This window comes from Ornithorhynchus anatinus, chromosome 5 (genome assembly GCF_004115215.2).
Source record: "Ornithorhynchus anatinus isolate Pmale09 chromosome 5, mOrnAna1.pri.v4, whole genome shotgun sequence".
Classification (NCBI taxonomy): Eukaryota; Metazoa; Chordata; class Mammalia; order Monotremata; family Ornithorhynchidae; genus Ornithorhynchus; species Ornithorhynchus anatinus.
This window is the reverse complement of record NC_041732.1, coordinates 17326830-17398672: the sequence shown is the minus strand read 5'-3', so window position 1 is coordinate 17398672 and position 71843 is coordinate 17326830. Positions and strand designations below refer to the sequence as shown.

General features: G+C 49.5%; 1 protein-coding gene across 1 annotated transcript; it reads right to left on the bottom strand.

The window, feature by feature from the left end:
- Positions 1 to 16787: 16787 nt before the first annotated feature.
- BNC1 (basonuclin 1) lies at positions 16788 to 55904 on the bottom strand. The gene is made up of 6 exons (XM_039912193.1): positions 55840 to 55904; positions 36381 to 36491; positions 34001 to 34100; positions 32939 to 33174; positions 28165 to 29837; positions 16788 to 19172 (listed from the first exon to the last, which is right to left on the bottom strand). The coding sequence occupies exons 2-6, from the start codon at positions 36414 to 36416 to the stop codon at positions 18512 to 18514; spliced, it is 2706 nt and encodes a 901-aa protein (XP_039768127.1). The 5' UTR covers positions 36417 to 36491; positions 55840 to 55904; the 3' UTR covers positions 16788 to 18511.
- Positions 55905 to 71843: the final 15939 nt, after the last annotated feature.

The following is a 71843-nucleotide window of genomic DNA, read 5'->3' as shown; positions in this document are numbered from 1 at the left end:
GAATGAACTCCCTGCTCAAATCCGAAAGATAATTATTGTCCCCCAGTTCAAAGTCTTACTGAAGGCCCATCTCCTCCAAGAGACCTTCCCAGACTAAGCTCCACTTTTCCTCCTCTCCCATTCCCGTCTGCATCACCCTGACTTGCTTCCTCTGCTCTTCCTCCCTCCCAGCCCCACAGCACTTATGTATATATCTGTCATTTTATTTATTTGTATTGATGTCTGTTTCCCCTCCTCTAGACTCATTGTGGCCAGGGAATGTGACTGTTTATTGTTGTATTGTACTCTCTCAAGTGATTAGTACAGTGCTGTGCACACAGTAAGCGCTCAGTAGCTCTTAGTACAGTGCCTGACACATAGTAACCACTTAATACCATAATTATTAAATATGATTGAATGAATGAATTAAAATGCTGTCGATATCCTTGGCCTTTTGCAAGTAGAAATACTAATGTGAGGAGATATAGATATTTCAGTAGGACTTTTCATCACAGTATTACAACTCTAGACTGTAAGCTCTTTGTGGGCAGGGAATGTGTCTGTTTCTTGTTGTATTGTACTCTCCCGAGAGCTTATTATGGTGTTCTACACACAGTAAGCACTCAGTAAATATGATTGAATGGATGAATGAATGAACAACATCACAACTGAGAAGCAGCTTGGCCTAGTGGGTAGAGCCTGGGCCTGGAAGTCAGAAGAACCTGGGTTTTTATCCCAGCTCCACCACTTGACTGCTGTGTGACCTTGGGTAAGTCACTTCACTTTGCTGGAAATGGGGATAAAATCTGTGAGCCCCATGTGGAACAGGGACTGTGTCCAATCTGATTATCACTTATCTACCCCAGCATTTAGAACAGTGCCTGGTACCTAGTAAGCACTTAACGAATGCCATAAAAAGAACAATACAATAAAACAAAACAAAGAACCCCAAAAGACAACAAAAAAAGGAAATTGGGGTGCCTGCAGCCCTTCCTAACTGCCAGGGGAGGGTACCCTGTCCTAAGAGTTAAAGGCTAGTGCTGGGGCTTGGACCAGCTGCTCAACCTTCTACAGGATGGAATCAATCAATAGTATTCACTGAGCACTTACGATGTGCAAAACACTGTTCTAAGAGTTTAGGAGCATACAACATAATTAGCAGTCATGTCCCCTGCCCATAATGTGTTTACAGACCAGAGGAACATGGACTGTGACCAACCTAGCCCAGAGCTTAGTACATTGCCTGGTACATACTAAGCTCTTAAAAAATGCCATAAAAAGCAAGAAAACAAAACAGAGACCCCCCCCCCCCCGCCCCCAAAAAGGGAATTTCAGGGGCGGTAGTCCCTCCTAACTGCTAGCAGAGGGTGTTCTGTCTTAAGGGTTAAAGGCTACAGCTGGGGCTTGGATCCATTCATTCAATCGAATATATTGAGTGCTTATTGTGTGCAGAACACTGTACTAAGCACTTGGAATGTACAGGTTCGGATCCACTGCTCAAACTTCTACAAGATACAATCAGTCAATCCATCAGTAGCATTTATTGAGCACTTAATCTGTGTAAGAGCATTATAATAATTATAATAATTATGGTATTTGTTAAGTGCTTACGATGTGCCAAGCCCTGTTCTAAGCAGTGGGGTAGATACAAGGTAATCAGGTTGGATACAGTCCCTGTTCCACATGGGGCTAACAAGCTTAATCCCCATTTTATAGAGAATGAAACTGAGGCACAGAGAAGCTAAGTGATTGTTCCAAGTGCTTGGAAGAATACAATAGAAGAGTAATATTCATTCATTCATTTCATTCAATGATATTTATTGAGCGCTTACTATGTGCAGAGCACTGTACTAAGCGCTTAGAATGTACAATTCAGCAACAGATAGAGACAATCCCTGCCCATTGATGGGCTTACAGTCTAATCGGGGGAGACAGACAAAAACAATAGCAATAATATAACAGCATCACAGGTCTTAGGCCTAGCTTCCAGCCCCATTCTGGCAGTGGGGTTGTTTCAGGGAAGTGGAGACACAATGTAAGCTTCCTGAGGGCTGAGATTGTGTCTATTGTTACCCTGTGATAAGCGCTTAGCACATACTATTGGTTGATTCACTAATGGACAAGAAACCGTGGCCTGCCAGAGCTTCTAAGAGTAGCCCCAGCTTGAGCAAAGGAAAAGAAGGAGCACCTGCTTTGCAAAGCAGCATGTTAATGTAGAAGGAGCACAGGACTGGAAGTCAGGAGACCTTCGTTCTATACGTGGCTCTGCCGCCTTATTATGGTATTTGTTAGACATTTTCTATGTACTAGACACCATTCTAAGCACTGGGTAGATACAAGTTAATCAAGTTGGACACAGTCCCGGCCCCATAGAGCCCTATAGAACAGAGTTTCAGCTCTGAATCTATTGCTTTCCTACAGTCAGCAGCACCCTGATGTCCCGAGTCTTTAAATCCAGCAGACAGGACAGTGCTTGGCACATAGTAAGCACTTAACAAATCCCACAACTATTAGTACGATTATTGTCCATAATAATGGTGTTGTTAAGCCCTCACTCTGTGGCAGGCACTGCATAGATGATGATAATTGTAGTGCTTAAGTGCTTACTATGTACCAAGCACTGTTCTAAGCGCTGCGGTAGATACAAGTTAATCAAGTTGGACACAGTCGCTGTCCCATATGGGGCGCACACTCTTAATCCCCATTTTACAGATGAGGGAATAGAGGCCCAGAGAAGGTAAATGGCTTGCCCAAGGTCACACAGTGAACATGTACTGTACTTAGAGTTGGGGTGGATACCAGCAAATTGAGTCGGACATGGTCCCTCTCCCATGTGGGGCTCACAGTCTTAATCCCCATTTTCCAGATGAGGTAACTGAGGCCCAGAGAAGTCAAGTGACTTGGACACAGTCACATAGCAGACAAAGGGCGGAACAGGGATTAGAACCCAAGACCTTCTGACTCCCAGGCCTGGGCTCTCCCCACTACTCTAAGCTGCTTCTCACATCCATATCCATCTCACATTAGAGAAGCAGAGAGGCTCAGTGGCAAGAGCCCGGGCTTGGGAGTCACAGGTCTGGGTTCTAATCCCAACTCCGCCACTTATCAGCAGCGTGACTTTGGGCAAGTCACTTGACTTTCATTCAATAGTATTTATTGAGCACTTACTATGTGCAGAACACTGTACTAAGCGCTTGGAATGTACAAATCGGCAACAGAGACAGTCCCTGCCCATTGACGGGTTTACAGTCTAATCAGGGAAAAATGAGCTCTTTCAACGAGGAAGGAATTCGAACCCACGCGGGCAGAGCACAGTGGATTAGCGGTCCATCACCTTAACCACTCGGCCACCTCGTCCTCCCTTAAGAAGTAAATCAGGTCGGATGCAGTCCCTGTCCCACATGGGGCTCACAGTCTTAATCCCCATTTTACAGATGAGGGAACTGAGGCCCAAAGGAGTGAAGTGATTTTGCCCAAGGTCACACAACAGACATGTGGCAGAGCTGGGATTAGAACCCAGGTCCCTCAGACACCCAGGCCCGGCCTCTATCCACTGAACCACGTTGCTTTCTGCCTCAGTTATCTCATCTGGAAAATGGGGATTAAAACTGTGAGCCCCACATGGGACAACCTGATTACCTTTTATCTACCCCAGCGCTTAGAACAGTGCTTGGCACATAGTAAGCGCTCAACAAATACCATAGTTATTATACTTATTATCCATAAAGACTTAAGACGGTGAACCGCATGTGGGACAGGAACTGGGTCCAATCTGATTACCTTGTATCTACCCCAGCGCCTAGTAGAGTGTCTGGAACATAGCGCTTAACAACTACCATGAAAAGCAATGAAACAATACAAAGAACCCCAAAAGAACCGAAAGAACAGAGCTTAGCACATAGTAAGTGCTTAACAGAGAAGCAGCATGGCTCAGTGGAAAGAGACCGGGCTTGGGAGTCAGAGGTCATGGGTTCGAATCCCTGCTCTGTCACTTGTCAGCTGTGACTGTGGGCAAGTCACTTAACTTCTCTGTGCCTCAGTTACCTCATCTGTAAAATGGGGATTAAAACTGTGAGCCCATGTGGGACAACCTGATCACCCTGTATCTATCCCAGCGCTTAGAACAGTGCTCTGCACATAGTAAGCGCTTAACAAATACCAACATTATTATTAACAAATGCCATCATTATTAAAAGAACAACAACAAAAAAAAGAAATGGGGCCTGCGGTCCCTCCGAAATGCCAGCAGAGGGCGCGCTGTCCTAAGAGTTAAAGGCTCGAGCGGGGGCTCAATTCATTCAATCGTATTTATTGAGCGCTTACTATGTGCAGAGCACTGTACTAAGCGCTTGGAACGGACAAATCGGCAACAGATAGAGACCATCCCTGCCCAATGAAGGGCTCACAGTCTAAGCGGGGGGGACAGACAGCAAAGCAACACAGAACAAAAGAAAAACAAGATAACATTATCACGATAAATAGAATCAAGGGGATGTACACCTCATTAACAGAATCAATGGGGTAATAAATAATATATACAAATGAGGACAGTGCTGAGGGGAGGGGAAGGTGGGAGGGGGAGGAACAGAGGGTGGGGGAGCAGAGGGGAAGGGGGCTCAGCTGAGGGGACGTGAAGGGGAAAGGGGGAGGAGCAGAGGGTGTCAGTCAATCAATCAATCAGTGGTATTTACTGAGTGCTTACTATATGTAACTCAAGCAGAGAAGCAGCATGACATAGTGGATAAGACACGGGCATGGGAGTCAAAAGATCAGGGCTTCTGATCCCCGATCCACTACTTTTCTGCTGGGCCTCCCTCTCGCCTGTCCTGCCGCCAGCCCCCGGCCCAAATCCTACCTCTGGCCTGGAACGCCCTCTCTCCTCACATCCGCCAAACAGTCACTCTTCCCCTCTTCAGAGGCCTTCTGAAGGCTCACCTCCTCCAAGAGGCCTTCCCAGACTAAGCCCCCCTTTTCCTCAGATCCTTCTTCCCTCCGCATCACCCAGACTCGCTCTCTTTGCTCTTGATGCCCCTCCGCGCCCCACAGCAGTTGTGTATATATCTATATAGCTATATTTCTATTTATTTATATTGATGCCTGTTTACTTGGTTTGATGTGTATCTATCTATAATTCTATTTATTTATATCGATGCCTGTTTACCATTTTGATGTCTGTCTTCCCCATTCTAGACTGTAAGCCCAGTGTGGACAGGGATTGTCTCTCTTTATTGCTGAACTGTACTTTCCAAGTGATTAGTACGGTGCTCTGCAGACAGTAAGCACTCGATAAATACGAGTGAATGAATGAATCAATGCTGGGTGACCTTGGGCAAATCATTTCACTTCTCTGGGCCTCAGTTGCCTCATCTGTAAAATGGGGATTAAGACGGTAAGTCCCATATGGGATGGGGACAGTGTCCAACCTGATTACCTTGTATCTACCCCAGTGCTTAGAACAGTGCTTGGCACATAGTAAGCATTTAACAAACACTACCTTTATTATTATTATTATATGCAGAGCACTGTGCTCAGCACTTGGATTTATTTGTATTGATGTCTCCCTCCCCCCCGCTCAGACTGTAATCTTATTATATGCAGGGAATATGTCTATTTTTTGTTGTAGTGCAGTCTCCCAAGCGCTTAGTACAGTGTTCTGCACCTAGTAAGCGCTCAATAAATTGGATTGAATGAATGAATGAATTAGCAGGACAAGTTCCCCTCCCATAACGAGCTGACAGCCTAGAGGACCATGGACTGTGTCCTACCTGATTACCTTGTATCTACTCCGGCGTTTAGCACAGTGCCCGGCACATAGTAAGCGCTAAACAAATACTATAAAAAAACCAATAAAACAAAAGAAAACACAACAAAAACCCGCAACAAAAAAGGAATTTAGGTATATGCAGTCCCTCTTAATTGCCAGGAGAGGGCGCGCTATCCTAAGAGTTAAAGCCTAGAATTGGGTCTCCGATCCCCTGCTCAAACTTCAAGGCCGTCAGTCACTCAGTGGTATTTATTGAGCATTTATTGTGTACAGAGCACTGTACTAAGCGCTTGGGTGAGTATAACAGGACAGTAAACTGACACATTCCCTGCCCACAACAAGCTCAGTCTAGAGGCCTGGCGTTTGCAGCCTAGAGTCTCTACAAGATGGAACAAGTCTCTACAAGATGGTCCAGCTCTGCATCTAAAAATTGATTACAGTGAAAAGCTCCCCGATGTCCCGAATCATTAAATCCACTGGACACCAAGGAGCAGGGTGCCTCGGTCCGTCTGAGGCTGGAACTGAAGCAGCTAACTGCCTCTAAAGCAGCCATCTGTAAAATAATGACGGTATTCTTTAAGTGCTTACTAGGTACACAGTAAACATACACACTCCCTGCCCACAGTGAGTTTACCGTCTAGAGGGGGAGGTAGACATTAATGGACATAAATAAATTACAGATATGTACTGTGCTGCGGGACTCGGAGTGGGGATGAATAAAGGGAGCAAGTCAGGGTGACACAGAAGAGAGTGGGTGAAGAGCAAAGGAGGGCTTAATCAGGGAAGGCCTCCTGGAGGAGACGTGCCTTCAATATGGCCTTGAATGGGGGGAGAGTCATTTTCCCCATTCATTTGTACCCTTCTTGGCAAGGCTGAACTAATAATAATAATGATGATGATGTTGGTATCTGTTAAGCGCTTAACTATGTATTAAGCACTGGTCTAAGCACTGGTGAATCTAGAAGCTAATCAGGTGGGATCCAGATCCTGTCCCGCATGGGAGTCACAGTCTAAATCCCCATTTTACAGATGAGTTAACTGAGGCACAGAGAAGTGAAGTGACTTGCCCGAGGTCCCACAGCAGACAAGTGGCCGAGCCGGGATTAAAACCCAGGTCCTTCTGACCGCCAGGCCCGGGCTCTATCCTAACTGCTTGGAACATTTAGTCCGGTTTCTAGAACAATTCCTCCCTGTCTAGTTCATCGATATAATATAGAACATGAGTTTTCAATACAGACAAAACGTAATTATATGCAGCAATGCGCTCCTTTTCAGTGTTGTCTTAATACTTGTAAGCAAGTAATCTCCATCTGTATTCCACCTGTCAGGGATTTTGTGTAATCCTTCCGTTGCTCAGCTGAGTTACAAACCTGAAACTATGATTAATTTAGTTACTTGCAGGTGCTCAATGTTGGTTTGTGATAGATTCCGGGGGTGACCGGCCACCCCTGACAATTTCGTGCACGGCTAATGTTGTGCAGACAGTATTAATTTTCTCTCTATCTGCTTCAAACTCCAAGCCGGCGGGAACATCTTTAAATGCAGAAGCATGCTTTTCAAGTTCAATGGGAGGCAGGTCCATTCCAATTTGGGGATCAAATGGTGATTCTATGAATAATAATAATTTGGTATTTGTTAAGTGCTTACTATGTGCCAAGCACTGTTCTAAGCGCTGGGGTAGATACAGCGTAATCAGGTTGTCCCACATGAGGCTCACAGTCTTAATTCCCATTTTACAGATGAGGTAACTGAGGCACAGAGAAGTTAAGTGACTTGACCAAAGTCATACAGTTGATAAGTGGCAGAGCCAGGATTAGAACCCACGACCTCTGGCTCCCAAGCCCGTGCTCTTTCCACTGAGCCACGCTGTTGCAGCCTGCTCTGGAAGTCGGTCCATCAATCATATTTATTGAGCATTTACTGTGTGTGGAGCACTGTAGTAAGTGCTTATGAGAGTACAATATAAGATGCACAGTCCCTGCCCACAACGAACTTCCAGTCTAGAGGGGGAGGCAGACATTACTATCAGTAAATGAATTACAATTAAGATAGGGAAGCTCACAAGAGAACTGGAGTAGGGTGGAGAAGCAGCACTATTTTGAAAAAAACCTGGATTACAGTTGAGCGCTTACTATCTGCCACGCACCGAACTAAATGCTGGGATAGGTATAAGCTCCCTCCTACCATTCCTCTCCAAACTCCTTCAGCGATTGTCTACAGCTGCTGCCTCAAATTCCTCTCCTCTAATTCTCTCCGTGACCCCCTCCAATCCGGCTTCCATCCCCTTTGCTCCACAGAAATCACCCTCTCAAAAGTCACCAATGAGCTCCTTCTTACCAAATAATAATAATAACGTTGGTATTTGTTAAGCGCTTATTATGTGCAGATCACTGTTCTAAGCACTGGGGAAGTTACAGGGTAATCAGGTGGTCCCACGTGAGGCTCACAGTTAATCCCCATTTTTACAGATGAGGTAAGTGAGGCACAGAGAAGTTTAAGTGACTTGCCCACATTCACACAGTTGCCAAGTGGCAGAGCCAGGATTCGAACCCATGACCTCCGACTCGCAAGCCTGGGCTCTTTCCACTGAGCCACGCTGCTTCTCTCCACTGGCTTCTCCTCCATCCTAATCCTCCTCGACCTCTCAGCTGCCTTTGACACTGTAGAGCACCCCCTTCTCCTGGAAATGTTATCCAATCTTGGTTGCACCGTTGCTGTCCTCTTCTGGTTCTTTTCATCTTTCCGGATGTTCAGTCTCAGTCTCCTTTGCGAGTTTCTCCTCTGCCTCCCACCCCCTAACTGTGGGGGTCCCTCAAGGTTCAGTTCGGGTCCCCTTTCTATTCTCCATCTACACCCGCTCCTTTGGGGAACTCATTGGCTCCCATGACTTCAACTACCACCTCTATGTGGAAGATACCCAAATCTCCACCTCCTGATCTCTCTCCCTTTCTGCAGATTCGCATTTCCTCCTGCCTACAAGACCTGGCTATCCTCCCGTCACCTCAAGCTTAATATGTTGAAAACAGAACTCCTTACCTTCCCACCCAAACCATGTACTCCCCTTGACTTTCCCATCACTGTAGACGGCACCACCATCCCCCCTCCTACCTGAGCGTTATCCTTGACCACTCTCATTCAACCCACATATTCGATCCATCACTAAATGCTGTTGATCCCACCTTAAAATTCACCCTCACCTTGCCATCCAACCTGCTACCACATTAATTCAATCACTCACCCTATCCCGCCTGGATGACTGCATCAGCCTCCTCGCTGTCCTCCCAGCCTCCTGCTTCTCCCCTCTCCAGGCCATACTTCACTCTGCTGCCCGGATCGTTTTTCTACAACAGTGTTTGGGACACGTCACCCCGCTCCTCAGAAAACTCCAGTGGTTGCCCATATGCCTCTGTATCAACCCAAAACTCCTCATCTTTGGCTTCAAAGCAGTCCACCACCTTGCCCCCGCCTTCCTCACCTCACTACTCTCCTTCAACAACCCGGCCCACTCACTTTGCTCCTCTATTGCCAACCTTCTCACTGTACCTGGATCTTGCTTATCTTGCCGCCGACCCCTAGCCCACATCTGCCTCTGGCCTGGAAAGTCCTCCCTCTCCAAATCTGACAATTACTTCTCCATCCAGGGGCCTTCAAAGCCTTACTGAGAGTGCATCCTTTCCTCTTCTCCCACTCCCTTCTGCATCACCCTGACTTGCTCCCTTTGTTCTTCCATCAGCACTTATGTCCATATCTGTAATTTATTGATTTCACAGACTGTAAGCTCCTGGTGGACAGGGAATGTGTGTCTCTTTATTGTATTGTCCTCTCCCAAGCACTTAGTACAGTGTTTTGCACACAATAAGTGCTCAGAAAATTTGAAGGAATGAATACGCTATGGGCGAGTGAAAGGCAAAGTATTCCTTTGCCGGGTTTGTGGTATGTTGAGGACTGAGATCCTGGGTCTCAAGGGCTTCTGGGAAATGTAGTCCAAAAGAGCTCTATGGGGAAAGAAGACCTCCATCTTGGGTCTCAATGGCTTTTGGGAAATGTAGTCCATAAAGAGGGCTAACAGGGTGACTGAAGGCCTCCATCTTGGGTCTCAAGAGTGTCAGAAAATGTAGCCCAAAATGAGGACTCCGAAGTGGAGACCACAACCGTACCAAGGCCACCTCCTGAATAGTGCTCCCAAATCAATCAATCACTGGTACTTATAAAATAAATTGTGGTATTTGTTAAGCGCTTACTAGGTGCAAAGCACTGTTCTAAGCGCTGGGGGGGGGGTACAAGGTGATCAGGTTGTCCCACGTGGGGCTCACAGTTTTAATCCCCGTTTGACAGATCAGGTAACTGAGGCCCAGAGAAGTTAAGCGACTTGCCCAAGGTCACACAGCCGACTAACGGCGGAGCCGGGATTAGAACCCGTGACCTCTGACTCCCAAGCCCACGCTCTTTCCACCGAGCCATGCTGCTTCTCTTCTTTATTGAAGCTTTACTGTGTGCAGAGCACTGAATTAGGGTCAACTGATTGTTTCACAGCTTGAACTGGCCAGCAGCAAAATCAGGACCTGGATGGACTGCGTGGAACATCCAAAAACCATTCCTCCCTGGGGCGGCCTCAGCCAAATCAGTAAGGGAGTCAGAAGGACCTGGGTTCTCAACCTGCCTCTGCCACTGCCTTCTGCGTGACCTGGGGCCAGCCATGTAACTTCTCTAGGCCTCAGTTACCTCATCTATGAAATGGGGAGTAAGCCCTCTGAGGGCCAGGGACTGTGTCCAAACTGACAAACTTTTATCTACCCCAGTGCTAAGTACAGCATGTGGCTCCTACAAAAAAGAAAAAAGAGCTGTCCTCAATGTGGACTAGGGGAAAATACTCAAGCCTGGGAGTCAGACCTAGGCTTTTAACTCTGACTCCACCACTCACCTGACCTTGGGCAGGTCACTTAAGTTCTCTGTGCCTCTGTTTCCTCATCTGAAAAAATGGGGAAAAGATACCTGTCCTCCCTGCTCCTTGGACTCTGAGCCCCTTATGGTATCATGTCCCATTTGCTTATATCAAATCTACCCTAATGTTTAGTACAGTGCTTGGCACACAGTAAGGCATTGTATTGAGAAGCAACATGGGCTAAAACTTTAGAAAAAATGGTACTTGTTAAGCACTTACTATGGGCTAAGCATTGTTCTAAGCTCTGGGGAAGGTACAGACTAATCAGATTGGACACAATCCCTATCCTACATGGGGCTCACAGTCTTCATCCCCATTTTATAGATGAGGGAACTGAGGCCCAGAGAAGTGAAGTAATTTGCCCAGGGTCACTTACCAGACAAGTGGCAGAGGCAAAAATAGAACCCAGGTCCTTCTGACTCCCAGGCCTGCACTCTATCCACTAAGCCACACTTGCTTCTCATTGGAGAAGCAGCGTGGCTCAGTGGAAAGAGCACGGGCTTTGGAGTCAGAGGTCATGGGTTTGAATCCCGGCTCTGCCACTTATCAGCTGTGTGACTGTGGGCAAGTCACTTAACTTCTCTGTGCCTCAGTTATCTCGTCTGTAAAATGGGGATTAAGACTGTGAGCCTCATGTGGGACAACCTGATTCCCGTGTCTACCCCAGCTCTTAGAACAGTGCTCTGCACATAGTAAGCGCTTAACAAATACCAACATTATTATTCTCCCCCAATTAGACAGTAAGCCCGTCAAACGGCAGGGACTGTCTCTATCTGTTGCTGACTTGTTCATTTCAAGTGCTTAGTACAGTGCTCTGCACATAGTAAGCGCTCAATAAATACTAATGAATGAATGAATCTGTGGAGACCACGGCCCTGGGAGCCAGATGACCTGAATTCTAATCCTGACTCTGCTACTTGCTTGCTTTTCTGTGCCTTTTTCTCAACTGACAAATAAGGATTCAGTACCTATTCTTCCTCCTACTTGACCGAGCCCCATTTGGACAGAGACAGTAACCAGCCTGATCAACTTGTTCATTCCATCGTATTTATCGAGCGCTTACTGTGTCCAAAGCACTGTACTAAGCCCTTGGGAGAGTACAACAGCACTCAGAACAGTGCTTGAGACTTATTAATGGCTGCCCTTTGGAGAACTGGGTGTGCCCATGATGATATCCTCCTTCCCCGACCTAGGGAAGCCTGTGGATTTTTCATGCTTGCTGGAAAGGAGCTGTTGTTTTTGGTTACTAGGTGATTCAGCAAAGACAGCAGGTGGGGCGGGGTTACATGTCTACTACCTCAGCTAAACCGTTCTCTCCCAAGCGCTCAGTACACTGCTCTGCACACAGTAAGTGCTCAATAAATACCATTAATTTGATTTGAAGGAAGCCATCAGCCACAACCCCCTGACCTGGAAATGGAATCAATCAATCGTACTTATTGTGCACTATGTGCAAAGCACTGCACTAAGTGCTTGGGAGAGCACGGTACAACAGAATTAGCCCATGACAAGCTTACAAGTTGCTCAAGGAAACGTTTCTCCTCCTCCGTGGCAGAAGGGAGACAGGGACTGTGTCCAACCTAACTTGAACGTATCTGCCCCAGCATCTAGAACAGTGACACATCATAAGCAACATTAAAAAAAAGGTGGGCATTGCCTAAGTTTGAAAGGCACTCCCACTAAGCCGGGGTCTTTCTAAGAGAGCTTCATGCTTGAGTCCCCACATTTGAACCTCTACTGTACTTTTTAAATTTTCTTTCTAAAATGGTATTTGTTAACGGTATATGGTCTATGTCCCAGGCACTGTACTAAGCGCTGGGGTAGATACAAGCTAATCAAGTTGGGCATGGTCCATGTACCACGTGGGGCTCACAGTCTTAATCCCATTTTACAGATGAGGGATCTGAGGCCCAGAGAAGTGACTTGCCCAAAGTCACACAGCAGACAAGTGGCAGAGCCAGTTACTTGTATTTATGGAGTACTTACTGTGGGCAGAGCACTGTACTAAGTGCTTGGTAGAGTCCAAGAGATCAGTAGGACAGATACATTCCCTGCCCACAATGAGCTTAGAGTCTAATAATAATAATTACGGTATTTGTTAAGCGCTTACCACGTGCCAAGCACAGTTCTAAGATCTGGGGTGGATACAAGTTGATCAGGTTGGAAACGGTCCCTGTCCCACATGGGGCTCATGCTCTTTATCCCCATTTTACAGATGAGGTCACTGAGGTAAAGAGAAGCTAAGTGACTTGCCCAAGGTCACACAGCAGACAAGTGGCAGAGCTGGAATTAGAACTCTTGACCTTTGGACTCTCAGGCCTGGATTCTTTCCCCTAATAATAATGATAATTGTGGTATTTGTTAAGCGCTTACTATGTGCCAGGCACTGTACTAAGTGCTGGGGTGGATACAAGCAAAGCGGGTTGAACACAGTCCCTGTCCCACCTGGGGCTTACAGTCTCAACCCCCATTTTACAGCTGAGGGAATCGAGGCCCAGAGAAGTGAAGTGACTTGCACTAGGCCACGGTTCTTCTCCAAGCACCGGGAGGAGTGAGGTCAGGAAGACGTGGGTTTACCCGAGAGGAAGAGCTGCCAGGATGAGTCAGACATCCTACCCTGGCGTGAAATGTCTCGTCTTCAGGACTCCATTAGCGCCTCAGGCCCGAGCCAGAGAAGCCTACGACTTGTTTGGGCAGGGTTTGATGCTGGCCAAGGAGCCCCCTCGGAAACCGTGGCCTAGTGGACCGAGCCCGGACCTGGGAGGCAGGACCCAGGTTCTAATCCCGGCTCGGCCACTTGTCCGCTGTGAGACCTTGGGCAAGCCACTTCCCTTCTCTGGGCCTCAGTTCCCTCATCTGTACAATGGGGGTTAAGACTTTGAGCCCCATGTGGGACATGGTTACCTGATTAGCATGTATCTACCTCAGTGCTTAGTTACACTGCCTGGCACATAGTAAGTGCTTAACAAATACCATTTTTTTTTTATAAAGGGACCTGGCTACTAATCCCAGCTCTGCCACTTGTCTGCCGTGCAACTCACTTCACTGGGCCTCAGTTATCTCATCCCTAAAATGGGGATTGGGAGTCATTCATTCAATTCATTCATTCATATTTACTGAGTGCTTACTGTGTGCAGGACACTGTACTGAGCACCTGCGAGAGTACAATGCGACAATAAACAGACATATCCTCTGCCCTTAGGGGCTGTGTCTATTTTGATTAGCTTGTATCTACTCCAGGGCTTGGAACAGAGCCTGGTGCCTAGTAAGCGCTTAACAACTACCATAAAAAAAAAAAAGACAAAAAAATGAGAAATAGCCAAGTGAACAGGGAGCAGATAGAGCTGACTGGATTGGCTTCTGGAGGGTGGGGGTATTCTGGGCCTACCACAGTCAACGTGTGACCTTGGGCAAGTCACTTCCCTGTGCCTCCGTTACCTCATCTGTCAAATGGGAATGAGACTGTGGGCCTCATGTGGGAGAGGGACTGTGTCCAACCTACCTTAGATTTACCCCAGCGCATAGAACAGTGTTTGGTACACAGTAAGAATTTAACAAACACCATTTAACTTCTCTATGCCTCAGTTAGCCTAGCTGTAAAAAGGAGATTCGATCATACGAACAGTGCTTGGCACCTAGTAAGGGCTTCACACCATCCTTAATATTATTACCGCTGCCCTGGGCCCATGAGACACCTGATCTGGCCTCGATTAACAGACCAAGAAATCTTTCTGGGGTGAGTCAATCTCACTCACGGTTGTGCTCCGGTCACCTACTCTGTGCAGAGCACCGGACTGAGTACTCGCAGAACGTAGAGAAGAGCAAGTTTCCATTTCTGGCCTTGAAACGCTTACAGGCTAAAACAGCAGGTCTCTGATGATCCTGATTCCATCATATCTGTTGATACGAGAGATTTGGTAGACCCGTTCCCTGCCTGCAACACGCGTGAATCGATGTCCCTCCACCTGACTGTTCACACACCTTTTCGAAGTTCACACGTCGGGCCTATTTTTTCTCAGAGTCAGTTAGGACTCCTCTTGCTGCATTTCCTCGCCTTCCTCCCCTCATTTAGTTCTTCCAAACCGGGCTTCCGCTTTCTTCCCTTGGCTTAGAACTCCCTCCCTCCTCACGACACAGATGTTAGCTCTTCCCCAATTCAAAGCCCTCCTAAAATGCCACCTCTGCCGACAAACCACCCTTGCATCCTGAGACAGATAATAATTGTGGAATTAAGTACTTACTGTGTGCCACGCACTGTAGCAAGCGCTGAGGTAGATATCCAAGATGACAAGTCCCACGTGGGGGCTCACAGTCTAAGTAGGAGGGAGAACAGATATTGAATCCCTGTTTTGCAGATGAGGCCCAGAGAAGTGAAGGGACTTGCCCAAGGTCATGCAGCAGGTATGTGGGAGGCAGAATTAGAACCCAGGTCCTCTGACTCCCAGTCCTATGCTCTTTCCGCTTGGCCAAGCTGTGTCCCTATCATCCCTGTAGCCTCTACCTATCCTCAGCACTCAGTGCGTCAGTGGTATTTATACTGTCCTCTGTCAAGCGCTTAGTACAGTGCTTCGCACACATTAAGCACTCAATAAATATGACTGGTATTTGTTGAGCACTTACTATGTGCAGAGAACATAGTCCAAAGCACATATCACTCATGTTTGTTTGCTTATGGTATTTAAGCACTTACTGTGTGCCAGGAACTGTACTAAGCACTGAGGTACACACACGCTAATCAGGTTGGAAATGGTCCCTGTCCGGCATAGGACTCACAGCCTTCACCCCCATTTACAGATGAGATAACTGAGGTCCACAGAAGTGAAGTGACTTGCCCAAGGTCTCACAACAAAGTGGCAGATCCAGGATTAGAACCCAGGTCCTTCTGACTCCAAATCCCGTGCTTTATAGTAATTGTAGTATTTGATAAGCGCTTACTATGTGCCAGGCACCATACTAAGGGCTGGGGTAAAAGCAAGCAAATTGGGTTGGACACAGTCCCAGTCCCCGCTGGGGCTTACAGTCTTAATCTTTATCCACTAGGCCATGCTACTTCACGTATGCACAGGTACCCATTACTTCTCTTGCCCACTAGTTTTCTATATCTTTATATCTGCTATTAAAAAGTAAAAGTCATCTGTATTACACAGGGACATAGTTCAGGGCCCTGCCCCAATAAATACTGCTCTTCTACCGCTTCTCTAGACCACAAGCTCGCTCTAGGCAAGGAATGTGTCTGCGAATTCCGTTGTACTGGACACTCCCATGCGCTCAGTGCAGTGCTCTGCATGTAATAAGTGCTTAATTAACACCGACAATTGATTCACAGTCCTTTAGTGGATTAGAAATTCACAATGCTGCAGAGGGGTGATATATGCTCACAGCAGACAAGCTTAGCAGGGCAGATTTGTAGTTTTATCCACAAAGCTTAGCCGAGTGGGCTGGTGTGACGGTACTTGAAGCTGCAGGGGGGTTGGGGAATCCAAGCATGAATCGCCCACCATTCTAACATGGACTCCACCATGTCTGACTCCTATTTAGGGCATTAATTTCCCTCAGTAGGGTGGCATTTGTTTTTGGCTCTCTGGTCTCTCTCTCCCCATTTCTCTCTCCCTCCTCCCTCTCCACCCCTTAAGACGGTGCTCGGCCCAGAGCAGGTGCTCACTAAATACGACTCACTGATCCAAGCTAGCGTTTCGAAGACTTTACAGTCCTAGAAAATCTTGTTGGATACGTCTCTCCCTCTCCCCCCTTCCCCTCCCCGTCTCTCAGAAAAGGGGTGCCCGGTATTCTCAAAACCCGTCAGAGCCCCCCGGCCCCCAAACAGTCCTGATTTACCTTGAAGCTAAGGACAACGGTTAGAGACTCCTCCTGCTTCTTCCCAAGGAAGAATCAATACACCATTTGAGAAAGTGATTACATTATTTATATTAGAGCTCATTAACTGCAATCACTGCTTTCTCGGAAGGATGGCTGTTCTGGTGATTCTCAACCTCCCTGCAAACCCACACGGTAGTTGACCTGGTAAGTTTCCACAACACCCCACCCCCCCAAAACACCCAAACTAAGACCCAGTTGCAAATGCTGAGAAGGAAGTCGTCTTAATGCATTGGGCAGGGGATATGTGGTATATTTTTATTAACGCATACAAAACAAACTCAGAGGGTATACAAATTAGCTACTTTTTTTTTTTTTTGGAAACTGAAAAAACACGAGGCCTGGGAAGTACAATATTTGAGAGATGCAACATACCGTCGCAGACCGAGCCCAAAAGGTTAGACAATCACGCTTCTACAAACGGGTAGAAAATCGGCAACAGAATATCGGCGGGTTTCACCAGAAGGCTAGAGTAATAACATGTTTCTTTATAAAGCACTGACCGTCGTTACGGACCTCTCGTCGTTTCTCAACGCTACTGAAAAAATATAAAAGGTGGGTTGAGTTCCACTTGGGGTACAAAACCCATTTCCGGTTGGCACGGATCTGAACGATCCTAACGGCCTCGGGTTTGCAAAATGCACAATCAGATCTCCTACACTGTGAACTCTTTTCATTTGGTTTAGCTTTGTTTGTACAATATGAAGTGGTTCCATACGTATTTGGAGCATCCTACAATAAGTTAAACAGGAAGACAAACTATGGCTGTCACTTTGCCCTTTTCTTCCTACCAACTAAACCCTGAGGTTCAGTTTATAATCTTAACATGTCCAAAAATGCCTGAAAAAGAAGAGCTCCAGTTATCCTGGAAAACCCACCCCGACCCTAGAAAAAACCACAAATACTCGCAGCACTTTGGGATAATATATACAAATTGTGCTGTCGGAGAAGCATGCTTGGGTACCACAACTGGTCAAAACCAGAATAGAAATTCGAGAGTTTACAAAATGAAAAAATAAAATAAAATAAAAATGAAAACCGTCAAACTAAGCAGTGGTTTGGCCAAACCCGGTTTAGCGTTTCTTCTGCTCTTTAGAAAAGACTCAGTCGAGCATACCGTTGCCCGCCACAGACACATACAAGACTTGTATGACATGACCACAAATTAAATATTATCAAAACGTTTTTAAATAAAATGCAAACCCAGTATGAAGTGCAGAATACCATCAGTCACGATGCCCCTGGTCTCAAGGATAGCTTTTAAGTTTCCCCGTGCTGGGGTGTCACGGCAGAAGACCGATCCCTCGGGACCGACCGGAGTTTTGCCTTCCTGGAGAGATGGGCGCTTCCGGGCCTCTGAGGTAACGTTTGGGCCCGTGTCCGTTCTTTTCTGCCGACGGAGGGAAATCGTTCCGGGCGGTTCTCTGAGCCGCAGCGGGGACAGGGAAGCGAGTGTGGGGTGACAGAGAGGAGGATCTCCCCCCCCCAACCCCCGGCCCCTGAAAGGTGGGCTCTAAAAGCGTCTCTGGACAGACCTCGGCAAGGAAGGCCTGTCATGCATGCGTCACGAGCCTTGACAGGCTTCCTGGGGCGGGAGACACCTTACGTGAGGAAATCGCCAACCCCACGGCCTCCAACCTGACGCCCCCGCCCTCGGCCCTCGATGTCATGGAAGGGCTCGTTGATGGGGCCGGTGACGGGCCGCCTCCGGCGGGGGAAATCGGCCGGGCGCTTCGGTCCCCCCCGGGGAACCGGCCCTCGGAGCGGTGGCCGGGCGGGGGGATCGACGCTTCAGACGAAGGACGCTCACCGGCGGCTGCCTCCCACCTCCTCCCCAAATCCGCTCCTCCGCGCGGGCAGAATCACCTCAGACGGCCCGGCGTCTCCATCGTCCGAGCCAACGGAGACTTGGGGGCAGGTAGGGGGAGGGCCGGACCGGGTCGCCGCGCCTCTTAAGGGAGGCTGTGGGTCGGTGAAGCCAAGCTCCGGTGCAAGTTGGGGTTCTGGCTGTGGCGGTTTCGGCTGCGGACCGAGGAGAACATGGTGTCGCACCCCGGCACTTTGCACTTGTGCAGCTGGCGGAGGTGCACCGTCTTGTAGTGGGCCCGGAAGGTGCCCTTGTTGCTGTAGATCTTCTGGCACAGGTGGCAGGTGATGGGCAGGCCAGGGGGTGGGTGGGCCGGGCGGGGCCCGGCCCGGCGGTCGGAGTCCCCCGCGCAGCTCTCGTCGCTGTCGTCCAGGGCCGCGAGCCCCTCGTCGCTCCCTCCGTCCGAGTCCCAGGACGAGGGGGCGCTGCCCTCCGACGGGGCGCTGGAGGTGGTGCTCAGGTCCAGGACCGTGCCCTCGGGCGTCGGGGGATAGCCGGCGCCCTCGGGCGCTGGGGGGTAGCCGTAGACCTCCGGGCGGGGGTCCCGGAGCTTGCTCATGGGGTAGACCAGGCTGCCGGTCCGGTTCATGCCCTTGAAGAGAACGGACGTCTGGGCGGAGGGCGGTCGGAGGTCCCGGTAGGCCTCGCCGGGCACGTCCGGAGTCAGGTAGGACGGGGGGATCGGGGGCATCTCCGGGGCCTCTTTGGTCAGGAGCTTGTGGTGTAGGTTGAGGTTGGAGCTGTGTCTGCAACGGGGAATGCGGGGTTAAAATCCACGATGTTGATGATACCCGTTAAGCACTATGTGCCAAGCGCTGTTCTAAGTGCTGAGTAATAACCGTGGTGTTAAGTACTTACTATGTGCCGGGAACTGTACTAAGCGCTGGGGCGGATACAAGCAAATCGAGTTGAACACGGTTCCTGTCCCCTATGGGGCTCAGTCTCAATCTCCATTTTCCAGATGAGGGAACTCAGGTCCAGAGAAGTGAAGTGACTTGCCCCAAGTCACACAGCAGACAGATGGAGGAACCGGATTAGAACCCATGACCTTCTGACGCCCAGGCCCGGGCTCTAGGTGAGCCCCGTGTGGAACAGGGATTATGTCCAATCCAATGTGGGAAGCAGCGTGGCTCAGTGGAAAGAGTACGGGCTTGGGAGTCAGAGGTCATGGGTTCTAATCCCGATTCAACCGCTTGTCAGCTGTGTGACTTTGGGCAAGTCACTTATCTTCTCTGTGCCTCAGTTCCCTCATCTGTAAAATGGGGATTAAGACCGTGAGCCCCACGTGGGACAACCTTGTATCCCCCCAGTGCTTAGAAAAGTACTTTACACATAGTAAGCGCTTAATAAATGCCCTCGTTATTATTATTAATTTACTTGGATCCACCCCAGCGCTTAGTACAGTGCACATAGTAAGCGCTTTAAAAATACCACAATTATTAGTTATTAAAACCCAGGGAGAAGCAAGAAGCAGCTCGGCCTAGCGGCTAGAGCCCAGGCCTCAAGTCATTCACTCATTCATTCGGTCGCATTTATTGACCGTGCTGTATGCAGGGCACTATACTAAGCGCTCTGGAGAGGACGATACTATGCTAAATAGACTCAATCCCTGCCTACAATGAGCTCACAATCTAGAGAGAGGTGTGAAAAGTGGGATTCACACCCAGGCCTCCATTCGGAGAACAGACACCCCCACTAGAAGTGACAATTTGAATCTGGTGCCTTAGGCCGGAAGGTCATGGGTTTTAATCCTGACTTTTGCCCCCTGTTGGCTGCCGGGTGACCTGGGGCAAGTCACCTCACTTCTTGAGGGTGACCTCATCTGGAAAATGGGGATCAAGACAGTGAGCCCCACGTGGGACGGGGACTGTGTCCGACCTGGTTTGCTCGTATCCACCCCAGCACTTAGTAGGGTACCTGGCACAGCGCTTAACAAATACCACAATTATTATTATTACTGTCATTTTCGAGGCCGGGGAGAAGATGGGGGATGGAGGGGACTGGGTGTCCGAGCCCAGTTTGGGAGATATTCTCCGTCAATGGACCGATTGGTCATATTTACTGAGCAGTCGCTGGGGGCAGAGCACTGTACTAAGCGCTCGGGAGAGAACGATTAGACATGATGAGAGATATGTTTCGTGCCCACAACGAGCTTATGGTCTTGAGAGTCAACAGTCTGAAGACGCGGAAGGGAAACCCCTCTTGCCATCCCAGGGGATAAGACAAGGGGCTGGGGGCTGCAATGTGGAAGCTCAACTCCCTCACTAGTAATAATAATAATAATATCTGTTAAACGCTTACTATATGTCAAGCACTGTACTAAAGCACTGGAGTAGGTACAAGATCATCAGGGCCCTCGAGGGACTAACGGTCCAAGTCGGAAGGAGAACAGAAGCAGTGTGGTCAAATGGATATAGCCCATGCCTGGGTGTCAGAAGGTCCCGGCTCTGCCACTTTTGGCTTGTGACCTTGGGCAAGTCATTTCAATTCTCTGGGCCTCAGTTCCTTCATCTGTAAAATGGGAATTACAACTGTGAGCCCCATGTAGCCAAGATCCGCCCTTTCCTCTCCACCAAACGGCTACCTTACTGCTACGGGCTCTCGTTATATATATATATACGAGAAGCAGCGTGGCTCGGTGGAAAGAGCATGGGCTTTGGAGTCAGGGCTCATGAGTTCGAATCCCAGCTCTGCCACTTGTCGGCTGTGTGACTGTGGGCAAGTCACTTAACTTCTCTGTGCCTCAGTTCCCTCATCTGTAAAATGGGGATTAAGACTGTGAGCCCCACGTGGGACAACCTGATTCCCCTATGTCTACCCCAGCGCTTAGAACAGTGCTTGGCACACAGTAAGCGCTTAACAAATACCAACATTATTATTATTATTATTATTATTATTATTATTATTATATCCCGGCTAGACTACTGTGTCAGCCTTCTCTCTGATCTCCCTTCCTCCTCTCTCGCCCCGCTCCGGTCTATTCTTCACTCCGCCGCCCGGCTCATCTTCCCGCAGAAACGATCTGGGCCTGTCACTCCCCTTCTTAAACACCTCCAGTGGTTGCCTATCGACCTCCGCTCCAAACAAAAACTCCTCACTCTAGGCTTCGAGGCTCTACATCACCTCGCCCCGTCCTACCTCTCCTCCCTTCTCTCTTTCCACCGCCCACCCCGTACGCTCCGCTCCTCCGCCGCCCACCTCCTCGCCGTCCCTCGGTCTCGCCCGTCCCGCCGTCGACCCCCCGGGCCACGTCCTCCCGCGGTCCCGGAACGCCCTCCCTCCTCACCTCCGCCAAACTGATTCTCTTCCCCTCTTCAAAACCCTACTTAAAACTCACCTCCTCCGAGAGGCCTTCCCAGACTGAGCTCCCCTTCTCCCTCTACTCCCTCTACCGCCCCCCTCCCCTCTCCGCAGCTTAACCCTCTTTTCCCCCCATTTCCCTCTGCTCCTCCCCCTCCCCCCTCCCTTGCCATCCCCTCAGCACTGTACTCGTCTGCTCAACTGTATATATTTTCATTACCCTATTTATTTTGTTAATTTTGTTAATGAAACATACATCGCCTTGATTCTATTTAGTTGCCATTGTTTTTACGAGATATTCTTCCCCTCGACTCTATTTATTGCCATTGTTCTCGTCTGTCCGTCTCCCCCGATCAGACTGTAAGCCCGTCAAACGGCAGGGACTGTCTCTATCTGTTGCCGACTTGTTCATTCCAAGCGCTTAGTACAGTGCTCTGCACATAGTAAGCGCTCAATAAATACTATTGAATGAATGTAGGACAGGGACTGTGCCCAACCTGATTATCTTGTATCTACCCCAGCGCTTAGTAGAGTGCTTGGCACAGAGTAAGTGCTTAAACACCATGAAAAACAATTTCCCAGCCTGCTCAAGGGGGAATGGAGGCCCAGAGGAGTGAAGCGACTTGTCCAAGATCACACAGCTGGTACACGGAGGAGCCGGGATTAGAACTCAGGTCTTCTGACTTCCAGACTTGTGCTCTAGCCACTGGATTGCGCCGATTCATTTGCTGTGTGTCCCTGAGCAACTCATTTCCCCTTCCCCAGACTTCATCGAGGCAGCGAGGCCAAGACCTGGGTGAGCTTGACAAGGTTTCTGCATCAAACAATGGTATTTAGGGGTGTTTACTGTGGGCAGAGCACTGTACTAAGCGCTTGGGAGAGTACAACAGAGTTGATGGACATGTTCCCTGCCCACAAAGAGCTTTCTGAGCCCCCATCAATAAGGCTTGATGGTTTGCTTTATCATTATTAATAACAATAACAATAATAATAGACAATAATAATTATGGTACTTCTTAAGTGCTTACTATGTGCCAAACACTGCTCTAAGCACGGGAGTAGATACAAGCTAATTAGGTTGGACACAGTCCCTGTTCTATACGGGGCTCACACTCCCCATTCCCATTTTATGGATGAGGTAACTGAGGCCCTGAGAAGGGAAGTGACTTGCCCAAGGTCACACAGCAGACCTGTGGCAGAGCCAGGATTAGAACCCAGGTCCTTCTGACTCCCAGGCCTGTGCTCTATCCATTAAGCTACACTGCCAGGGTGGTGACACACGCTGAAGGAAATGATCGCCATCAGCTCCTCATTCTGTCATCCTGGATTCTCCCAGGTGCTTAGTACAGTGCTCTGCACATAGTAAGCGCTCAATAAATACCACTAACTGATCAGAGGGCTTCCAAAGAGACTGTAAATGCCCTGTGGGGCACAGGATTATATTTTCCCCAGCCTTAGGACTTGCTCAATAAACACCACTGATCAGTTGACTCTGGCTCTGCCGCTGGTCTCCTGTGGGGCCTTGGGCAAGTCACTTTCCTGGGCCTCAGTTTCTTCATCTGTCAAATGGGGATTGAGACTGTGAGCCTCACGTGGGATGGGGACTGCGTCCAACCCACTTTGCTTGTAACCACCTCGACACCGGTGCCGGGCCCAGAGTAAGCGCTTCACAAATACCACGAATGATGATTGACTGATAGGGCTGTCACTGTTTGGAAAGAGCCGAGGACAGACCGAGACGGGACTGAAACAAATAGCTGACACCAATTGCAAATTGATTAGGGGTCTCCTCCTCCTCGCCCTCCCCTCCCTCTACCCACTCCCCCACAATGGCGTCTGTCTGTAGAGAGAAACCCGGTCTGGAGTCAGAAGGTCATGGGTTCTAATCCAGGCTCCGCCACTTCTCTGCTGTGTGACTGAACAAGTCACTTCTCGGTGCCTCAGTGACCTAATCTGTAAAATGGGGATTGAGACTGTGAGCTTCACGTGGGGCAGGGACTGTGTCCAACGCGATTGGCCGTATCCGCCCCATCACTCTGCACGGTGCCTGCCATAGTAAGCGCTTAATAAGATACTATTATTACGATTATTCCAGGGAGCAGAAGGAGGGTCTGTTTTGGCTAACAAGTAGTAGGAGTGCTAACTAACTGCATTTATTGAGTGCTTACTGTGTGCAGAGCACTGTACTAAGCGCTGGGAGGGAATCAGACATGGTCCCTGTCCTTTGGGGGGTTGACAATCTAAGGAGGAAGGTGCCTCCTTTGACACGCTGGCCGCTGTCTGCTTGGGTGGCATCTGCCAAGCGGTGTGGCCTAAAGGATAGAGCACACAGGGACCCGGGAGTCAAAAGGACCTGGGTTCTAATCCCCCTCTGCCCCTTCTCCGCTGCATGTGATCTTGAGCAAGTCACTTCACGTCTCTGGGTCTAAGTTCCATGACCTGTAAAATGTGGGACAGGGACTGTGTCCAACCTGATTATCTTGTAACTACTCCAGCACTTAGTACAGTGCCTGGCACATAATAAGTGCTTAACACATACCATATTCAACAAAAAAAAAGTAAAAAACGCCACGACAGCTCAAAATACCACCCCTGGAACCTGGATCTAACGGAGCAAAGAAGCCAATTTCCTCATCCTGGGAAAGAGCCATATCGCCTCACTGTGTGCAAAGAATATGTGTTACACTGTTGTGTAGTACTGGCCTAAGAGTTTAGTACAGTACTCTGCACACAGTAAGCGTTCAATAAATACAACTGTGACTGAAGTCTCTGGGCCTCAGTTTCCTTATCTGTAAAATGGGGATTAGGACTGAGCCCCCAACATGGGACAGGGACTATGTCCAACTTGATCAGCTAGTATCTACCCCAGCGCTTAGTCCAATAGCTGGCACATAGAAAGTGCTTAATACCACAAAAAAAAAAAAAAATCCTTTGACAGCTCAAAATAGCACTACTGGAACGCGGATCTAATGGAGCAAAAAGTCAGTTTTCCCATCCCGGGAAAGAGTCATAATGCATTGTTGTAGGCAGGGAATATCTTTATGCTGTGTGTGGTACTCTCCCAAGTGCTTAGTACAGTGTTCTGCACACAGTAAGCATTCAACAAATATAACTGACTGCTCAGTCCACTGTTCTGCACACAGTAAGCGCTCAATAAATATGACTGGCTGACTGCTTAGTCCAGTGCTCTGCACACGGTAAGCGCTCAAATATGATTGACTGTTTAGTAGTGTTTGCATACGGTAAGCGCTCAATAAGTACGATTGAGTGACTGCTTAGTCCAGTGCTCTGCACACGGAAAGCGCTCAACACAACTGACTGCTTAGTCCAATGTTCGGCATGCAGTAGCGTTCAGTAAATACGACCGACTGTGACCACAGTCCACTCCCGGGACCTCTTCTCCTCTCATCAGGAGCGGAGGTCCTGGGGGTTTGGAATGAGGGCCGGACGGGAATCGCATCGCTCCGACATTCTTCGGCAAGGAATTCCCACTCCCAGCTTGAGTCCGCGTGTGGTGGCCCAGGCCTATCTCTCCGCCAGCGACATTGAACTGTCCATTCCAAGCGCTTAGTACAGTGCTCTGCAGATAGTAAGCGCTCAATAAATACTACTGAATGACACCGGGACCCCGGAGGGAGAAGGCACTGCCCATCAATGGCTCCGAGTGGACCGTTCCACATTCCTCCCTGTCCGATTAACCAGTCAAATTTACTGAGTGCTTATAGCGTACATAGCACTGTGCTAAGCACTTGGGAGAGGACCCTACAACAGAGTTGATGGGAAAAGTTCCCGGCCCCAAAATGGAGTTTAATCAGTGATATTTATTGAGTGCTTACTGTGAGCAGAGTGCTGTACTAAGTGCTTGGGAGAGGTCAATACAGCAGAGTCGGTAGAGATTCCCTGCCCAGAACAAGCTTGATCAAAGATATTTATTGAGCGCTTACTGTGTGCACAGCACTGTGCAAAGCGCTTGGGAGAGGACGATACGCCAGAGGTGGAGGACACGTTCCCAGCCCAAAAAAGAGCTTAATCAATATCTATTGAGCGCTCACTGTGTGCGGAGCCCTGTACTGAGCGCTTGGGAGAGTACAATACAACAGAGTTGGAAAACATCCCCTTGCCCTCAGGGGGCTTTCAGTCTAGAAGGGAAGACAGACATTAATATGAACCAACAGATAAATTTCCCTTTAAGACTTGACAGAAGGCAGTACTGGACATGGAATCTGAATCCGCCCTTCCCTCTGGAAGGTGTCACAAGCTTTTTTTTTTTTTAATGCTTTTTGTGATGCGCTTACTAGGTGCCAGGAGCTATACTAAGCGCTGTGGGAGATACAAGCTAATCAGGTTGGACAAAGTCCACTTCCCACATGGGGCTCACAGAATTCCTCTCGCCCATGTCTTGCCTCTGGCCCTTGTCAAATCCGACCGACGTCCACTCTCTCCCCCTTCAAAGCCTTATTGAAAGCTCATCTCCTCCAAGAGGCCTTCCCTGACTAAGCCCCACCTTCCTCTTCTCCCACTCCCTTCTGCGTCGCCCTGACTTGCTCCCTTCATTCTTCACCCTCGTCCAGCCCTATGCCACTTACGTCCATATCTCTAATGTTTTTATTTCTATTCAAGCCTGTCTCCCCTCTAGACTGTCTGCTCCTTGTGGGCAGGGAATGGGTCTGTTTATTGTTCTACTGTCCTCTCCCAAGCGCTTAGTACTGTGTTCTGCTGTTTCTGTTCTGGGAGGTTTCTGTTTGCACTACAGGATTTTTCCTACATGTTGGCAAATCTTAAAAAAAAAAAAAAATGAATACACCCATCTCCCAATCACATTTTCAGAGCTATGGAACACATACCCGAATGGCTTTTCTCTTTGACTCTTTTTTTAAAAAATGGTATCTGTTAAGGGCTTACTATGTGCCAAGCACTGTACTAAGCGCAGGGATAGATAGAAGCTAATCAGGTTGGACACAATCCACGGCCCACATAGGTTTAGAGACATAATCTCCATTTTAAAGATGAGGCAACTGAGGCTCAGAAATGAAGTGACTTGTCCAAGATCACAGGGCAGGTACGTGGCAGAGTCACCATTAGAACCCTGGTCCTTTGAGTCCCAGGCCCGAGCTTTTTCCACTCTGTTACACTGCCTCTTTACGTTGGTATGTTTGTCAACAAAATGGATATATACATTTCCCAGTACACTTTCAATGCCAGGGAATGCACACCCTAATGGCATCTTCTCTTTGAGTCTTTTTTTAAACGGTATTTGTTAAGCACTGACTATGTACCAAGCACTGTAGTGGATGCAAGCTAGTTGGGTTGGACAGTCTCTTTCCCACATATTGCTCACACTGTTAATCTCCGTTTTACGGGTGAGAGACAGAGGCCCAGAGAAGGGAAGTGACTTGCCCAAAGTCACACGGCTAGTAAGTGGTGGAGTCAGCATTAGAACCCAGGTCCCCTGACTTCCAGGTCCATGCTCTTTCCGCTATGCCACATGTTGGTGTGTCTTTAAGGAAAATGACTATACCTATCTCCCAGTCACAATTTCAGGGATAAAGAATGCACTACCCTAAGCATTTCCTCTTTGGCTCTTTTTTATGCTACTTGTTAATAATAATAATAATAATAATAATAATGTTGGTATTCGTTAAGAGCTTTCTATGTGCCAAGCACTGTTCTCACCACTGGGTAGATAGAAGGTAATCAGGCTGTCCCACGTGGGGCTCACAGTCTTCATCCCCATTTTACAGATGAAGTAAATGAGGCACAGAGAAGCTAAATGACTTGCCCAAGGTCACACAGCTGACAAGTGGCGGAGTCGGGATTAGAACCCATGACCTCTGACTCCCAAGCCCGGGCTCTTTCCACTGAGCCACGTTAAGGGCATACTACGTGCCAGGCCCTGTACTAAGCGCTGCAGTAGATACAAGCTAATCAGGTTGGACAGAGTCCATGTCCCATGTGGGCCCACAGTCTTGATCCCCATTTCACTGGTGAGGTAACTGAGGCACAGACAAGTGAAGAGACTTACCCAGAGTCCCACAGCAGATGAGCGGCACAGCGGGATTAGAACCCAGGTCCTTCCGACCCCCAGGCCGGTGCTCTACCCACTCTTCATTCGGTTGGAGTTTAGCGCTTCCTGTGCGCAGAGCACTGTACTGAGCGCTTGGGAGAGGGCGACAGAACGACAGACAGACACGTTCCCGGCCCGCGACGAGCTGGGAAGTTCTCTGTCCTTTCCCCATTTAGGGGTTTTCTTTTCCCCTGCTCTTCATACTGCCGCGGATGGAGAAATGAAACGCTTCTCTCCATGGATTTTTGTTTTAAGGAAAGTCCAGATCCAGGACAGTGTGTCGTGGAGCTAGCTGGGTGTGGGGGAAGAGGAAAAGAAAACGACCAAAAAAAAAACCCCAACCCAATAAAAAAACAACTTTATCCCGCCCTTACCTGTCTCGGCTTCGGCGGGAAGGGAAGGTAGCATTGCAACCTTCCACCGTGCAAAGGTGCATCTCTTTCAGGTGGACATTTCGGTAATGCATCTTCACGCTGTACGGGTTTTTGAAAGTCTTCTGGCAGATGTCGCAGTGGAAGCGACTCTCTTCCCTCGGCCCAGCAAACTCCGGTCCCCGGGGGTCTTCGCGACAGGGCGGAACCGTTCCCCGGGAGGGCAAGGCGCCGAGAAAGGCCGCGGCCAGAAAGCGGGGCCGGGGTGCGTCACCGGGGGGCGTCCCGGGCTCGGCGGGCTCCTTCTCGAAAGACGGGGGGCCCGGGGGCGGTCCGAAAAAGCGGGCCAGGAGCGGGGGGTCGCCGAGGAGCCGCTCCCCGGTCCCCAGGGCGAACGTCCGGCCGTGCCCGGCGGCCGGGTCGTCCTCCGCGGGGCTCTCCCGGAGGTCCCGGCCGGGGTCGGTCCGTGGCGGGGGCCCGCCCTCTGGGGGGGCCCCCCAGGCCCCGCCCGACGGCGGCCAGGCGGCCCCGGGTTCCGGCTCGCCCTCGCCGCCCGCCCGCGAGGGGCCGTCCTCCGCCGCCCCCTTCTCGATCTTGATGGGCATGCTGGACTTGCGCGACTTCTTCTTGGGCAGGGGGTCGAACGGGGGCAGGCCCTCGCCCCCCGGGCCGGCGGAGGACGACAGCGGGGGGAGGGACGGCAGGGCGCCGGGCGTGTGGGCCAGCTCGGCCGGGGGCACCGGGCTGCGGTAGAAGGGGAGGACCGGCTGGACCGTTTTCAGGATGGGGAAGAGGACGCCGTTGGGGCCCGGGCCGGCGGGGGCCTTCACCTCGGGCCGGGGGTCCGGCTCGCGGGGCGGGGGTCCGGGCGGCCTCTTGACGTCGTCGGGGCCCCGGCGGAGGTCCCGGTCGCGGTTGTTGCGATTCATGGGCATGTGGAGGCGGGGGTTGGGGTTGGCGCTGTGCCGGTTCCGGCTCCTCAGGGAGCTGAACACCATGTTGCAGCCGTCGATGGTGCACTTGTGCTTGATCTTCAGATGCACTGCGTTGTAGTGGATCTTCAGGGTGCCCTTGTCGTAGAAGGTCTTCTCGCAGGCCGTGCAGAAGACCCTCCCTTTGCGCGGGCCCCCCCTCTCCGCCCCCCGGGCCCGGGGGGACGGCGGGCCCGGCGGGCCGGGTTCCGGGTCCGCCCGGCGGGGTCCACCGTCCGGGGCGGGCTCGGCCGGCTCGGCCTCCCCGGCGCGGAACGGGCCCCGGGGAGGCGACGGGAAGCCACCCCCGGGGCAGGACGCCCGCCCGTCCCGCCCGGAGGGGTCGCTCCCCCGGTCCCGGCCCGGCTCCGCCTCGGGCAGGGCGCCGATCAGGGGCGGGGGCAGCGGGGCGAACAACTGGAAAGGCAGCATGAAGGCCACGTTGTCCACCGGGTTCTCGAAGGGGTGGACGGGGCCCGGGGCGGGGAGGCCGGAGCCGCGCTGGCCGCAGCTCTCGATGAAGGCTCGGATGTCCAGGTTGGCGGGGGCCGGGGGGGCCACCATCAGCTGCCCCTCCTTCTCCTGGATGGCCATGAGCTCCGCGATCGACTTGGTCTCCCCGAAACGCAGGAACTGCTGGAGCGCCGCCATCTCCTCATCCCCCGTCATGATGCTCCAGTGGTCCAGCACCTTGCCCGAGGCATCCTGGGGCAGAGATGGGGTGGGGGAGGCCCATTACTCATTCATTCATTTATTCAATCAATCCTAGTTCTTCAAAGCTTACCGTGTGCTGTACTGAGCGCTTGAGAGAGGACAACAGAACGATAAGCACACTTCCCGCCCGCAAATAGCTTACGGACTACAGGTAACGGAGGCACAGAGAAGTACTAATAATGATGATCATGAAGGTATTTGTTAAGCGCTTACTTTGTGCCGGGCACTGTGCTAAGCGCTGGGGTGAATCCAAGCTTAGGTTAGCTGGGGTTAGATACAGTCCCCGTCCCATGTGGGGCTCAAGGTCTCAATCCCCGTTTTTACATATGAGGTAACTGAGGGCCGGAAAAGTGAAGTGACCTGCCTAAGGTCACAATCGGAACAGGGGTTAGAACCCAAGACCTTCTGACTCCCGGGCCTGTCTGTGCTCTATCCACTGCACCATGCTGCTTCTCATTGAAGTCAGGCAGTCAGTCGTCCTTACTGAGCGCTTAATAGTGCAGAGCACTGTACCGAGCGCTTGGGAGAGGACAGTACAATAAACACGTTTCCTGCCCACTATGAGCTTACGGTCTAGAGGGAACGGAGACACAGAGAGTGAAGTAGGTCAGTGGTACTTACTGAGCGCTGCAGAGCACTGTACTGAGCGCTTGGGAGAAGACAACAGAATGACAGACACAGTCCCCGCCCCCAGCGCGCTTACAGTCTCGCCCCGCTCTCTCCTCAAAACCAGGCACACGACCCCAGCTTCTGGTTCCTTCACCTTTCACCTAGCAGTGTGGCCTAGTGGATGGAGCCCGGGCCTGGGAGTCAGAAGGACAGGGGTTCCGATCCCGACTCCGGCCCCCCGCCTGCCGGGTGACCTAGGGCAAGTCACTTCTCTGGGTCGTTGGTTCCCTCATCTGCAAAAATGGGGATTTAAGGCTGTGGGACGGGGACCGCGTCCCGCCTGATCACCTCGCGTCTACCCCGCGCTTACAACGGTGCAGGGGGGCACAGTCAGCGCTTCCCAGATACCATAAAGAAAAACCAACCACCCGCCCTCCTGGACTCTGGAGCTTCCTAGCCGGGAGTCAGTCGGTCAGTCAGTCGTATCTGTCGAGCGCTTCTTGAGGTGCAGAGCACCGAACTTGGCTCTCGGGAGAGTCTCACAGAAAGCTTGACAGACGGGACATTCCCTGCCCACGATGAGCTTACCGTCTCGCGGGACCTTGACCCGATTATTTCGTCTCTCCCCCAAGCCCTTCGAGTGCGGCGCCTGACTGCCAAGAAACCACTTGCCCAGTTCCGCGACCGTCCCGAGGGTCGTCTTCTCCCCTCCCGTACCGGGGCCCCGCGACCCAGAAGCGGAAAAGAAGCCGTCGGCCCTAGCTAGAACTCCTCGTTTAAGTCAAGTATCCTTTCACTCCCAGTTTAATAATCTTCCCAGCAACTAAGATCAGAGAACAAATGAACCCGTATTGATCTATTGCCCGTGTTCACCAAGCTCAGCTGTAATTACACTAGAGTGCTGGAGTTCTTTCAAACTGGGGCTCTGGCTAACTTTTCCCAATAACTACGATAAATATTTTATCACAGAACATGTATTTGATGGCCTACTGAGATTTTTCACAGGGCATGTAAGAGTTTCTGAGAGGAGGAGGAATGTAGCGTCATAAATGTTTCATGGGCAAGAGGTTCAAGGTAATTGATTCCATATTTTGAATCCTAACACTAAAAAGCAAGATTATCGAGATCATTAAATATTGATCCGTGTCATAATGTAAGATCGTAATGCCGGTTTCCCTACGAGGTCAGATCTGGCTAGTTGTTGGGGCTATCATCTCGATGAACCTTTTCAAGCTTCCTGGCTGGATCCGAAGACTCCATCGGCCTGCCGCGTCGGCACGACCGAAACCTACTCGAGAGGCGGCAGTTCGGGCCTAGGCGTCGGAAGGTTCTGGGTTCTAATTCCGGCTCCACCACTTGTCTGTGGTGTGACCCTGGACAAGTCATTTCACTTTCCTGGGCCTCAGCTACCTCATCTGGAAAATGGGATTGAGACTTATGAGCCCCATAAGGGATGGGGACGGTGGTCAACCCAATTCGTTTTGTATCCACCCCAGCGCTTACCAGAGTGCCTGGCACATAGTAAGCGCTCAACAAATACTACAAATACTGTCTGCTGTGTGACCCTGGGCAAGCCCCCTCCTACCTCACCTCCCTTCTCTCTACCGCCCACCCCGTACACTCCGCTCCTCTGCCGCTCACCTCCTCACCGTCCCTCGTTCGTGCCTGTCCCGCCGTCGACCCCTGGCCCACGTCCTACCGCTGTCCTGGAATGCCCTCCCTCCTCATCTCCGCCAAACTCTCTTCCCCTCTTCCAGGAAGCCTTCCTGGGCTGAGCCCCCCTTTTCCCTCTGCTCCTCCTCCCCTGCCCATTCCCCCTTCTCCCGCCCTCTGCTCTTCTCCCTTCCCCTCCCCTCAGTACTGTGCATATTTGTATATATTACTCTATTTATTTTGTTAATGATGTGTATATATCCATGATTCTATTTAACTCGGTGATATCTACGCCAGACTACTTGTTTTGTTTTGTACTGTTTTGCTTTGTTATCTGTCTCCCCTTTTTCAGACTGTGGGCCCGCTGCTGGGCAGGGACTGTCTCAATCTGTTGCCAAATTGTACATTCCAAGTGCTTAGTACAGTGCTCTGCACAAAGTAAATGCTCAATAAATGACTGAATGAAAGTCATTTCCCTGTGCCTCAGTTCCCTCCTCTGTAAAATGGGGATTGAGACTGGGAGACCCGTGTGGGGCAGGGATCTGATTTGCTTTTAGCTGCCCTGGTGCTTAGGTACAGTGCCCGGCACGTAGTAAGCGCTTAACAAATACCACGATTATTATTATTATTGTGTCTCTGGTTAACAGCATCAGGGAGGTAATGCCCGGATTGACTCGTTTCACCGGAAGGCGGTTCGGACAGGGGCTTCCTGAATCTCTCTCAGTTTGAGGGGTTTGGTGCTTAGAACAGTGCCTGGAACACATAGTACGTGCTTAAATACCATCAAAAAAAAAACGGGGGGGCGGAAGGGGAGGCCTTCGGGGCGGTACCTGAAGCACATAGCCGCGGATGTAATCCTGCAAGGTCCAATCCAGCGCATGCAAGATCTGGATGACCTCCTCCTGCTTGAGGACGCTGAAGAGTCGGTCCAGCAGGATCTTCAGGCGGACTGGGACGGCCTGAGTCCCGTAGAGCATGAGGCTGCCAATGTCGAAGACCACGTTGGACTGGACGATCTCCACTTGGCTGGGGGGGTACAGGTTGGGGAACCTCAGTTTGCTCAGGGCTGAAATGCAAATCGCACGCATTGAAAACGGTCAAGAGGAGCCCCCGAAACCCGGCCCACGGGGAGTCGTCTGCAGCTAACTCTTGGTTCTCTGGCCCAACTTGGCAGGGGTGGGGGAGGTGGGAGGAAGAGGAAGGAGCCTAGGAAAACGCAACCCACTGGGGATCCCTAAATTCTCTCTCAGGCAAGAGATTCTGCCACAGGGGAGAAGGCAGGAAAAAGAAATCCACTGGGGGTCCCTAAATTCCCCTTTAGGCTAGAGGTTTTGCCATGAGGAAAAGCCAGGAAAATGAAACCTGTTGATGATCCCTAAATTCTCCCTTAGGCACAAGGTCTGCCATGGGGGAGAAGCTCAGTAAACTATAACCCATGGGTAAGGCAAGAGGTTCTGCCACAGGGGAGATGCCAGGAAAATACAACCCATTGGGGGTGGGGGGAGGGAGGTCCCCAGATTCTCCCTTAGGCAAGAGGATCTCCACAGGGGAGATGCTCAAGAAAATTAAACCTATTGGTGGTCCCTAAATTCCTCTTAGGAAAGAGGTTCCACTGGGGGCGGGGGAGCCAGGATAAACACAACCTCCGGGGGTCTTGAAATGGCTCCTCCTCCTCCCCTCCAACACCCTTTCATGGGCGGCTAGAAAGAATAAGTGAAATTCTCTGTCTTTCATCTCTCCACCCTCTAGCAGGTGTTCAGGACAATCAAGAGGGGGCGTTAGGGGAGAAAAGAGGGAAGGAGCCAGGGTTGGGGGGTACATGAGTCCAGAAGTGCCCCCCGCCCCATCCCGGCCTAGGTGTGGCCCCAGCAGAATCCAAGAATGTTACCTACCGTGGGCCACCCAGCCATGTCTGCATTGCTCGCACTGACGGGGGTTGATCTTTCCCGGTTTGAAACACTGACAACTACAGCTCAGGGTGCAGCCGATCGCCTGCAAGGAAACAAGCGTTCATTCATTGAACCGCATTTATTGAGCGCTTGACTGTGTGCAGAGCACTGGATTAAACGCTCGGGAGAGGACAGTCCAACAATCCACGGACACGTTCCCTGCCCACAATGAGCTTACAGTCCAGCTGGGGAGATGGGCATTGATAGAAATAAGTGACAGAGATGGACATAAATGCTGTGGGGTTGCAAGCGGGGGGAATGAAGAAAGGGGGCAAGTCAGGGTGACGCAGAAGGGAGTGGGAGAAGAGAAAAGGGGGGCTTAGGGAAGGCCTCTTGGGGGAAATGGGCCTTCAGTTTTACGGCTTTGAAGGGCCACGGGGAAGAGTCCTTGTCTGATGGATTTGAGGAGGGAGGGGGCTCCAGGCCAGAGGCAGGATGCGGGCGAAGCCTCGGCGGCGAGATAGACGAGATCGAGGTACAGTGAGGAGGTTGGCGTTACAGGTCATGTCACGGGGAGAAGGGGCCAAATCTCAGGCAGAGCTTGCCTCTGCCCAGTCGAAAAGGAAGCATGTCTCTCATTCATTCGTTCAATTGTATTTATTGAGCACTTATTGAGTGCTCAATAAATTTATTTATTGAGCATTTATTGAGTGTGCAGAGCACTGTACTGAGCACTTGGAAAAATACAACACCCCCACACACACACAAAAAAAAACAGTGACATTCCCTGCCCAAGTCTCCTCGGCCCAGTTAATAATCATGACAGCAATAACTGGTATCTGTTAAGCACTTACTATGTGTCAGGGACTGTACTAAAGCGCTGGGGTGGGTACAAGCAACCTGATTAACTTGCAACTACCCCAATGCTTAGAACAGTGTTTGGCACGTGTAAGCGTGGGACAGGGACTGTGTCCCACCCGATCTGCCTGTATCCACCCCAGCGCTTAGTACAGTGCCTGGCACATATAAGCGCTTAAATACCAGAGGCTCAGACTGCAGAGTTCGGGGATCATCTTCCAGAACCGAGTTCTTTGTGCAGCAAATATGGTGCCAGGGCAAGGAACGCGTCTGCTGATTCTGTTGTCTTGTATGCTCCCAAGTGCTTCCTACAGTGCTCTGCACATAGTAAGCGCTCGATAAATACCACTGATTGATTGAGTGGTCAGTCACACCCCTGTCATCATGGGTTAGGTTCAAAGTGCAACTAGCCCAGAACTTGTTTCTGACAGGGGAACCAGGACGCTGCCTCGGAGAAGCAGCACGGCCTAGTGGATACAGCATAGGCCTGTGCATCAGAAGGTCCTGCGTTCCAGTCCTGGCTCTGCCACTTGTCTGTGTGACCTTGGGTAAGTCACTTCACTTCTCGGTGCCTGTTACCTCTTCTGTGAAGTGTGGATGAGGACCGTGAGCCCATGTGAGACAGGGAGTGTGACCAACCTGATTTGCCTGTATTACACCCCCAGAGCTTAGTACAGTCCCTGGCATATAGTAAGCACTTAAATACCAAAATTATTATTACTATGGTTAAGTTGGTTGATAGTCGATCCTTGAGGGTTCTTACCCTCAAAGACTCTGTCTTTCCCTTTTGTCGTGCTCTCCCAAGTACTTAATAGAGGGCTGTGAAGAGAATAAGTGCTATGGACTGGCTGGATACTCAATTTCATAGTTTTGTGGGGTTTTTTTAAAATGGTATTTGTTAAGTGCTTACTCTGTGCCAGGCATTGTTCTAAGCGCTGGGGTAGATACAAGTGCTTAGTAAAGTGCTCTGCACACGGTAAGCACTCAATAAATATGATTGAATGAATGAAATAAAAGTTAATCGGGCTGGCCACAGTCCATGTCCCACATGGGGCTCACGGTCTTACTCCCCATTTTACAGATGGAGGAAACTGAAGCTCAGAGAAGTTTATTCATTCAGTCATATTTATTGGGCGCTTACTGTGTGCACAGCACTGTACTGAGTGCTTGGGAGAGGACAATAGAACAGTAAACAGACACTCTCTGCCCACAATGAACTTAAAGTCTAGAGGATGACCTTACACTCTAGGGGAGTGAAGTGGCTTGCCCAAATTCACACAAACAGACAAATGGCAGGGCCAGAATTAGAACCCAGGTCTTTCTGACTCCCAGGCCCAGGCTCTATCCACAAAGCCTTGCGGGTTAGGGATGGATCCCCTTCCTTTGGTGGCACCTTAGTGTCTGAGCGAATGTGTCCGGTTATTTTGCACCGTCCTCTCCCAAGCGCTTAGTACAGTGCTCTCCACACCGCTCAATAAATACAATCGACTGACTGAGGGGGTGAACGCCTCCTGATGGTACTGACCGGCTCCAGCCCGGCCTCTCGGCTGCCCCAGGCCATTGGACAAGGGTGACCGTCCGTCTCTGTATTCTGTTCGCCGGCTGCTCAGAGGTGGGGTTCACGTCCGGGCAGGCCCTGGGGGGAGAAGGCGTCGGGTTTTGGGGAGCTCCCGGAGGAACGTCCCCAGTTTGGGCGGACAAAACGTTGCCCGGACATCGTGACATTCGATGTGTGCCCAGTGTAATGCCCGCGGAGTCACCCGTCTGACCTGGTGCCCCGAGGGTTACCAGTGGCCACCCTATCTCGGGGAAAGAAATCGAATCGAGTCAGTTCCGACGAGGTTGGGCGGGAGCGAATGGGTTTGAGCTGGGCACCATTTGAGGTGGTGAAGGACAGAGTCGACAACTCAAAACTAATAATGATAATGGTACTTGGTAAGCTCTTACTATGTGCCAACCACTGTGCTAAGCACTGAGGTACACACAAGTAATCAGGTCGGACAGAGTCCCTGTCCCAAGACTGCCAGCTTCCGTTTTGCCATAGGCTTAAAGCGAACTTGGCTTCCCTCTCCGGGGCTCATTCTTTCTGAAAAATGGGTTTGCTTTCACCAAACCAAAGAGGATCGTTTCTTTGACAGAGAATAATAACAATAATGATAGTAAGTGCTTACTATGTGTTAAGCACCCTTGTAATAATGATTATAGCAATTACGGTAATTTGTTAAGCGCTTACTATTGTCAAGCACTGTTCTAAGCGCTGGGGTGGATATAAGCTAATCAGGTTGGACACAGTCCCGGTCCCATATGGGGCTCACACTTAATCCCCATTACTGCATACAGTAAGCACTCAATAACTACAATTGAGTGAATTTTACCGATGAGATATCTGAGGCTCAGAGATGTGCAGTGTCTCGCCCAAGGTCACCCAGCAGAGAAGCAGTGGAGCCGGGATTAGAACCCAGGCCCTTCTGACTCCCAGGTCCATTCTCTAGCCTCTAAACCATCCTAGTTCTGCAAACCAAGAAAAAGAGGGAAAACTTTCTTTTGAAGGAAGGTTGAGTGGTTGTCCTTCAGGAAGGATGACAGAAACCCAGGATTAGAACTCCCAACCTCCTCCAGTGGCTGAGTTCTTGGCTGTTCTGACAACCACAACCTGGGAGTTCTCCAGAGATGCATTTGGAATTTTACAGCATTTTTAAAGTGCTTACTATGTGTGAACCACTGTTTTAAGTGCTGCGGTGGGTACAAGTTAATTAGATCAGACCCAATTCCTGTCCCTCCCCGGGCTCACAGTCCAAGTAGGAGGACAGGCACCCCATTTTACAGTTGAGGAAACTGAGGCCCAAAGAATTCATTCATTCAATTATTATTGAGGGTTTACTCTGTGCAGAGCACTATACTAAACACTTGGGGGAGGACAATATGACAATAAACAGACATTCCCTGCCCACATTAATATAAAAGGTCAGAGGCTTGCCCTAGGTCACCCAGCAGGCAGCTGGCCAAGTCGGGATGAGAACCCAGGAGTCCTACTTACTCCCAGGTCTGTGCTCGCTCCAGTAGGCCACGCTGCTTCTCCAAGGTCTGGAACATTAGGGTAGACGTCTTCCTAATCTACCCAATTACCCTAGGCATCCCGCTGCCTCAGAGGGAATAAGGAATGGTGCCTTGTCTTCTAGCCAGCGGTACGAAGCGTAAACTCCTTAAGGCAGGGCTCTATGTTTTACTTTTATTATACTCTCCCAAGTGCCCAGTATAGCACCCTACCTGCCAAAATATACCAGTGAATAAAAGCCAAAATAATACTACTAACAGTATTTAAGCGCTTACTATGTGCCAGACACTGCCCTGAGCGCTGGGGTAGGTACAAAGTAATCAGGTTGGACACAGTCCTTGTCCCACATGGGGCTCACCATCCTAATCCCCATTTTCCCGATAAGGAAACTGAGGCTCAGAGAAGTGACTTGCCCAAGGTCATAAGGTAGACAAGCGAGGCAAGTCTACCCACTTAGGCAAGCTGCTTCTCTGCCTTATTTATACTTAAATTAACGTCTGTCTCCCCCTCTAGACTGCAAGGTCTTTGTGGGCAGGGAATGTATTTGTTCTACTGGAGTTTCCCAAGTGCTTAGTATAGTGCTCTGCACATAGTAAGGGCTCAAATGCTGACCTTAAAGTTAGTTTCTAAAGGTTAAAAATAAAATGAAGTGTGCACACAGGTGTGATCAGTCCTGAGGATCGAGGAGTTTGCTTCCCTGCACAGTCAACCTTGAGCCCGTAACTGAGCAGGGACTGTCTCTTTCTCTTGCTGAATTGTACATTTCAAGCACTTAGTACAGTGCTCTATACATAGTAAGCACTCAATAAATACTATTGAATGAATGAATGAACCTACACAGACTACTCCACTCTGGACTTTCTTGTTTGAATCCCGGCTCTGCCACTTGTCAGCTATGTGACTGTGGGCAAGTTACTTCTCTGGGCCTCAATTCCCTCATCTGTAAAATGGGGATTAACTCTGAGCCTCACATGGGACAAACTGATTAACCTGTATCTACCCCAGTGCTTAGAACAGTGCTCTGCACATAGTAAGTGCTTAACAAATACCAACATTATTATTATTATTATTGTAGTCAAAAGGAGCCCAGCAGGAGCCACACGGACATCTAAGACTCTGGGATCAAAGTGACTATTAAGCTGTATTTTGCACCCTAACTGAGAAATTGGACTTTGTCTCCATGCTCCTGCCACAAATTCCCTGGGGGGTTTATCTGTCAAACACCAAGAGCAGATGGAGCTGGTGTAATTTTTTTTTTATCATATCTGTTAAGTGCTTACTATGTGCCAGGCACTGCACTGAGCACTGGGGTAGATGCAAGATCATCAGGCTGGACACAGTCCTGGTCCCACATGGGACTCACAGTTTTAGTCCCCATTTTACAGATGAGGTAACTGAGGCAAAGAGAAGCAAAGTGACTTGCCAGAGGTCACAAAGCAGGCAACCGGCAGAGCCCGGATTAGAACCCAGGTCCTTCTGACGCCCGGGCTCGGGAATGATCCACCAGGCCACACTGCTTCTCAAAGAAAGCTTTCTTCTTTAAGGAAAGCAAATAGCCAGTGGATTTGGAAGGGGGTATTAACTCCACAGTACTTAAATTGTGTATTATAAATGACTTATCCACACTAAAGTCTGTCTTTCCCTTTAGACTGTAAACTCGTCAAGGGTGGGGAACTTGTCTGCTAATTCTGTTGTATTGTCCACCCCCAAACGACTCGTACAGTGCTCTGCAAAGAGGAAGCGCTAAGTAAATATCATGGATTGATTGCTCTGTCTCTGGGGAAGCAGCATGACCTAACAGCTAGAGCCCAGGCCTGGGAGTCAGAAATCCTGACTCTGCCACTTGTCTGTGTGACCCTGGGCAAGTCACTTCACTTCTCTGGACCTCCGTTCCCTTCTCTGCAAAATGTGGACAAAGACTGTGAGCCCACTGTGGGACATGGACTGTGTCCAACCCGACTGGCTTGTATCCCGGTGCTCACTACGGCACATAGAAAACTCTTACCAATACCACAATTATTATCATGATTATCATTATTACGAGGGGTGTTGCCAGAAACGAGAACCTGGAACTACACTGAGGTTCGATTAGCTACCGTTTTGTGCTCTTGGTGTGTGAGAAAATTCCTGTTATCCTGTTCTGAATGGGCACTACTCTCTTTCTCCACATGCTCCGCATGCGTAATAATAATAATAACTGTGGTATCTAAGTGCTTACTATTTGCCAGGCACTGTATTAAGCGTTGGGATGGATTCTAGCAAATCAAGTTGGACACAGTCCCTGTCCCGCATGGGGCTCACTCTACGCCACGCTGCAATTTAAGCTCATCCTCTAGACTGTAAATTCGTTGTGGGCGGGGAATGTGTCTGTTATATTGTTATACTGTACTCTTGCAAGCCCTCTGTACAGTGCTCTGCACACAGTAAGTCCTCAATAAATACAGTGGACCGAGAAGCAGCGTGGCCTAATGGACAGAGCACGGGCCTGTGAGTTAGAAGCACCTGGGTTCGCATCCCGACTCCACAACTTGTCTGCTGTGTGATCTTGGGCAAGTCACTTCATGTCTCTGGGCCTCAGTGACCTCATCTGTAAAATGGGGATTAAGACTGTGAGCCCCACGTGGGACATGGACCGACTCCAGCTTGATTAGCCTGTATCTGCCCCAGTGCTTAGTACAGTGCCTGGCACCTAGTAAGCACTTAAAACGCCACAGGAAATAAAAAGTCAGGCTCCAGTTTGACTCCTGCAAAAGCACTCCATTCAAACCTCGTCGTTCAGGGTTAATAACCTCCGCGTCTGATTCAGTATTTCAAAGCTTTCAGCCGCCAAGCCGATCTAAGAACAATGCTGGGATTGCTACATGGAGATCAGCTCGAAACTAACCCATTTTAACAAGCCCTAATGATGCTGATTAAGCAGCTAGGGAAATAATCTAATGTGAATCATTTATAAAAAAAAAAGAAAAAAAAGAAAAGGGAAAGCTAATTACAGGGCCCAAGAAACTTTCCAATATCAAGCCGCTTGATGTGTTTTTCCACTGAGAAGGATTTTCACAGCATTCCACACGCAGAACAATAGTATTACTTTCAAAAATTGAAGACAAGAAAAACTTCAACATTCTAATTACAGGTTGGGGAGGTGCATATGGAAATGAGGATGGAAAACTCCTTTCAGAATGTAATCCATCCATTCTCCAAAAACGGGAAGCAGATGTTTAAAGCGGGCTGCGTTCATCGAGTGCATTATCACTACTTTCTACTCTCTCTTCCTCCCTCACTGCCTTCTTGCACAAGTCTTTTGGGGCATCGGGGTGCCTTGACAGACAGCAGGGAGAAAACTTTGGTTTCTACCAAAAACCAAGTCTTTAGTTCTACTCAGATCTGGGAGAGAGCCTTATGATTGCTCCTTCTGTCTCTCTCTCTCTCTTGCACGCACACACGTCCAAACATGTTTCCTGATCTCCAAGACCCCAAGAGCTGTATGTTGACACTTGGTCAATCATTTGGGTAACAGGATTTTGAGTAGGAGGAACTCCCAGATTCCGCCAAACGACCCTCTCCGCCTACTGCCCCTGGGACCAGTTGGCTGGGTGTTGACAAGAGAGGCAATCTGGGGAAGCGGTGTGGCCTAGTGGCTAGAGTCCGGGTCTGGGAGTCCGAAGGACCTGGGTTCTAATCCCTGCTCTGCTGCTTGTCTGCTGTGTGGTCTTCGGCAAGTCACTTCACTTCTCTGTGCCTCAGTTCCCTTATCGTAAAATGGGGATTAGGACTGTGAGCCCAATGTGATACAGGGACTGTGTTCAACCCAGTTACCTTGTACCTACCCCAATGCTAAGTACAGTGCCTGGCACACAGTTAGCACTTAAATACCACAATTTGTTATTGTTATTGCTCAGAGAGGCTTCAAGGAGATGCTCTTTTGCAGCAGTCAGTTCTGGGCACTGGGAAGAATTCGTGCAGACCACTGTACTAAGCGCTTGGGAGAGTACAATACAACAATAGACAAATTCCTTGACTACAACAAGCTTACAGTCTGGGGACCGGGGGGAGAGGAGGATGGACGTTAATAGAAATAAATGACAAATATGGACATGAGTGCTGTGGGGCTGGGAGCGGAGAAGAACAAAGGGAGCAAGTCAGGGCGATGCAGAATGTCCTAATCCTAATTCACCGCCGGCTGGATCCCCGAAGCGTGGACAAGGATAGAGAAGCAGTGTGGTCTAATGGATAGAGCCCGGGTCTGGGAGTCAGAAGGACCTGGGTTCTAACCCCACCTTCGTCACTTGTCTGCTGAGTGACTTTGGGCAAGTCGTTTTCCTTCTCTGGACCTCAGTTACCTCATTGTGAGTCCTTCTGTGGCACAGGGACTGGATCTAACCTGATTATCTCCTATCTTCCCCAGACTGACACATAGAAAGCGCTTAAGAAATACCACAATTACTATTATTACAGACATCCTTCCACTCAGCTGGTAATGGGTAATGAGAGATACTTCAGCCAAGGTCTCCCCTTGCAAACAGAAACCTTTCCATCGGCTTTGACCACCTTATCGACTTTCCACCCCCCCCACCCCCACCCCCCCCGCCCCGCCCCAATCCAACCCGCACATTTCACTCCTCTCACGCTGACCTTCTCACTGTACCCTGATCTCGTCTATCTTGCGGATGACCTCTAGCCTACGTCCCGCCTCTGGCCTTGGAACACCCTCCCTCCTCATATCCGACAGACGATCGCTCCTTCCCCACTTCAAAGCCTTAATGAGGGCCCACCTCCTCCAAGAGGCCTTCCCTAACTAAGTCCTTCTTTCCTCTTCTCTCACTTCCATCTGAGTCGCCCTGACTCGCTCCCTTTATTCAATCTCCCTCCTGGCCCCACAGTACTTATGTCCATATCCAAAATGTATTTATTTTTATCAATCTCTCTCCCCCTCTAGACTCGTGCTCATTGTGGGCAAGGAATGTGTCTATGTTGTAATCTCCCAAGTGCTTAGTACAGTGCTCTGCACACATAAATATGACTCCATAAGTATGACTGACTGCTTTCTCTCTCCCCAACCACCCCAATCCCTTTTTCAGCTCCCTGGTCGCCTGGCAGACCCAGGAAGCGGCATGGAGTGTGGAGAGAGCCTGGGCACGGGAGTCAGAAGGTCATGGGTTCGAATCCCGGCTCCGCCACTTGCCTGCTGTGTGACCTTGGGCAAGTCACTTCTCTTCTATGGTTCTCAGTTACCTCTCCTCTAAAATAGGGATTGAGAATGTGAGCCCTATGCCGGACAGGGACTATGTCCAACCCGATCTGCTTGGATCCACCCAAGATCTTAGTACAGTGCCTGGCACATAGTAAGTTCTTAACAAATACCATTATTATCATTATTATTATTATTATCCAGGTCCCTTCAAGGTACATCCATTCCGGCATATTTATTGAGTTCCTACTGTCTGCAGAGCATTGTACTAAGTGGTTTTGAGAGTCCAAGAGGACAGTATAACACCCATTCCGGGCTTACAGTCTAGAGGAAGAATCTCCTTACAGCTTTGCACCCAGCTTCACGGTCCTGGCTCCATTCATTCATTCAATCAATCGTGTCTACTGAGCGCTTACTATGTGCACAGCACTGTACTAAGTGCTTGGGAGGTTACAATTCAATACTAAACAGACATATTCCCCAGCCCAGAATCTGAAGAAAACTGTACAATTTGGGGGTTGAAGTCCAAGCAGGAGATGTTCCGTTATCCTAATACCTGGTCTTGTGGCCTTGTGGGCAGATGTGGGTCTGGGAGTCGGAGGACCTGAGTTCTAATCCTGGTTCTGCCACTTGCTTCCTGTGTGACCTAAGGCAAGTTGTTGACTTTCTCTGAGCCTCGGTTTCTCATCTGCAGAATGGGGATTAAAGACCTATTCCCCATCCCCTTTGTACCGGGAGACCCGACGGGGACAGGGGCCAATCTGATCATTTTGTGTCTACCCCAGTGCTTATGGACAGAGCCTGGGAGTCAGGAGGTCATGGGTTCTAATCTTGGCTTTGCCACTTGTCTGCTGAGTGACCGTGGGCAAGTCGCTGCACTTGTCTGGGACTCAGTTACCTCATCTGGAAAATGGGGATTAAGAATGTGAGCCTCACGTGGGACAGGGTCTGTGTCCAATCTGATTTGTGTGTATCCACCCCAGCGCTGCCCATAACGAGCTTACTGTCTACAGACAGAGACAGACATTTATATGAACAATTTATTGTATATGAAGACATGTACGTAAGCGCCATGGGGTTCGGGATGGAGTGAATAACAACTGGCCAAAGGTGTTTACTATGTGGCAGGCACCGTACTAAGCGCTGGGGCAGATGCAAGGTAATCAGGTTGGACACAATCCCTATCCCCCATGGGGCTCCAAGTCTGAGTTCCCATTTTACAGATGAGGTAACTGAGGCCCAGAGAAGTGAAGTGACTTGCCCAGAGTCACAAAACAGACAAGCAGCACAGCAGGGATTAGAACCCAGGTCCTCCTGATGCCCAGACCTGTGCTCCGGCCACCTGGTCACTCTGCTTCCCCTGAGACAGACTGATCACTCTCTCTCTCACAGGCATTTGCTGAGCACTTTCTATGTGCACAGCACTGTGCTAAGTGCTTCAGAGAGTACAATGCACAGAATTAGCATACAGGTTCCCTGCCCACAATGAGTTTATCATCTATAGTGAGAGCCGGACATTAATAGGAATAAATAGTAATTTGTAATATTTAATTTAAAGATTTGTACATAAGTGCTGTAGGATTGGGGGTGGAGCGAATATCAAACGTCTAAATGTGTTTACTACGTGCCGGGCACTAAGTGCTGGGGCGGATTCAAGCTCATCAGGGTGGGACACAATCCCTGTCCACCCTGGGGCTCACGATCTTATTCTCCACTTTGCAGATGAGGCAAAGGAAACGCAGAGAAGTGAACCGACTCGCCCCAAGTCACACAGCAGGTTAGTGGTGAAGCCGGGATTAGAATCCAGGTCTTTCTGACTCCCAGGCCGGGGTTCTAGCCACTAGACCACACTGTTACTGGGTAAAGCCCCAGGCCCTTGGTGGGATCTGGGGAGGAAAGCACACTGTCTGCCCAACCAGGGTATCAGAGAAGCAGCGTGGTCTAGTGGATAGAGCCTGGGCCTGGGAATCGCAAGGACCTAGTTTCCAACCCTGGCTCTGTCACTTGCCTGCCATGTGACCTTGGGCCAGTCACTTCCCTTCTCTGGACCTCGGTTACCTCATCTGGAAAATGGGGATAAAGTCCGTGAGCCCTGTATGGGACATGGATTCTGTTCAATCTATGCTGTATCTCCCCCAGCGCTAAGAACACTGCCTGACACATAAGTGCTTAACAAATACTATAAAAAGCTCAGTTTTCTGTGAAAAGGGAATGAATCCCTAAAGCACCACCAAGGTTCCAAAGGCTGGGCTGAGGAAAGGTACAGAGGGCAGTGTTAGGAAGAGATAAAACATTACAGGGAAACAAAGAGCCTGGGCCCAAGAGTCGGAGGTACTGAGTTCTAATCCCAGCTCTGCCACTTGTCTGTTGTGTGACCTTGGGCCAGTCACTTCACTTCTCTGGGCTTAAGTCCCCTCATCTGTAAAATGAGGATTAAGAGTGAGAGCACCAAGTGGGACTTTGTCTATTCTGACTAGCTTGTAAGAGCTTAGAACAGTGCCTGGAAAATAGTAAACATTTAAATACTATGAAAAAAGGGATTCACTGCCTCAGGGTCTCAGTTTCCTCATCTGTGAAAAGGGAATGAACCACCCCTCTGCCTTACAAGACTCCAAGCAGCATGTCTTGGTGGAAAAAGCACGGGCTTGGGAGTCAGAGGTCACGGATTCTAATTCTGGGCTCCGCCACTTACCAGCTGTGTGATTTGGGGCAAGTCATTTTACTTCTCTGTGCCTCACTTACTTCATCTGTAAAATGGGGATTAAGACTGAGCCCCCACGTGGGACAACCTGATTAGCCTGTATCAACGCCGGTGCTTAGAACAGTGCTTCCCGCATAGTAAGTGCTTAACAAATATCATCATCATCATCATCATCATCCAAAAGCTGCGATGAGGTAAAGTGCCACAGACATATTTGGGAAGAGACAGAACATTATGAGTAGCAATGAGCAAAGGCTTGAGCCCCCACGTGGGACAACCTGATTAGCCTGTATCAACGCCGGTGCTTAGAACAGTGCTTCCCGCATAGTAAGTGCTTAACAAATACCATCATCATCATTATCCAAAAGCTGCGATGAGGTAAAGTGCCACAGACAGATTTGGGAAGAGACAGAACATTATGAGTAGCAATGAGCAAAGGTTTGACAGTTAGAGGAACTGGGTTCTAATCCTGACTCTGCCACTTGCCTGCTGTGCAACCTTGGGTAAATCACTTCACTTCTGTGATCCTCAGTTCCCTCACTTGCAAAATGGGGATTCGATCCCAGTCCTCCCTCCTGCGTAGTCAGTGAGTCCCAGGTGGGACAGGGACTGTATCTGACCTGATTAACCGGTATCTACGTCAGTGCTTCGTTCAGCGCCTGGCACATTGTAAGCGCTCAACAAATGCCACAATTATCATGAGTGCTCCGCACGTAGTAAATGCTCACTACATTCCGCTGATGGACTGAAGAAAACCAAGCAAAGTGGTGTCTTTCTGACTCTTCCCAGGCCTCTGGCTCAAATTCCTCTCTCCCACCTTCAAGGCCTTATTGAAGGCAAATCTCCTCCAGGAAGCCTTCCCTTCCTCTTCTCCCACTCCCTTCTGCATCGCCCTGACTTACTTCCTTTCTTCATCCCCCCTCCCAGCCCTTCAGCACTTATGTCCACCTCTGGTGGCTACAGCCAGGGCCTGGGAGTCAGAAGGTCACAGGTTCTAATCCCAGCTCTGCCTCTTGTCTGCCGTGTGACCCCAAGCAAGTCACTTCACTTCTCTCTGCCTCAGTCTTCTTATCTGTAAAATAGGAGTTGAGACTGAGAGCCCCACATGGGACAGGGACTGCATCCAACTCCATCTGCGTGCACCCACCCCAGCGCTTAGTACAGTGCCTGGCACAAAGTAAGTGCTTAACAAACACCATTTTTTATCCATATTAATATCTGCCTCCCCCTCTAGACTTTAAGTTCATCGTGGGCAGGGACCGTATCTGTTTATTGTTGTACTATCCTCTCCGAAGCGATTAGTCCCGTGCTCTACACATAGTAAGTGCTCAGTACAGTGCCTGACAACAAAGTAAGCGCTTAAACACCATCATTCATTCGTATTAATGTCTGTCTCCCCCTCTAGACTGTAAGCGGGCTGTAGGCAGGGATTGGGTGCATTTATTGTTGTACCGTCCTCCCTCAGTGTTCTGCACACAGTAAGAGCTCCGTAGGTACGACCTAATGAGCGTATGAATGAAACTCAGGCCACCCCTCCGTTACGGGCATCTCCCCGGGACCCAGCTGGACCGGTCCGGGTTTACGCTCCGACGAACGGACAGGAAATCCCGGCCCGAGGGGCGTCGGCAGATGGTGCAGGTTGGGGCCGATTCTGGTTGTGGAGAACCGCCACCCTCCACCTCGGCATCAAAGGGTTTCCCCTGGCTGAGACACAGATCGTTTCAAAGCCGTTCCGAACCTTAGCGGAAAAAAAACAAAAGAAAGAAAAAATGCTCCCGACTCCAGGGTTCAAAGCCGCATGGGGAACTCTCGGAGTGGAAGTTTTGTGGCCGTGGGGCAGGGGGTTGAGAAGGAACCGACACCAACAGATCTCTTCAATAGCTTTGAGGGGTGCAACGAGCTCCCCGAATCCAAGCTGTTCCAGTGAATGAAAGCTAGGCGCTCAGGCACCTCATCCTGGCCCTTTTTGGCCGTTTAAATGTCCACCTGGAGAGGGTTCTTTGCCGAACTTTGAAGAGGGAAGATACAAAAGAAATTTTAAAGTGGGAAAGAATGATGATGACCAAAAAAGCTCCACGTGTGAAAGTCACCAAGCTAGGAAAAATTAGGTGGGGGAGCCCTTTCTTTAACACGAAGACGGATACAGCTTTTAATAATCCTCAGAGGGCTAGATGGAGGTAGCCCTCCGTCTTTATTATATTTATTTAGATTGATATTGTATTATAAGTTATATTTATTCAGTTGTATTTACTGAGTCCTTACTGTGCACAGAGCACTGTACTAAGCACTTGGGAGAGTACACTACAATAAACAGATGTATTCCCTGTACATTACATTAATAAATTCTTTATAGTCATATTAATGTCCACCTCCTCCTCTAGCTCATTATGGGCAGGGAATGTCTTCTATTGTTCTACTGTACTCTCCCAAGCTCTCAGTACAGCGCTCCGCACGCAGTAAGTGCTCAATAAATACGACTGAATGAATGAATGAGTACAACACCTATGGCATCTTCCCAGAACACCACGCGTTTTATCCTGCTCAGAGGCAACAGACGTCCCTTCGCAATGTCGCTCGCACACGTAGATCAATCGATGGAATTTACTGATCGCTTATTGTGTGCATAGCACTGGACTAAGCTCTGGGGAAAGGACAAGACAATAAGAATATTCTCTCCCACACGACCTGCTCCAAATTCGGACACATCATACACACCAAACACACACACACACACACACACACACACACACACACACACACACAGGAACCAAGACCGTACTTTTGTTCACACAACCTCTTGGACCGTTGTCTTTCAGAATATCCCTATGATCCAAGGTAGGAGAAAATGACAGCAGAGGCTACTGAAGCCTGCTGGTGGGATAATATTTCTCCTTTAACAAACGGTGGAGGAAACAAGAACAAAAGCACGGCACAGTGGGTAGAGTCTAGGCCTCAGGGCAAGAAGGTCATGGGTTCTAATCCCGGCTCTGCTGCTTGTCTGCTGGGTGGCCCTGGACAAGTCACTTCACTTCTCTGGGTCTCATTTACCTCATCTCTACAAAGGGGATTAAGATTGTGAGCCCCACGTGGGACAGGGACTGTGTCCAACCCCATCTGTGTGGATCCACCCCAGGGACTGGTACAGTGCCTGGCACATAGTAAGCACTTAACAAATACCATCATCATTATTATTATTCAGTTCTCTAGAGAAATGAGCTTGCTGCCCTTGGGCATGGAACGCGCCTGCTAATTCTGCTGAGACTGTCCTCTCCCGAGAGCTTAGTACAGTGCTCTGCATGGGTGCTCAATAAATACCACTGACTGATTAGGACATGGGTGGGTCTGTGCAGGAGTGGGGCCTGTCGGTAGGGGTGTGAAATGGAGAAACCGCCTGGAGGGGAAGAGAAAGAAGTGGGATATAGATGGCTCAAGGAATTCAGAACGGGGCTAGCTCTGATGGTTTTCAAAAAAACAAAAATAAAAAGGTTGGGGGTGACCATGATCCCACTTGGAGACATCCCTATCTTTTTTTCTGGGTGAGCAAGGACAGAGGGTTTTCTTTCTGTTTGGACCCTGTTGACTAGACGACACAAGTGGATAGAGTCTGGGCCGGGGACTCAGAAGGTCATGGGTTCTAATGCCGACTCCACCACTTGTCTGCTGTGTGACCCTGGGCAAATCATTTTGCTTCTCTGGGCCTCAGTTCCCTCATCTGAAAAATGGGGATTGAGACTGAGTCTCACGTGGGGCAGGGACTGTGTCCAACCCGATTTGTTTGTATCCACCCCAGCGCTTAGTACGGTGCCTGGCACAATGTAAGTGCTTACCATTATTATTATTATTAACAACACAATTGGAGACCAAAGACCTCAAATCCTTAACTTGGTTTTCTGTTTTCTAACCTCTACAGGTGTGGACATGATTAATCCAGCAGCAACTGTCTGGAGTTTAGCTATGGCTTATATCTGATCAATCAGTGGTCTTTATTGAGTGCGTACTAAGCACTGAAGCGTGTGCAGAGCACTGTACTAAACACTTGGGAGACTATGATACAAGAGAGTTGGTAGACATGTTCCCTGCCCACACTGACCTTACAGCGGTGGAAGGGCCTGAGAGTCAGAGGACCTGGGTTCTAATCCTGATTCTGCCTACTGCCTGCTTTGTGACCTTGGGCAAGTCATTTTCTTCTCTCTACCTGTTACCTCAGTTTCCTCAATGGTAAAATGGGGATTCAATACCTGTTCCCCCTCTTACCAAGATGTGAGCCCCATGTGGGACAGGGACTGTGTCCGTCCTGATTAACTTGTAACCACCCCAGTGCTGTGGATAATGCTTGACCCATAGTAAGTGCTTAACCAAGCAATTGCATATATTGGGCACTTATGAGCAGAGGACTGTACTAAGCGCTTGGGAAAGTGCAATATAACAGAATTAGCAGACAAATTCCCTGCCCATTATGCCTTTACATAATAATAATAATAAAAAGATGATCTTATAGTCTAAAGCCCAAACAACCCTTTTACCTTCTGGAGTATTTTACATTTTCAGCTAACAAATATGTTTAACCTGAGAAGACTTAAAAACAATTCCTTCTCCTGTCAAAAGTTTTGGAAAGGAAGGGACTTCAAATCAAGAGGAAAATGAGCGTGCATTTTAAAAACTTGCTAATTTCGTGCAGACTGACAAAAAGCATTAGCAGAAAGTTCCTTTTTGGCTACATTTTCCAAGTAAACCTTTTATGCTGCAAGAGAAGCAGCACGGTCTAGTGGATAGAGGACGGGGCTGGGAGTCGGAAGACCCTGGGTTCTTGTCCCGGCTTCACCACTTGCTTGGCGAATGACCTTGGGCAAATCACTTCACTTCTCTGGGCCTCGCTTCCCTCATTTGCAAAATGGAGATTAAGAGTGGGAACCCTATGCGGGACTGGGACTGTGTTCAACCTGATTACTTTATATCTAACCGAGTGCTTAGAACAGTGTTTGACACACAGTAAGTGCTTAATGCCATGGGGAAAAATAAATCTGAAACAAAAGCTGTGGGGTGGAAAAACTAGAGGAGGTTTTCAAAAAGGTAAAGGAGAGTCACGACTATGCCTCAGGCCCTTTCCAAAATTCCTCAGGCCCTTCCCGACCCGCCACAGGCCCTTCCCGACCAGAAAAAAGATGTATTCAACTTGGGGCCAGAGTCCTTTGGAGTAGAGACGTTTCTGAAGGTGGAAATAAGTGGTGTCAGCCCTATAAGATAAGGAATGGGAACGTAAGCCCTACTGCCCAGCTTTAGGAGCCTCTACGGGCCCGGGGGCAAAGCAATGCCAGAAGGAAGTCAACAGGAAGTAATCGGAAAACACAGGCAACTGGCTCTTTCTTGCCGCTCTGGCCCCTCCAAAATGAACCTTAATGGACCTTCCAAATCCCATTTCCTTTGAGCTTCCCCTTCCCGCACATTTAAAGAGCATCAGGTTTGGGCAGAGGGGCGAAGCTGGCTCCCATCCACTGTCATGATCTAGGAATTTTATTTATTTCGGGGAACAACCCCTTCCCCATTTCCCCACCTGTCTGATCGCAGGTTGATCTGTTAAGCTGGAAAGAGAAGGGGCGTCGCCTAGTGGAAAGAGCCCCAGCCTAGGAGCCAGACTGACCTGGGTTCTAATCCCGGCTCCACTACTTGTCTGCTGTGTGGCCTTGGGCAAGTCACTTCGATTCTCTGGGCTTCAGTTACCTCAGATGTAAACTGGGGATTAAGAGCCTCGCTTGGGCCAGGGACTGTGTCCAACCCAATTATCTTGTACCTACTCCAGTGTGTGGTGCAGTGCCTGGCTCGTAGTGAGAGCTCAACAAATACCCCAATTAATAATAATAATGGTATTTGTTAAGCACTTACTAAGTGCAAAGCACTGTTCTAATTATGATTAACACCATCACCCATATCCTGACCCAGAGCACACCCTTTCCTGAAATGTCCGAAGGTGGGGAATATATGGCCGCTTGCCCGGACTCAACATTTTTGGGGAGATTCGGTCAATTCCACGGAAGGCAAAGAATTTCTTTCTCAAATGAAAAGTAACACACAAACTCCTTTTCAGTGGTCCGTACGCCGGAACTTGAAATCACAGATCAGAGTTCCAGACCTAGAGAAGGACCAATTAGCCATTTTGAGCCCATCAAGATGGGACGGAAGGATAGGGCACTGAGTTCTTATCAGTTTGATAAGCACTAAATTGATCCCTGGTCATATTACAGATTACTTAAATTATGCTGCGTGTCTGCACAGCTACATGGCTTTTGCACAGGTCTACGATACACATGGAACTGAACATTTCCACAGAACGCCTATGTGCTCAGAACATATCTTATTCTTAGCTGCTCACACTCTAGCCATACTATAACTGTGATATTAATGTAACATCTCTACGGGGAAACATTCCTTTATGTGTAAAAAACCAAACATCTATGGGCACTAGAAGAATACATCTAGTATAGTTTTAGCTCACAGTGGTGGTGAAATGGTCACATTTCACTAATGCAGTTAAGCCTGCAAATTTTCGTTTAGCAACTGCCAAATGAAGTGACGATCATCATCTAATCGTTGCTATTGATTCTAAACCGCTTTTAAAATGTGCAGAAATGTTTTTGTTTAGATATTTCTAGCTATCTTTTAGTTTAGATATTTACACTCTCCACTCCAGGTGCTCCTATTCCACACCTTAGGCTTCCATGTTTTGACACCAGGGCTAACAAGAGTGGTATTTAAAATGTCATTTCAAATTTCCCCCAGGGGACAGCTAGGAGGGAAATTTGGGACATGCAGAATTCTCCCACATTTTCCCCCCATCTAGCCTTTCAATGATTTTCACGCGTTTCTTGAAATGAAAACTCTTCAAAGGAATCGATTTACCATTCTACCAAATCCAAAAGTGAATTAAAACAAAACAAAAAACACAGAAACACAGAAACCCAGGAGCCTGTTCCTGGGTTAAAAAACTAAAACAGACGAGCTGGTGAGGGTACTCCAGATAAATACAATGCAACTCACTGTCAATGCTTTCAACTGATGCGATCGGATTTCGGAACCCAGTTCTCATGGATGTTTAAGGCTCCTCTCTCTGCTGCAATCCCAAACCTACAATAATTCCCACCCCGCATGGGAATTCCGAGTGAAGAACCATCCCCGGAAAGCCCTCGCCTGTCGGACGCTCCAGGGCCCTGGAAGTTATATTACACTTTCCCAAGCGCTCAGTACAGTGCTCTGCACAGGGTAAGCGCTCGATTAATATGATCGATGGCCAACTCCCCGCCTCAAGCGCTCACTGATTGACTGACGGCTGAAGGCTCAACTGAAGAATCCCAGCAGCGATGGGGGACATATGCCACCACTTGCAACAAACTCGCCCCATGCAAACCCTTTCCCCTCCCCAACACCATAAAGGGGCAGTCAGGTCCCAAGGAGGGGAGGGCTTGGGGTTTTTTTTTCTCCCTCCTCCCCCAGCCAGGATTTTCCTCTTCCAACTAGGGACGATTAGCTGCCATCCCCCCAACAGTGGCAGGCGGGCGGCCACAAAGAGAGGCAGTAAATGAGAAGAACATGTTACTACACTGCATTTTAGAAAGTTTGGCTCCGAGCTATGCGCTGATTAATATCAGATCTCCTCCCTTCCTTTGCCTCTTGACAATCTTGTCACATCTGGCTGACAAATCCTTACAAGCTTCTCCAAACCCCGGCTGGCCGAGATCTTGCTCCAGGGCTGGCTGGGAGGGCAGGCCCACCCCCTCTGCCACGCACGGCTGTGCCATCCCCGGGCTAATGAACGCCACCTCCCCGGCAGGTTGCAAGGAAGCCGGGCACCACCACCAGCCTCCACCTTTTATTTTATTTTGGCAACGGCATCCTGTCCCTTCTCCTCCCGCAAAGGAAGAGAGGCTCCCGAGGTGCAAAAAGCCAAGTAGGTGCATGCATTTTTGAAAAATAAAGAAATCCAACCTCCAGCCTGCCGGTCGTTTAAAGCCGCCTGCCTTTAAAGCCCATTTTTTTCTATTAAAAAGAGGACGAATAACCCCCCTTTCTCTCCGGCTTCGGGCTGCACGGCCTGGAAACGCGCACTTGCATCCCGCATCATGTGCATTCGGGAGAAATGGGTCTTTGAACGCAATCCCCACCGAAGGGCGACAGTCTAACCGCTCAACCGGTTTGCCTCTTGATTCTTTTCCCTTTTTTTTTTTTCGGTTTGGACTTTAGTTCGTTCTCGGTGGGGGCCCCTTCGGCCACGGGTAACGGGCGACCGTTCGGGGGTCCCGCTTTGTACGACCCCACACCCCGCTGCCGGGCTGGACCTGACAGCTGGGACTCTGTGATAGACACCATCCAAAAAACCGCCCGAAACGCACATTTTGCAGCCGAGGGGTCCCCCTCCAAGAGACCCCCTTTAGAGCCTCTAAATGCCCTTGCTTTTTTGGGGGGGGGGGTAAAACGAAGCGCGTAAAAAAGGGGGTGTGTCACCTCAAGATCCTCCGGACAAGTTTTCCCAGCCAAGTTGCCCCGCGGTGGCGACCTCCACTTTTGCAAAAACGCTGTGGCCCCGGACCCCGGGAGGTTGCAAATCAACTTTCTGGGTGTGTTTTCTTTTCTTGGTCGTTATTTACTGCCTTCCCCGGGGCGATTCGACCTTGTCGTCCGGTGGCGATTTACTGGGCGCCGGACGCTTCCAAACAACCGCCGACCATTAACGCCCGGGACCGCTCCGCTTTCTCGCAGCCGCCCGAGGTGCCGGCTTTTTGGACGACCGAGCCTATCTACTGAGCGCCTGCCGAGTGCAGACCGCCGCACTAGGCGCTTGGGACGGCACAAGCGAGGAATCGCATTTTTTGCGCGCTTGCCGTCTGCAAACACTGCCCTAACCGATTAGGAGAGTACGGTCGAGGAACCCGAATGATGGCGCGCTTGCCGAGTGCAGGGCGCTGCACTAAACGCTCGGGACACTACGGTCAAATGTATCGAGCGCTTGCCGGGTGCAAAGCACTGTACTAAGCAATTGGGCAGGACAATCCAAACTCGAATCTGGACCCCAAGTTCGTTGCGGGCAGGGAATGGGTCTGCTTATTGCTGTGCTGTCCTCTACCAGGCGCTTAGTACAGTGTCCTGCCCTCGGCACGCGCTCAATAAAGGCAGTTCGATCGACTGAGTCGAACTGATTGAGCCCTTACCGTGTGCCGAGCAAGGCGCTAAACGCTGGGAGAGCCCAATCGATTGCATTGGAAGGCTTGCCGTGTGCAGAACATTGCGCTGCGCGCTGGGAGAGGCCAATTAAAGGTACTTATTGAGTTCTGACCGTGCGCAGAGCGCTGAGATAAGCGCTTAGGAAACTACCCAAGGTATTTCCTAAGCGCTTATGGTGTGCCGAGCACTGTACTAAACGCCTGCGAGAGGACACGAGAAGCTAGTTGGCAGCCCTGCCCACGAGGAGTTTACGGTCTCGAGGGGGGAAAAAGGTCACTCCTTCATTCAGTCTTATTTATCGAGCGCTTAGCGTGTGCAGAACAATGTTCCAAGCGCTGGGGAGAGTAGTCACTCATCCAATCGTCCTTATCGAGCGCTTCGTGGGTGCAGAGCACTGTACTAAGCGCTTGGGAGAGCAGTCACTCATCCAATCGTATCTATCGAGCGGTTAGGGGGTGCAGAGCACTGTACTAAGCAGTTGGGAGAGCAGTCACTCATCCAATCGCCCTTATCGAGCGGTTAGGGGGTGCAGAGCACTGTACTAAGCGCTGGGGAGAGCAGTCACTCATCCAATCGTATTCACCGAGCGGTGAGGGGGTGCTGAGCACTGTACTAAGCGCTGGGGAGAGTAGTCACTCATCCAATCGTACTTATCGAGCGGTGAGTGGGTGCAGAGCACTGTACTAAGCGCTGGGGAGAGTCCGATACAACAACCAAGCCAACAGACGCATTCCCCGCCCGCAACGAGGCGCGCCTTGCCCGGGGGGTTGGGGAGGGGGTGGGAGGGGGTCCCGGGGCGTCCCGGCCCCCCGCCTCAACGTCCGCTCGCTTACCTCCGCCATCCTGAGGCTGCTTAGGTGCGGGGCGCGGCCGGGGGCCGGCAGGACCATCCCACTGCCCGCCCCCCCTGCCCGCCGCCGCCGCCGCCGCCGCCGCCGCCGTGTGAGGCCCGACCAGCTCTCGGGGTGATGTAGGCGGCGCCCGCAGCCCGGAGACCCCGCCCCGCGCCGCGCCGCACAGCGCCCAGCACAGCCCAGCACAGCGCCCAGCGCAGCCCAGCGCCCAGCCCAGCGCCCAGCCCAGCCCAGCGCAGCCCTCGCTCGGCCGAGCGCCCCCCTGCGGCCGCCCCCCGCCACTCCCCTCCCGCGCCCGAGCGCCCCCCTGCGGCCGCCCCCGTCCCCGCTCGCCCCCGCGCTCGAGCGCCCCCCTGCGGCCGCCCCCAGCCCCCCCCCCCCCGTGGCCGCCCTTTAATAATCGCGTTGGTATTTGTTAAGCGCTTACTATGTGCCGAGCACTGTCCTAAGCGCTGGGGGAGACCCAGGGTCACAAGGTCACGTGAGGCTCGCAGTCTTCATCCCCATTTTACAGATGAGGTCACTGAGGTACAGAGAAGTGAAGCGACTTGTCCACAGTCACACAGCTGCCAAGTGGCAGAGCGGGGATTCGAACCCCTGACCTCTGACTCCCAAGCCCGGGCTCTTTCCACTGAGCCACGCTGCTTTAATAATGATGTTGGTATTTGTTAAGTGCTTACTATGTGCCGAGCCCTGTCCTAAGCGCTGGGGGAGACCCAGGGTCATCAGGTTGTCCCAACGTGAGGCTCACAGTTAATCCCCATTTTACAGATGAGGTCACTGAAGCACAGAGAAGTCAAGTGACCTGCCCACAGTCACACAGCTGCCAAGTGGCAGAGCGGGGATTCCAACCCCTGACCTCTGACTCCCAAGACCGGGCTCTTTCCACTGAGCCATGCTGCTTTAATAATGATGTTGGTATTTGTTAAGCGCTTACTATGTGCAGAGCACTGTCCTAAGCGCTGGGGGAGACCCAGGGTCATCAGGTTGTCCCAACGTGAGGCTCACAGTTAATCCCCATTTTACAGATGAGGTCACTGAAGCACAGAGAAGTCAAGTGACTTGCCCACAGTCACACAGCTGACAAGTGGCAGAGCGGGGATTCGAACTCATGACCTCTGACTCCCAAGCGCAGGCTCTTTCCACTGAGCCACGCTGCTTTTCCCTCTCTCCCTAGTGCCCTTCCTCGGCTGCCTCCGGCACCCTCCTTGTCCCCCCGCTACCCTCCAACACCACCCTCAGCACCCCTCTTATCTGCCCCATCACCCTAGCACCCGAGAGTTATGGTATTTGGGAAGCACTTACTACTAAATGATGGTATTCGTTAAGCCCTTACTATGTGTCAAGCACTGTTCCAAGCACGGGGGGAGATAGAGAGTAATCAGGTTGTCCCATGTGGGGCTCACAGCTTTAAACCCCATTTTTATGGTATTTGTTAAGCACCTATTATGTGCCAAGCACTGTTCTAAACAATAATAGGTACAATAATAATAATAATAATAATGATGGCATTTGTTAAGCGCTTATTATGTGCAAAGTGTTGTTCTTACGGCTGCGGGGATACAAGGTGATCAGGTTGTCCCACGTGGAGCTCACAGTCTTCATCCCCATTTTACAGATGAGGTCAGTGAGGCCCAGAGAGGTGAAGTGGCTTGCCCAAAGTCACACAGCCGACAAGCAGCGGAGCAGGGATTTGAACCCATGACCTCTGACTCCCAAGCCCGGGCTCTTTCCACTGAGCCACGCTAGGTAATCAAGTTTTCCCATGTAGGACTCACTCATTTTACAGATGAGGTAACCGAGGGACAGAGAAGTTAAGTGGCTCGCCCTGGGTCACACAGCAGACAAGTGGCGGAGCTGGGATTAGAACCCACATCGTCTGTCTCCCAAGCCTGTGCTCTCGTGCCAGGCACTGTGTTAAGCACTGGGGTAGGTGGATACAGGTTTATCGGGTTGTCCACCTGCTCAGCCCCGGAGTCCCCCTGCGGCCTCCCCCAGCACCCTCCTCGTCCGCCCGCTCTCCCTCGCACCCCCTCCCCGCCTTGGTGACCCCCAGCAGCCCCTCTCGCCCCCCCGGCCCACCCCAGGAGGACGGATTGGAGGCCGCCTGCCCTTGCGCGTCCCCAGCGCTCCAGCTGTCCGGCGGGGCCGTGACACTCATCACTCACCGAGATGGGATCAAAAGGCGGCCCGGCCGGCTCACGCCGGGAGGGGGCAAGGAGATGCACCGGCTCCTCGGGCAGCAGCCCCCGGAGACACCGTAAATCAGGGCAGCTGGTCGCGGGGAGGCCCGTTCCCCAAGAATGCGGGCCGAAACGCCAGGAGCCCACCAGGTGTATCTGTGCTTGCCAGCCCCTTAAAACAAAAGGAAAAAAAAACACACATTCCTTCCTTCCTTCATTCATCCAATCGGATTTATTGAGCACTTGTGTGCACAGCACTGTAATAATAATGATAATGATGTTATTTGTTAAGCGCTTACTATGGACCAGGCACTGCACTAAAAGCTGGGGCGGGTACAACCAAATCAGGTTGGACACAGTCTCTGTCCCATGTGGGGTCCCGATCCCCATTTTACAGATGAGGTAACAGGCCCAGAGAAGTGAAGTGACTTGTCCAAGGTCACACAGCAGACAAGTGGTGGAGCCGGGATTAAAAATAAAGAAATAAGTGGCGGCATTTGTTAAGCGCTTACTATGTGCAAAGCACTGTTCTAAGCGCTGGGGGATACAAAGTGATCAGGTTGTCCCACGAGGGGCTCACAGTTTTAATCCCCATTTTACAGATGAGGTAACTGAGGCACAGAGGAGTTAAGTGACTTGCCCAAAGTCGCACAGCTGGCAAGCGGCGGAGCCGGAATTAGAACCCATGACCTCTGACTCCCAAGCCCGGGCTCCTTCCACTGAGCCACGCTGCTTCTCTATGTCCGTATCCGTAATTTATGTATTTATTTCTATTAATATCTGTTTCCTCATATACTATAAACGCATAGGCAGGAAATATGTCTACCAACTCTGTTGCATTGTCATCTCCCAAAAGGCTAAATATGTGTCATTTATTTGTTTATATGAATGTATCTGTAATTAATTTATTTCTATTAATATCCATCTTCCCCTCTAGACTGTAAACACACTATGGGTGGGAAATAGGTCTGTTGGTTGTTATATTGTCCTCTCAAAGCCTTATTCAAAACCTTACTGAAGGCACATCTCCTCCAGGAAGGCTTCCCTTACTGAGCCCTCCTCTTCTCCCACTCCCTTCTGTGCCGCTCTTACTCCTTCATTCATCTCTTCCTTCCCCATGGCACATATGTATATATCTGTAATTTACATATTTATATATCTATCTATTTATTTCTATTAATGACTGCCTCCCCCTCTAGACCGTGAGCTCACTGTGGGCCGGGAATGTTTGACGTTATACTGTATACTTCCAAACACTTAATACAATGCTCCGCACACAGTAAGTGCTCAATAAATACGATGGACTGACTGCTTAGTTCGACGCTTTGCACGCCGTAAGTGCTCAACAAATACGATTCATTGATTGATCTGAGTGCAGTCTTTTGGGCTTAAGATTCTGCTTTCACTTCCTCAAAGTGTAATCGTTTGAGCTAGAATTAGGCTAAAATGGTAGGGAAAGCAGCATGGCGTAGCGGATAAAGCATGGACCTGCGAGTCAAAAAGTCATGGGTTCTAATCCCGGCTGCACCACTTGTCTGCTGTGTGACCTCGTCACTTCACTTCTCTGGGCCTCAATTACTTCATCTGGAAAATGGGGATGAAGACTGTGAACCCCACATGGGAGAGGGACTGGGTCCAACTTGATTTACTTGTATCTGCCCCCGCACGCAAGTCCTCATTCATTCATCCATCCATTCATTCATTCAATAGTATTTGTTGAGCGCTTACTATGTGCAGAGCACCGTACTAAGCGCTTGGAATGTACAAATCAGCAACAGATACAGTCCCTGCCCACTGATGGGCTCACAGTCTAATCGGGAGAGACAGACAGACAAAAACAATAGCAGTAAATAGAATCAAGGGGATGTACATCTCATTAAAACAATAGCAATAAATAGAATCAAGGTGATGTACATCTCATTAACAAAATAAATAGGGTAATAAAAATATATAAATTGAATAAAAATAGTCCTCCCCACAGGAGAAGCAGCGGTGGCCTAGTGGCTAGAGCCCGGGCTTGGGAATCGGGTTGGATACAGTCCCTGTACTGCTTGGTTACAGGCTTCTTCGCCATTTTCTGGATGAGGTCACTGAAGCCCTGAGAAGTTAAGCGGCTTGCCCAAGGTCATACAGCAGACAAGTGGCGGAGCGAGGATTAGAACCCAGACCCTTCCAGAAACAACGGGGAGTTTGATTTTGGATCCGGCTCAGAGGAGGCCTTGTCCCATTCCCACTTGTCTCCTGGCTTTTCCTGGCTAGAAGGGGCTGACAGGAATTCCACTGAGCCAAAGGGGCAGGTAGCTTCTAACGAGGAGAGGCAAGGCTTGCTGTGTGTGCCATCTGGCATTAGATGCTGATTCATTCAGTTGTATTTATTGAATGCTTACTGTGTGCAAAGCACTGTACTAAGCGCTTGGGAAAGGACAATTCAACAACAAACTGGCACATTCTGTGCCCTCAACGAGTGTTGATCCTGTCAACATCTCCTTCGCCTTCAAGAGAGAAGAGGAAAAACCCTATAGCCACTTCTGGTCCTGGATTTTTATTCACATTTGTTTGTCAGGCTATACTGCCGCCCCCCCCCCCCCCCCCAAACCAGCCTGCTTGGGGGGCTCCCTCTCTAGACCGTCACCTCTTTGTGGGCTGGGAATGTGTCTGTTTATTGTTCTATCGTACTCTCCCAATTGCTTAGTTCAGTATGCAGTAAGTGCTCAATAAATAAGATTGACTGAGAAGGGCTTTCCTTCCCACGACTGAATATTTAACTCTCTGAGCAGAGGAAACGCCGAATCCTGGCTCTGCCATTTGTCTGCTGTGTGACCTTGGACAAGTCACTTCACTTCTCTAGGCCTTGGTTCCCTTATCTGTAAAATGGAGATTAAAACTGTGAGCCTCATGTGGGAACGGAGACTGCGTCCAAACCGATAACTTGTATCTACCCCAGTGCTTAGAACAGTGTCTGGCTTAACAAGTGCTTAACAAATACCACATATTGCTATCCTCTGGGCCTCAGTTCCTTATCTGTAAAATGGGGTTTAGAACTGTGAGCCCAGGGTGGGACAGGGTGTTGTCTTGTTTCTACCCCAGTGCTTAGTACAATGTTTGGCGCATAGTAAGCACTTGACAGATACCACAATTCTTTTCATTCTCGTCTTTTCCTCTCCTCCTTCTCCTTACTTCTCCTCCTCCTCCTTATTTCTTCTTCCTTCTTCTCCTCATCCTTCTTCTTCTCCTCCTTCCTTCTCCTCCTCCCTACTTCTCCTTTTATATCCAAAGGGGGGAAATATCTAGAGACCAAGTAAATACTGGTAACTCACTGAAGTCCCATAGATCAGACCACAGGCCCATGCATAGGAACCCAGAGGCCATCCAGGCAATCCCCCAACAGTTGGGCAGGGCTGCTCCAAAGCCATCTGGAAAGGTGGGTTGTCTTCCTTCCGTTTCCAGATCATTGGGATCAGAGATTTTATATCCCTTCACCAGAAGGTGTTCTGCTAATAATATTATTTATTTATAGTATTTATTGAGCGCTTACTATGTGCAGAGCACTGTACTAAGCGCTTGGGATGAACAAGTCGGCAACAGATAGAGACAGTCCCTGCCGTTTGACGGGCTTACAGTCTAATCGGGGGAGACGGACAGACAAGAACAATGGCACTAAACAGCGTCAAGGGGAAGAACATCTCGTAAAAACAATGGCGACTAAATAGAATCAAGGCGATGTACAATTCATTAACAAAATAAATAGGGTAACGAAAATATATACAGTTGAGTAACGAAAATATATACAGTTATCATTAATAATAATGATGGCATTTGTTAAGCACTTCTTATGTGCCAGGCACTGTACTAAGCGCTGGGGTAGAAACGAGCAAATTGGGTTGGACACGGTCCCTGTCCCATGTGGGGCTCACGGTCTTGATCCCCGTTTTATAGATGAGGTCACAGAGGCCCGGAGAAGTGATTTGCCCAAGGTCACACGCCAGACATGTGGCAGAACTGGGATTAGAACCCATGACCTTCTGACTTCCAGGCCTGGGCTCTATCCACTAGGCCATGCTGCTTATCAACTCAAGAGTCCAGGAATGCTGGCTCTGCAGAGAGGCACCACCCTCCCCCACCCCCACTGCTGCTGGATTGAATCCCGTCCTCCCACAGGAACAGGGCAGGAAGAAGCTTCCGGCTCAACTGGGCAAGTCACGTCACTTCTCTGGGCCCCGGTTCCCTCATCCGGAAAATGGGGATTAAGACTGGGAGCCCCAGGTGGGAAAGGGACAGTGTCCAACCCTATTTGCTTGTATCCACCCCAGCTCTTGGTACAGTGCCTGGCACATAGTAAGCGCTTAACAAGTGCTATAAAAAAAAAAACCCAAACCCTTCTAGAACCCTGGCAAAGTGGTGACTGTGGACTAGAGCCACCCTGCCTGGAGGCCTCAGGAACCTGGAATTTTATTTTGTTAGTGTCAGGGTTCCTAATTTAAGGTTTCTCTTCTATTGTTTTATTTCTTTTTTGTGCAGCTATTGCCAGTTCTCCCTGCTTGTCCCAGGGACCCTGCCTGGATTACTATCGGTTTTTTTAAATGGCATTTGTTGAGCTCTTTCTATGTACAAGTCACCTTACTAAGTGCCGGAGGAGATAGAAGCTAATCATGTAGGACACAGAACATGTCCCACACGGGACTCCCAGTCTTAATCCCTATTTTTACAGCTGAGGGAACAGGCCCAGAGAAGTGAAATGACTTGCCCAAGATCACAGCAGACAAGCGGCTGAGCCGGCACTAGAACCCAAGGCCCTTCTGATTCCCGGGCCCCTTATCCACTACCTCACTCTGCTCCTTTCCTCCTCCATCTGCATCCATCCTCTCTGACCCAAATCGCCTTCAGACCCAGTTTGATTCCCTTAGAAACATTTGAGAACAGGGCCTAAAGAGTATTTTCCAGGTCTTTTCTTTTTAATGGTATTTTTCAAGTGCTTACTATGTGCCAGGCATTGTATTAAGCACTGGGGTAGATACAAGCTAATTTGACTGGACACAGTCCTTGTCCCACATGGAGCTCACGGTCTTAATCCCTATTTTACAGATGAGATCACCCAGAGAAATAAAGTGTCTTATCCAAGGTCTTACAGCTGACCTGTGGCAGAGCCAGAATTAGAACCCAGGACTGTCCGACTCCCAGGCCGGTGTTCTTTCCTCTAGGTCACATTGCTTGATCTAGCAAGCTCCAAATAGAAGCTATTTTCCAGAAACAAAAACCATAAAGGTGGACTTATTCTGATATCTGGGGAAGAAAACTGGAGATTCGCTCTTGAAGCTACTCGCTACTCTCCTCCTGCAACCCAGCCCGCACACTTCACTCCTCTAATGCTAACTTTCTCCATGTGCCTGGATCTCGCCTATCTCATTGCCGACCCCTGGATGACATCCTGCCTCTGGCCTGCAACGCCCTCCCTCCTCAAATCTGACAATGACTCTCCCCTCCAACCCCTTCGAAGCCTTATTGAAGGCCCATCTCCTCCAAGAGGCCTTCCCTGACTAAGCCCCTCCTTTCCTCTTCTCCCACTCCCTTCTCCATCGTCCTGACTTGCTTTCTTGTCTCTTTCCCCCTCCCAGCCCCACAGCACTTATGTCCACATCTGTCATTTATTTATTTGTAATGATGTCTGGCTCCCCGCCTCTAGACTGTAAGCTCGTTGTGGACAAGGAGTGTGTCTTTTAACTGCTCTATTGTACTCTCCCCAGCACTTAGTACAGTGCTCTGCACAAAGTAAGCGCTCAACAAATAAGATTGAATGAATGAATGAAATCTTTCTTTCAGCTTGCAGCTTTTAAAAAGCACCTTCTGCCAAACGGCATAATAGAAAGACTTGGAAAAAGCATAATTGCTAACCTAAACTCTCCGGGACCTACTGGGTCGAGCCGTGGCTTCTTCTAACAACATATGTCTCCTACCCCAAATCAGTTCTGAGACTGCTACTTCCCAGAGGTGCGGCTTTTAATCCTCAATTTACAACACGTTTAAACAGGCAAGTTCTGTCTGTCACCAAGAGTTTAGTAATTAACCAAATATCCTCCCGCTAATGGTTTACCCAGATAGTGGGAAGCCAACGGAACGAAGTTCCGGGACATCAGGCCCGTTGGGTCTCGGCTGGGAACGTCTATCTTCCCGGCGGATGACCCGCACGATTATTAAAGCTCGCTCAGGCCTGGGGAATCGAAGAGGGAGCCAACTTCCCGACGGGTGGGAATCTCCCTGGGAAATATTTCAGGCTCCAGATCACATCCCTGCCTGCACCTCCCCTATTCTACCACATTCAGCAGGCATTATGTTTTTAAGATATTTGTGAAGCACTTACTACGTGCCAGACACCGTTCTAGGCTCTGGGATAGATCCAAACTAATCAGGTTGGACACAGTCCCTGTCCCACATGGGGCTCACTGTCAACCCCCATTTGACAGACAAGATCGCTGAGGCCCAGGAAGTGAATTGACTTGTCTAAGCCCACGCAGCATACAAGAGAAGAGGCATGGTCTAGCTGCTAGAGCCCGGGCCTGGGAGTCAGAGGACCTGGGTTCTAATTCCATCCCTGCTGCTTGTCTGCTGGGTGGTCTACAGTAAGTCGCTTTACTTCTCTGAGCCTCAGTTCCCTCACCTGCAAAATGGGGATGAAGACTGTGAGCCCCATGTGGGACGGAGACTATGTCCAATCTGATTAGCTTGTATCTGTCCCAGCACTTAGAACAGTACCTGGCACATAAAAAGCGCTTCAGAAATCGCAGTTATTTTTATTATAGCGGACAAGTGGCAGAGCCGGGATGAGAACCCAGGTCCTTCTGACTCCCGTGTCCGTCTCTATCTACTGGACCATACTGCTTCTCATTTGCAGGGCCTCTGGCAGCCTGCAAACTTTTTTTCTGCAGACTTGGAACACCCGGGTTTGAGGTGAACAGAAGCACAGTCAAGGATTGTCCCGGTAGCAGAGCCAGATGGGCTCAGATATTCACGAGGTTAGGCCGAGTGGGGTGTGGTGGGGAAGGGGACACGCCACACGACCACGCGGACGAAGACCTCGGTTCTAATCCCAGCTCCTTCACATGTTTGTTGTGTGACCTTGGGCAAGTCACTTCATTTCTCTCAGCCTCAGTTCCCTCATCTGGAAAATGGAGATTTAGAGAGTGAGTCCCATGTGGGACCTGGACTGCGTCCAACCTCCTTAACTTGCAGCTACTCCAGCGCTTAGAACAGTGCCTGGTACATAGTAAACACTTTAACCAATACCATTAAAAAAAATCCCCAAACCCTTAATTCTCTGCCCCCTTTCTCCTGGCCAAAAAGGAGGAGAAGAGGAAGTTCCACCCATGTTTTAATGTGATTTTTCTTTTGCATTCTTTCATTCTTCACCACCTGCACCTCCATTATGAAACTCCTTCTGATTGCCAATAATTTCTACAGCAGTAATGGGGCTCATTAAATAGTAGCCTACAAACTACATCCAGGTGACAGGAGGGCAGGAAGGGTAAGATATTAATCAATCGATGGTATTTATTGAGCGCTGTGCGGTACTCTGTGCGGAGGCCTGTACTTGGAAGGTTGCAATAGAGAAAGTAGATGAAAATCGCCATCTCAAGGAGATGTCAGTCTAGCGGGGGAGACATTGCTAAAATAAATTTCAGGTAAGGGATGTAAGCACTTTTGCAATGGAAATGGGGGGAGTTCTTTTCATGCATTTATGGTATTTGTAAAGTGCTTACTGTGTGCCAGACACTGTACTAAGCACTGGGATAGATACAAGCTAGTCAAGTTGGACCCAGTCCACGTCTCACATGAAGCTCATGGTCTTAATTCCCGTTTTACAGATGAGGTCCTGGAGGCCCAGAGAAGTGAAACGACTTGTCCAAAGTCTTACAGCAGACAAGTTGTGGAGCCAGGAATAGAACTTAGGTCATACTGACTCCCAGGCCTGTGTTCTGTCCACTAGGCCATGCTACTTCTCAGCTGTGTTCTTCAAATGGCTTAATTCAGGAAAAGGGGTTGTAGAAAGCATGCTCTTCCCCTGCTTCTGGCTTCCTCTCAGGACTGGGCTTTCATTTATTAAGATTTTTACTAACTCTTCCCTCTTTAATGGCATTTAAGTGCTTTTTATGAATCAAGCACTGTTCTAAGCACTGGGGCAGTTGCAAATTAATTAATTCTGACAGAAGTCCCTGTCCCACATGGAGCTCAGAGTAGGCGGGGGAACAGGAATTTAATCCCCGTTTTACAGTCGAGGGAAACAGCATGCCCTAATGGATAGAGCACGAGCCTGGAAGTCAGAGGTAATGGATTCCAATATCGGCTTCACTGTTTGTCTGCTATGTGGCTTTGGGCAAGTCACTTCATTTCTCTGGGCCTTAGTTACCTCATCTGTAAAATGGGGACTGAGACTGTGAGTCCCACATGGGACAGGGACTGTGTCCAACCTAATTAGCTTGTATCTGCCCAGCACTTAGAACAGTACTTGCCCTATAGTAAGCGCTTAACAAATACCGTCATTATTACCATCATTATTCTCTGTGCCTCAGTTACCTCCTCTGTAAAATGGGGATGAAGACTGTGAGCCCCATGCAGGACAGGAACTGTTGTCCAACCCGTTTTGCTCTCATCTACCCCAGTCCTTAGTACAGTACCTGGCACAAAGTAAGTGCTTTTCAAATACCACGACGTTTTTTTTCTTTTCTGAGGCACAGAGGAGTGAAGTGACCTGCCCAAGGTCACCCAGCCAGCAACTGGCCGAGCTGGGATGAGAACCCAGGTCCTTCTGACTCCGAGGCCCCTGTTCTATCCACTAAACCATGCTGCTCCTTCACTGCCTACGATCGCCACGCCCGGACCGTACCCCTTCCGATTGAGGGCGTTGGGGACGGTGAGCACCGTCACTGCCCAGAAAAGGTGGCGTCCCTGGCATCACGGGGTCGGCCGGATGCGGAGTCAATCCGCCGGCACTGGGCGAGGCTGGCACCGGCTGGTGACGTGGGTGCTGGAGGCACTCTGTTTTGGAGAGGTCTTTCCTCACCGGAGTAGTGGTTTTGCAGTCAGACAGTTGCTAGAACAATCCCTCCCAACTTGCCCAGGGGCAGAAATGACTCCTGATGAAATTGCATGAGTCCCCTGCCTCCCTGCCCCACCCGACGTATCTTGCCATGTTTCTCCTACTCCTTTCTACATCTTCTTCCTTCCTTCTGTCCTTCCTCCCTCCCTTCCTTCCGTCAGTCCTATTTATTGAGCACTTACTGTGTGCAGAGCACTGTACTAAGCAATTGGGAGAGGACAATAGAACAATAAGCAGACATGTTTCCTGCCCACAACGAGTTTCCAGTCTAGGGGGGAGACAGCTATAAATAGAAATAAGTAAATTACAGATATCGACATATTTCCCGTGGGGCTAATCACTGTCCGTCTACCCCTTCTAAACTGTAAGCTCACTGTGGGCAGGGAACATGTCTGCTTATTGTTCTGTCGTCTTCTCCCAAGCACTTAGTACAGTGCTCTGCACCTAGTAAGTGCTCAATAAATGCCATTGATTGATAATTTAAAATTAATGTCTGTCTCCTCCTCTGGACTGCAAGCTCATTATGGGCACAGAACTTGTCTGCTAATTCTGTTGTATTGTACTCTCCCAAACAGTGGCCTGCACATAGTAAGCACTCAATAAGTGCCATTGATTAATTGATTAATTATATTAACGTCAGACTCCCCCGCTAGGCTGTAATTTCATAACGGACAGGGAAGGTGTCTGCTAATTCTGCTGTATTGTACTTTCTCAAGCACTTATTACAGTGCTCTGTCCAGGGTAAGCGCTCAATAAATTCCTTTGATTGATTGATGGATTATTCACATTAATGTCCATCTACCTGTCTAGGCTGTAAACTCGTTATGAGTAGAGATCGAGTCTGCTAATTCTGCTGTACTGTACTCTCCCAAGCTCTTAGGAGAGCATTCTGCACATAGCCAGCGCTCAATAAGTACCATTGATTGATCGATTGATCTAGTCTTTGGTTGTACAGAGGCCTGCTGCTTATTTTTTAGTTACTGCTGCTGTTCTTGGTTTGATGTTTTAATAATAATAATATTTGTTAATCAATGGTATTTACTGAGCACCTACTATGTGTCAAGCACTGTTCTAAGCGCTTGGGTAGATACACAGGTAATCAGGTTAGAGACAGTCTATGTCCTAAATGGAGCTCACAGTCTTAATCGCCCATTTTATGGATGAGGGAACTGAGGCTCAGAAAAGCAAAGTGGCTTGCCCTAGGTCACACAGCAGACAAATGACAGATCTGGGGTTAGAACCCAGGTCCTTCTGCCCCCCTACCCGACCTATGCTGTATCAATTAGACCACACTGCTTCTCAGCATGTTTTGCTTTTCCTCCAGCTTTTGAAATAAAGTATAAAGGCTTGAGAAGCAATGTGGTGTGATGGATAGAGCCCGGGCCGAGGAGCCAGAAGGACCTGGGTTCTAATCCCGGCTCTGCCACTTGCCTGCTGCCGGAGCTTGGGCGAATCCTTTCACTTCTCTGTGCCTCAGTTCCCTCCTCTATAAAATGGGGATTGAAACTGTGAGCCCCATATGTATCTTGTATCTATTTCAGAGCCTAGAACAGAGACTGTGTCATAGTAAGCGCTTAACAAATACACGAAAAAAAGATCTCACTTGATCTGAGCTAAGCCACCCCGAGGACCATGAGGAATGGGTGACGTTTCAGAGGTTTCTTCTCCTGCTGAGGTGTCAAAGATATTCTGTGTGTGACCACAAAATACAACCATTCTCTCTACCAGTTATTTCACAACGTTTGCCGCTAGACACAAAGAGACCAGCTGAGAATAGAGGGATGACTCAGTATGACTCCTGAAAAAGCAACTCGAGGGCCAGTCAAGCTGATGGTAGGACATAACTTTCCCCCTTATAATCATCCAAGTCCGACCAACAGTCACCCCAAAATAATAATAATAATAATGTTATTTGTTAAGCGCTTACTATGTGCCAGGGCCTGCACTAAGCGCAGGGATGGATACAGGCAAATAGGGTTAGACACAGTCCCTGTCCCATATAGGGCTCACAGTCTTAATCCCCATTTTCCAGATGAGGCAACTGAGGCCCAGAGACGTGAAGTGACTTGTCCAGAGTCACACAGAAGACAAGTGGCAGAGCCAGGATTAGAGCCCATGACCTTCTGACTCCCAGGCCCGAGCTCTATCCTCCACATCATGCTGCTTCTCTTAGATTCTGCATCCACAGAGCTCTAGAGCCTAAATTCTTGAGGTTGAAACCATTTCTTATTGTCATTCACTCATTTGTTTTTATTAAGCGCTTACTGTGTGCAGAACATTGCACTTAGAGCTGGGGAAAGAAGCTGCATGCTCAGTGGAAAGAGCATAGGCTTGGAAGTCAGAGGTCATGGGTTCTAATCCCAGCTCCGCCGCTTGTCAGCTGTGTGACTTTGGGCAAGTCACTTAACTTCTCTGGGCCTCAGTTACCTCACCTGTAAAATGGGGGTGAAGACTGTGAGCCCCACGTAGGTCAACCTGATCACCTTGTAACCCCCCCAGCGCTTAGAACACTGCTTTGCTCATAGTAAGCACTTAACAAATACCAACATTATTATTATTATTACAATACAACATTAAACAATTTCAGGATCACCATCTAGAAAAGCATTTAGGTTTCAGTGACTGTAAGGATCTAAATCCTCCTTCAGGCCATATCCTGGATTTGCTCAGCACTTTAACCTCTTGTTCCTCTGTTTTCTCACTTGAGAAGGGAGGAGAATTATCCTTGCAGAGATGCAGGCAGAGCGAAATGCTAACGTGCCCTTGGCTATTTCACACTTTTCATCCCCGGGAGAAGGGGACCATTAAATGAAATGTTCCCCCCACCCACCCCCTCCCTACTTCAGCTTCAAGGCTACAACTTTTCCCTCAGTAGGATTCCCTCCACTTCCTCTCTCTGAGGAAGAGGTGGCCAGTACTTTGTGTGGCAAGGACTTTATGTAACAAAGACTTTGTGTGGCTAGTACTTTGTGTGGCCAGGACTTTGTGGAGCAAGTCCTGCTACACCCACACTCAAATCTGCTGTGAAGGTCGAAGAGGAATCTGTGGACTTGTATTTATTAGGCGCTTACTGTGTGCAGAACACTGAACTAAGAGCTTGGGAAAGTCGTGCGTGTGTGTCTTGAGAGTGTGTCTGCGTGTATGTGTATCCAAGGCAACCCCTGTAGATGGGAAGCCAAAAGAGATATTCATTCATTCCTTCGATCATATTTACGGAGTGCTTACTGTGTGCAGAGCACTGACTTTCCCATCACTCTAGATGGCAGATGTCCTCCCTTCACCTCGTTTAACATGTCCAAAACAGAACTCCTTATCTTCCCACCCAAACCCTGTCCTCTCCCTGACTTTCCCATCACTGTAGACAGCACCACCATTCTCCCTGTCTCATAAGCCTGTAACCTGGGCATATTATCCTTGACTCCTCTCTCTCATTCAGCCCACATATTCAATCCTTCACTAAATTCTGTCAGTTCCACCTTCGCAACATCGCTAAAATCCTCCCTTTCCATCCAAACTGCTTACCACCCTAATACAATCACTCACCCTAACCCACATGGATTACTACATCAGTCTCCTTGCTAACCTCCCAGCCTCCTCTCTCTCCCCACTGTAGTCCGTACTTCACTCTGCTGCCGGGATTATCCTTCCACAAAAACTTTCAGGACATGTCACCCCCCCTCCTCAAAAATCTCCAGTGGTCGCCCGACCGCCTTTGCATCAGACCAACACTCCTCACTACTGGCTTTAAAAGTACTCCATCCACTTGCCCTCTCCTACCTCACCTCACCTCACTTCTCTCCTATCCCAGTCCGCACACTTCACTCCTCTAGTGTTAACCTTCTCACTGTGCCTCCATCTCACTTCTCTTGCTGCTGACCCCTAGCCCACATCTTGCCTCTGGCCTGGAATACCCTTCCTCCTCATATCCAAGAGACAGTGAAGGCACATCTCCTCCAGGAGGCCTTCCCTGACTAAGCCCCTCTTTCGCTCATCTCCCACTCCCTTCCGTGTCACCCTGACTTGCTCCCTTTGCTCTTCCCCCCTCCCAGCCCCACAGCACTTATGTCCATAGCTGAAACTTTATTTATTTGTACTGATGCCTGTCTCCTCCCTTCTAGACTGTAAGCTTGCTATGGGAAGGGAATGTCACTGTTTATTGTTCTATCATAGTTTCCCAAGCTCTTAGTACAGTGCTCTGCACACAGTAAGTGCTCAATAAATACAATTGAATGAATGAATACTAAACACTTGGGAGAGTACAATAGAACAATAAACAGTCATTCCCTGCTTGAACTGGGCCATTCCCCCCTCCTACCTTATTATTTATAATAATGATAATTATTATTATTATTGTACTTGTTAACTATGTACTATTAGCCAGGCGCTTTACTAAGCGCTGGGATGCAATCAGTCAATCACTCAGTCAACATATCAATCAACCAATCATATTTATGGAGTGCTTACTGTGTGCAGGGCAGCATTCTAAGCTCTTGGGAGAGGACAATGCAACAATATAATAATAATAGTAATAATAATGATAATTATGGAACTTATGTACTTACTATGCACCAAGCACTGTTCTAAGCACTAGGGTGGCTACAAGGTAATCAGATTGTCCCACTTGGGGTTCACAGTCTTAATCCCCATTTTACAGATGCGGTAACTGAGGCACCGAGAAGTTAAGTGGCTTGCCCGAGGTCACACAGAAGACA

What these genes read in the sequence shown, in the direction of transcription:
- BNC1 (XM_039912193.1), bottom strand. Translation starts at nt 36,416, where the DNA reads ATGGCCTGGGGCAGCCGAGAGGCCGGGCTGGAGCCG. An exon ending in GAGAGGCCGGGCTGGAGCCG is followed by an intron (nt 34,101 to 36,380) that starts GTCAGTACCATC and finishes GTTTCCTTGCAG; the next exon opens with GCGATCGGCTGCACCCTGAG. An exon ending in ACATGGCTGGGTGGCCCACG is followed by an intron (nt 33,175 to 34,000) that starts GTAGGTAACATT and finishes TTTGCATTTCAG; the next exon opens with CCCTGAGCAAACTGAGGTTC.